Raw genomic sequence first — 69,426 nt, 5'->3', positions numbered from 1 at the left:
CATCCGAGAATATTGAAGGAATTGGCGCGGGAAATAGCAGGCCCGTTAGCGATAATATTTAATGTATCTGTAAACTCGGGGGTGGTCCCGTTAGACTGGAGAATAGCTAATGTGGTTCCTATTTTCAAGAAAGGGAAAAAAAGTGATCCGGGTAACTACAGGCCTGTTAGTTTAACATCTGTAGTGTGCAAGGTGTTAGAGAAAATTCTGAAAGAGAAACTAGTTGAGGACCTGGAGGTTAGTGGCAATTGCGATAAATTACAACATGGTTTTACGAAGGGCAGATCGTGCCAAACTAATCTGATCTCCTTCTTTGAGAAAGTAACGGATTTATTAGATAAGGGAAATGCGGTGGACCTAATATACCTGGATTTCAGTAAAGCGTTTGATACTGTACCCCATGAGGAATTATTGGTTAAACTGAAAAACATGGGGATCGATATGAAAATCCAGAGGTGGATAAGGAATTGGTTAATGGGGAGAATGCAGCGGGTCGTATTAAAGGGTGAACTGTCGGGTTGGAGGGAGGTTACTAGTGGAGTGCCTCAAGGTTCGGTTTTGGGACCCATTTTATTTAATTTATTTATAACTGACCTCGGGACCGATTGCAGGAGTGGGCTGATAAAGTTTGCGGATGATACGAAGGTGGGAGGCGTTGTAAATTCGGAGGAGGATAGGGATATCCTGCAGGGAGACTTGAATGAGCTTGTGAATTGGAGTATCAGGAATAGGATGAAATTTAATAGTAAAAAGTGTAAGGTGATGCATTTGGGGATGACTAATAAAAATTTTAGTTACAAGATGGGGACGCATTGGTTAGAAGTAACGGAAGAGGAGAAGGACCTAGGGGTCCTGGTAGACCGCAGGATGACTATGAGTCGACAATGCGACGTGGCGGTGAAAAAAGCCAATGCTGTCTTGGGATGCATTAGGCGAGGTATATCTAGTAGGGATAAGGAGGTCCTGCTTCCGTTGTACAAGGCGCTGGTGAGACCTCATTTGGAGTACTGTGTGCAGTTCTGGTCTCCCATGTTTAAAAAAGATGAACTTAAACTGGAACGGGTGCAGAGAAGGGCCACTAGGATGATCAGAGGAATGGAAAACCTGTCGTATGAAAAGAGACTAGAGGAGCTTGGGTTGTTTAGTCTGACAAAGCGAAGGCTGAGGGGGGATATGATTGCTATCTTTAACTATATTAGAGGGATTAATACGAGGGAGGGAGAAGAATTATTCCAGCTTAGTACTAATGTGGATACGAGAACGAATGGATATAAACTGGCCGTGGGGAGGTTCAGGCTTGAAATTAGACGCAGGTTTCTGACCGTCAGAGGGGTGAAATATTGGAACGGCCTTCCGAGGGAAACGGTGGGGGCGACGGACCTGTCTGGTTTTAAGATTAAGTTAGATAAATTTATGGAGGGAATGGTTTAATGGTAAAACATAGTAGTCAAGGAAAACCAAGAAATGGTAGGTAAATTGTATAATGGCTGACAGGGGTAAGGCTGGAGACTCTTGCCTATATGCTCGGGGTCTTACTGATCGCCATATTTGGGGTCGGGAAGGAATTTTCCTCCAGGGCAGATTGGCTGAGCCTCTGGAGGTTTTTCGCCTTCCTCCGCAGCATGGGGCAGGGATCTCTAGCAGGAGGGTTTCTGCCAATTGAAGTCACCTAAAACAGGATTGGGGACTTCAACATCAGAGTCCAGGGAAGGGGTAGGGACGGTTTTATGGCCTGCAACATGCAGGGGGTCAGACCAGATGATCATAATGGTCCCTTCTGACCTTAAAGTCTATGAGTCTATGAGTCTATGAGTCTATGTCGTCAGGCCCCTCCCCCCCCCGTCACAGCAACGGCAGACAATAAATTCGCGCCTTTTTACCTGGGTTACCTGTGCAGACAACATACCACAGCAAGCATGGAGCCCACTCAGCTCAGCTGAGCTCACCGTCACCATATGTCCTCTGGGTGCCGGCAGACGTGGGACTGCATTGCTACACAGCAGCAGCTGCTAACTGCCTTTTGGCGGTAGACGGTGTAGCATGACTAATAGCCGTGGGGCTGGCAGCCATAGGGCTACATTGCACCAGCCCCTTGCCCTTTGGTAGAAGATGGTATATTACGACTGGTATCCGTCGTCGTCATACTGCAGTGGCTGTCAATCATGGGCACCTGGGCAGACATGCTACTGTCTCGATGATGATGGCTATCAGTCGTAGTATACTATTTTCTGCCAATTGCCCGGTATTGTCTGCTAAGCACCCAGAGGAGGCCAAGGGCGATCTGGGTGCTGGCGGACGTGGGGCTGACAGACGTGGGGCTGCATTGCTACACAGCAGCAGCCCCTTGCCTTTTGGTAGAAGATGGTATATTACGATTGGTATCCGTCGTCATCGTACTGGAGAGGCTATCAGTCATGCTGCACCGTCGGCTGCCAGCTTAAGATGTAAAAAATAGATTTGTTCTGTATTCATTTGCTTCCCCTTCCTCCGTGAAATCAACGGCCTGCTAAGCCAAGGGTTTTCAGTTTAATCTTTGGGGGGACTATTCTGTGTGACAGTTGTTTGTGTTTCTCCCTGATGCACAGCCACCTTTCTTGATTTTAATTCCCTGTTCCTGTACCTGTACGCCATGTCGTCACTCGGCCCTCCCTCCCTCCCGGCCTCCCTCCTTCTCCTGGTCCATCAGATACTAGTTTCGCGCCTTTTTTCTGACCAGGCGCCATAGCTAGCACTGGGATCATGGAGCCCGCTCAGATCACCGCGGCAATTATGAGCACTATGAACACCACGCGCAATGTCTTGGAGTATATGCAGAGCCAGGACATGCCAAGGCGAAACCCGGACCAGCCGAGGAGGCGATTGCAGCGCGGCGAAGAGAAAGATGAGGAAATTGACATGGACATAGACCTCTCACAAGGCACAGGCCCCAGCAATGTGGAAATCATGGTGTCACTGGGGCAGGTTCATGCCGTGGAACGCCGACTCTGGGCCCGGGAAACAAGCACAGACTGGTGGGACCGCATCGTGCTGCAGGTGTGGGATGATTCCCAGTGGCTGCGAAACTTTCGCATGCGTAAGGACACTTTCATGGAACTTTGTGACTTGCTTTCCCCTGCCCTGAAACGCCAGGATACCAAGATGAGAGCAGCCCTCACAGTTGAGAAGCGAGTGGCGATAGCCCTGTGGAAGCTTGCAACGCCAGACAGCTACTGGTCAGTCGGGAATCAATTTGGAGTGGGCAAATCTACGGTGGGGGCTACTGTGATCCAATTTGCCAGGGAAATGAAAGACCTGGTATATCAAGGGTAGTGACTCTGGGCAACGTGCAGTCAATAGTGGATGGTTTTGCTGAAATGGGATTCCCAAACTGTGGCGGGGCGATAGACGGAACCCATATCCCTATCTTGTCACTGGAGCACCAAGCCACCGACTACGTAAACCGCAAGGGGTACTTTTCAATGCTGCTGCAAGCCCTAGTGGATCACAAGGAACGTTTCACCAACATCAACGTGGCATGGCCGGGAAAGGTACATGATGCTCGCATCTTCAGGAACTCTGGTCTGATTCGGAAGCTGGAGGAAGGGACTTTCTTCCCAGACCAGAAAGTAACCGTTGGGGATGTTGAAATGCCTATCGTGATCCTTGGGGACCCAGCCTACCCCTTAATGCCATGGCTCATGAAGCCGTACACAGGCAGCCTGGACAGGAGTCAGGACCTGTTCAACTACAGGCTGAGCAAGTGCCGAATGGTGGTGGAATGTGCATTTGGACGTTTAAAAGCGCGCTGGCGCAGCTTACTGACTCGCTCAGACCTCAGCGAAAAGAATATCCCCATTGTTATTGCTGCTTGCTGTGCGCTCCACAATATCTGTGAGAGTAAGGGGGAGACCTTTATGGCGGGGTGGGAGGTTGAGGCAACTCGCCTGGCTGCTGATTACGCGCAGCCAGACACCAGGGCGGTTAGAGGAGCACAGCTGGGCGCGGTGCGCATCAGAGAAGCTTTGAAAACGAGTTTTGTGACTGGCCAGGCTACTGTGTGAAACTTCTGTTTGTTTCTCCTTGATGAACCCTCCAAACCCCCTCCCCCCCGACCCGGTTCACTCTACTTCCCTGTAAACCAACCACCCCACTCTCCCCTCCCCAATTCGAGCCCCGCTTGCAGAGGCAATAAAGTCATTGTTTTTTCACATTCATGCATTCTTTATTAGTTCCTCACAGAAGTAGGGGGATAATTGCCAAGGTAGCCTGGGATGGGTGGGGGAGGAGGGATGGAAAAGGACACACTGCATTTTAAAACTTTAAGTCTTATTGAAGGCCAGCCTTCTGATGCTTGGGCGATCATCTGGGGTGGAGTGACTGGGTGGACGGAGGCCCCCCCACCGTGTTCTTGGGCGTCTGGGTGAGGAGGCTATGGAACTTGGGGATGAGGGCTGTTGGTTAAACAGGGGCTGTAGCGGCGGTCTCTTCTCCTGCTGCCTTTCCTGCAGCTCAACCATACGCTCGAGCATATCAATTTGATGTTCCAGCAGACGGAGCATTGATCTTTCCGTCTGTCTGCAAGCTGATGCCGCCTGTCGTCTTCAGCCCGCCACTTGCTCTTTTCATCCCGCCATTCAGCCCGCCACCTCTCCTCTCATTCATATTGTGCTTTTCTCATGTCCGACATTGACTGCCTCCACGCATTCTGCTGTGCTCTATCAGCGTGGGAGGACATCTGCAGCTCCGTGAACATATCGTCCCTCGTCCTACGTTTTCTCTTTCTAAAGTTCACTAGCCTCTGCGAAGGAGAAACATTTGCAGCTGGTGGAGGAGAAGGGAGAGGTGGTTAAAAAAGACACATTTTAGAGAACAATGGGTACACTCTTTCATTACAAGGTCGCATTTTTCCTCTGCCTGCCGGTTTTGTATGAGAGATCACTCACGCAGTGCCCCAAGCAACATATTTCGGCTTGCAGGCAGCCATGGTAGGCCACAGTGTTTTGGCTTTTTTAACCTTCTTAACATGCGGGAAAGGTTTCAAACAGCAGCGCATTTCCCATATCAAGGATGAATTGGGTTGTCCATTTAAAATGGGTTTTCAATGTAAAAGGAGGGGCTGCGGTTTCCCGGTTAACATGCGGCACAAACCCAAGTAAACCACCCCCCCCACACACACACACGATTCTCTGGGATGATCACTTCACCCCTCCCCCCACCGTGTGGTTAACAGCGGGGAACATTTCTGTTCAGAAGAGCAGGAACGGGCACCTCTGAATGTCCCCTTAATAAAATCACCCCATTTCAACCAGGTGACCGTGAATGATATCATTCTCCTGAGGATAACAAAGAGAGATAAGGAATGGATATTGTCTGCATGCCAGCAAACACCGGGACCATACGCTGCCATGATTTGTTATGCAATGATTCCAGACTACGTGCTACTGGCCTGGAGTACATGAAGGAGAGCTTTCTGGAGATGTCCCTGGAGGATTTCTGCTCCATCCCCATACACGTTAACAGACTTTTCCAGTAGATGTACTGGCCGTGATTGCCAGGGCAAATTAATCATTAAACACACTTGCTTTTAAACCATGTGTAATGTTTATAAATATTTACAAAGGTACACTCACCAGAGGTCTCCTGTGTGCCCTGAGGGTCTTGGGTGAGTTCGGGGGTTACTGGTTCCAGGTTCAGGGTCACAAACATATCCTGGCTGTTGGGGAAACCGGTTTCTCCGCTTCCTTGCTGCTGTGAGCTACCTACAGTACCTCCATCCTCATCTTCCTCGTTCCCCTAACCGTCTTCCCTGTGTGTTTCTCCATTGACGGAGTCATAGCACACGGTTGGGGTAGTGGTGGCTGCACCCCCTAGAATGACATGCAGCTCCGCGTAGAAGCGGCAAGTTTGCGGCTCTGCCCTGGACCTTCCGTTTGCTTCTCTGGCTTTGTGGTAAGCTTGCCCTAGCTCCTTAATTTTCACGCGGCACTGCTGTGTGTCCCTATTATGGCCTCGGTCCTTCATGGCTTTGGAGACCTTTTCTAATACTTTGCCATTTCTTTTACTGCTACGGAGTTCAGCTAGCACTGATTCATCTCCCCATATGGCGAGCAGATCCCGTACCTCCTGTTCGGTCCATGCTGAAGCTCTTTTGCGATCCTGGGACTCCATCATGGTTACTTGTGCTGATGAGCTCTGCGTGGTCACCTGTGCTCTCCACGCTGAGCAAACAGGAAATGAAATTCAAACGTTCGCGGGTCTTTTCCTGTCTACCTGGTCAGTGCATTTGAGTTGAGAGTGCTGTCCAGAGCGGTCACAATGAAGCACTGTGGGATAGCTCCCGGAGGCCAATAACGTCGAATTCCATCCACACTACCCCAATTCCGACCCGCATAGGCCGGTTTTATCGCTAATCCCCTCGTCGAAGGTGGTGTAAAGAAACCAGTTTAAAGGACCCTTTAAGTCGAAAGAAAGGGCTTCGTCGTGTGGACGTGTCCAGGCTTAATTCGATTTAACGCTGCTAAAGTCGACCTAAACCCGTAGTGTAGACCAGGCCTTAGATGGTGAGTTATTCTGGAATAGCTATTCCTGATTAACTCCCTGTATGGATGCTCTTATTCCAGAATAAGAGTGCTTTATCTGAATTAGCTTAATCCATTTAGGCTAGGTCTACACTACCCGCCTGAATCGGCGGGTAGAAATCGACGTCTCGGGGATCGATTTATCGCGTCCCATTGGGACGCGACAATCGATCCCCGAATCGACGTTCTTACTCCACCAGCAGAGGTGTGAGTAAGCGCCGTCGACAGAAAGCCGCAGAAATCGATTTTGCTGCCGTCCTCACAGCGGGGTAATTCGGCTGGGATAGGTCGAATTCAGCTATGCTATTCACGTAGCTGAATTTGCATATCTTAAATCGACTCCCCCCTGTAGTGTAGATGTACCCTTAGATCCAAAGTCTTCTGATTCCCACTGGAAGACACATGTGGTGCCTGAGACACTTAGGACTCTGAAACTCCCAGACAAACCTTCACCTTCCATCTTCTGCCTGACAAGTGCATCTAACTTCCCACAGATGTATCCTGTTACACTGACCTCTCAAGGAATTATAGGCCAGTGGCAAAAACAAAGTTACTTGTTATTTTAATGTGTCCATCGAGGACCATTATAATGGAAAAGCTGCTGGGAAATACCGGTCTCAGTGGCAGTCCCATCACAGCTGATTAGAAAAGAAAGTCAGAGGCATTGATTAAAGTTAGACAAAGGAAGGGGTGGGCCTGTTCCTATGTCAAGTAGTCCCCTGATGGTTAAAGTGAAAGGGGTAAAGCCATTCATTCCCAGCCCTTTTAATGGTGATTCCTTCCTTCGTGAATTCCATGAGACTCTCAGGTAGGCTATTACAGGCCAGCTGAGGTTCTGGTACTACTGGGCTCTTAGCTATTGTAGGTCATATGTCTGTGCTACAAATACATATTTATTTCTGCAAACCCCTGGGGATGCCCTTTGGGCCTCAGCCCTGCCCTGTTTTTAGCCAAACTCCTTCGACTCCTTTGAAAATCGCCAGCCTTAGTGGCTGAATGAATTTATAAACCAACAATGGACAAGTGTGTTTAATAGAGCTGTTAAAATGTTTTGTGTCCCAAATTTTGCCATTGAAAAATATGATTTCATTAAAATTATCCATGGTAAAATGTCAGTTGTGGATATTTTTGTTTTAATTCTTGTCAGGGAATCAAAACAAAAAATAAAGTTTGATTCATCATGTGACATTGCACTCTATATGATTTTATGAAAATATGCTAATGAGTGTAAATATAATGTTACTGGGATATACTTCATGCAAATGGTCTCTTGTAAGGTATCATTACAAAGATACATTGCTACTTTGAAACCAAACATTACAAAGATTATAATCTACTGAGTGTGGTGATCCTATTTGTATAAATGTATCACTCTTGTTCTTGAAACAAGAAATATAAAATATAACTCTGAGGTCCTATCATAGTTATGCAAAGTGTGGGCCATTAATCGTGATTTGGAATCTTGATGGCTCCTATCAACCAGGGCAATTGACTGTGGATGACTCTGTCTGCTTGCAGACCTTCCTCAGAGTCAGGCTGGGAAGAATGAGGGCTTGGAGTCTCACCTGAACTGGAATGCATCTTTAACCCTGTGCTTTCCCATTTAGAAGGAGGGATGTGAACTCAGAGAGACAAAAGATTCCCACCTTGTGCCAAAGCTATATAATGGGGTGGAACAGAACAAAGAGGTCTGCAATCATGAGAAATCCCCTAGCTACCACCTGAGCTGGAACAAGGGCTATACCAGGGGAAAGGATTGTACCTAGATTAGGAAGGCATCCAGTCCGTGATAGAAGCTTATTGAAACATCTCTGAAGGTGAGATTTTGTCTGTATTCAGTTTTCTTACTGTATTAGGCATAGACTTGCATGTTTTATTTTATTTTGCTTCGTAGTTCACTTTGTTCTCTCTTTTATTACTTGGAACCACTTAAATCCTACTTTTTGTATTTAATAAAATCACTTTTTACTTATTAATTAACCAAGAGTATGTATTAATACCTGGGAGGGGGCAAACAGCTGTGCATATCTCTCTATCAGTGTTATAGAGGGTGAACAATTTATGGGTTTATCCTGTATAAGCTTTATACAGGGTAAAACAGATTTATTTGGGGTTTGGACTCCATTGGGAGCTGGGCATCTGAGTGTTGGAGACAGGAACACTTCTTAAGCTGTTTTCAGCTTTTAGGTGGCGTGGTTCAGACCTGGGTGTGTTTTCAGCAGGCAAGCATGTCTGGCTGAAACAAGGCAAGGTTCTGGAGTCCCAAGCTGGAAGGGAAAACAGGCTCAAAGGTAGTCTCAACACATCAGATGGCAGTCCCAAGGGGGTTTCTGTGATCCAACCCGTCACACATCATTTCAAGAAAAAAACAGTCTTTCACTTTTGGTCAACTTTTTGAACTGAAAATTTTTGTTTCAAAACAATATTTATAAATGAAAAAAATCTTTTTGTAATGTCAAAACATTTTGTTTTGACTCAATACATTGACATTTTTCTTTTTGACAGTTTCATATCACATTTTTCAGAACTTTTTATTGCATCAACATATTTGTTACTTTGTTTTTTTGTCTTAATTCATTATGAAAAAAAATGTTGAAATACCAGAATTTCCCACAGGCTGGAAATTCCATTTTCTAACCAATGCTAGGTACTAACTTTCACCGGGGTAAAATAAAAATGTTTATTGTGTCTGTGATCATTTTTCTCTTCACTCTTCACTCACTTCAAACACTCAGAGCTTGTTCTATTTTAACTGCTTCTGCTAAACACAGGGCAAATTCTACTTGGTGAAATAACACCTCTTGAACAAACATTCTGAAGTTGTAAAAACACCGAGCAAAGCTGAGATGTTTGCGGATATGGACACCCAATACGAAGTAATTGTAATGGAAAGCAGGTAGACAAATCATTTATGGAGTTTTGAAAACCTTAAGCCAAATGAGTTGATGGATGAAATGAAAAATCAGCATGTTTCTGCTGTCCTTAAAAAAATAATAATAATCAGGGCCAGCTCCAGGATTTTTGCCGCCCCAAGCAGCAAAAAGAAAAAAAGTGAAAAAAAAAAAGCCGCGATCGCGATCTGCTCTACCGCCATCGCTTCAGTCTTTGGCGGCAATTCGGCGGCGGGTCCTTCGCTCCCACAGGGAGTGGGGGACCCGACGCCGAATTGCCGCAGAAGAGCCGGATATGCCGCCCCTCTCCGTTGGCCGCCCCAAGCAACTGCTTGCTGGCCTGGTGCCTGGAGCCGGCCCTGATAATAATAATAATAAAAAAGACATTGGGACATCAGAAGACAAACTGGGATGATACTGGGACAATATATGAGAAACTGGGACTATCCAGCTAAAATCAGGACATATTTTAACTTTGGGTGGGCTGTTTTTCAAGCCACCTATTGGATTGGATTACTCAAGCCCCTTTAAAATTCATGGGAACTGTGGACTGGAATCCCTAGGGCAATAGGGAAAGTCTCAGCCAAGGAGTCTAGTCACTGTTGTGGGGCCACAGATGCAGTCAATAAATCTCAGTATTTATATACCTCGCTCCTGAGTCTTGGTGTCTGTATATAAGGGTCTTCCCAGGAATTTGAGCATGACGTTCCCAAAGACATTGTTAGTTTTGGGTGCTCAACTTGAGGCAGCCTGAATCTATTCATGGATGCGCTTTCAGCAAAGCTCCTGAGTTCAGAGGCCAAACCCCCTATCCTCCCATGGGGACAGGGATGGAGATTGGGGCAGCCTGTCTTCCTGGCAAAAAGCGCTGGAGAAAACTCTTGTGCCTGTGTCATTTCCCAAGGTTTTTTTTACCATAAGAGAGGAAGGGATCTGAGCCCACATTATGAATTGCTAACACTAAGCTTGTCTCAAGTTGGGTGCCGAAAAATGGAGATACTCCAAATCTCTGATCACTTCTGGAAATGTTGGCGTAGTGACGCCAGACCCCCGGACCCGTTCCCCTAGCCGTAGCCCCGGGCTGAGCGCAGCGAAACCCCCGGAACCGCCCTCCTGGCCGGAGCTCCGGACCCTGCTCCCTGACCCCACCCCTCAGTGCCCCGTTGCAGCGCCGGACGGAACACCGAGAGACCCCCGGACCCGCTCCCCCAGCCGGAGCCCAGGTGGAGCGCAGCGAAACCCCCGGACCCCGCTCCCCCTTTCCAGCGCCCGCCGGAGCGCAGCCAGACCCCCGACCCCGCTCTCCCAGCCGGAAAGCCAGGCGGAGAGTGGCCAGCCCCCTGTCCCCGCTCTCCGGGCCGGAGCGCCGGACCCCGCTCCACCGGTTGCAGCGCCGGCCGGAGCGCGACCAGACCCCCGGACCCGCTCTCCCGGCCGCAGTCCCGGGAGCAGCGTGGCCAAAACCCCAGCCCCACTTCCCCGGCCGAAGCGCCTGGCGGAGCGCGGCCAGACCCCCGGCACACCTTCCACGGCGGAGTGAGGCCAGACCCCCGTCCCTCTTCGCCGACCGGATAAAAACGGGGGGGGGGGTCCTAGTTTGCCCACCCCCGATCAAGATAGTTGCTGCTTTGGAGACTTGGGGATTCTTTCACAAGAGGAGTCATTAAAAACTTCATAGAGTATTTCAGTCTCTTTATGTGTTTATTCTAGCCATGCAAACATTAGAGCCTTTGAAAATTCCTTCCTGTGCTGAGATGGCGCAAGGAGGCTATTTGGGAAAGAGAGGAAGAACTTGATATTTGACTCGTCTCCAAAGCAGATGAAATCTCATGACTGCTGGATTTTGGTTCTGGCACTGAGATGGAAGAGCTAAGCCAGGAGTTAGAGCAGGAGAGAAATATTCAGGGCTTCTTGGTTCCATGTCAATTCTAGGTGGGGAGAAAACACAATGATTAAAAAAGGGGATAATTGTATTTTTGGATCCCTCATGCGCACCTTTGACATATATTGTCCAAGAACTCTACTGAAAGACTTCAACTTTTTGGCGAGATATGATTAAAAGATCAAAGTTGGTTTGCTTTAGGAGTCAGCAGCCAATATACAATCAGAGACCTGAAACGTCAACACTGACACTCAGCAGGTACCTGGGGATTTAATGTATCAACGATGTATAACATCTCATTTAGAACATCCTTCTTCCTCATTTTATCAGTCACTTCAGCAACAACAGGCAGGGCCGGCTCCAGGCACCAGCCCAGCAAGCAGTTGCTTGGGGCGGCCAACGGAGAGGGGCGGCATGTCCGGCTCTTCTGCAGCAATTCGGTGTCGGGTCCCCCACTCCCTGTGGGAGCGAAGGACCCGCCGCCGAATTGCCGCCGAAGACTGAAGCTATGGCGGTAGAGCAGATCGCGATCGCGGTTTTTTTTTTTTTTTTCACTTTTTTTCTTTTTGCTGCTTGGGGCGGCAAAAATCCTGGAGCCGGCCCTGACAACAGGGATGAGATCTTTTTTAGTGCTTAGAATAGAATAGAATAGAATAGAATAGAGATCTAATCTGTTAGGTTCTGACTGGCCAAGTCATTATGGGTAGAGTTGGCTGAATAATGGACTTTTTTTGGTTCACTGGCTATTTAAAAATAATTTAAACTAATGTTTAATTTCAGGTCAAATTGAAAATAACATTTTTAGTACAATTTTTAGTGATTAAAAAGTCAAAGAAATTTTGATGTTGAAATGAGCCAATGCATTGGTAATGTCAAGGCGAAGTGTTTCATTCTGTATCATCTTGAAAAAAAATTGTTTAGACTTTCAGACAGTTTTCAAAAAGCCAAGTAAAGATTCCCAAAGCCACAGAAGGCGAACACCATGATGGTAGTGGTAATGTGCTCCCTCATGAGCCTTACCCAGTGGTCAGGGCATTCACCAAAGATGTAAGAAACCTGGATTCATTCACCGCAGCTGCCATCTGATGAGGATAAAGAAATTTAATATTGGTCTCCCCAATTACAGGAAAACATCCCTGACATTGGACTGTGGGATACTCTGGGTTGAGTTCTTCTCAGTCTCTCCTGTTGAAGATGTTCAACTTTTAAATAAATAATTAAACAGTGAATAGAGAAGGAACTTGAGCTTGGGTCTCCGACATCTCAGGTGACCCCCTGGCCGACAAGCAGTAGAGCAATACCTCACTATCACCCAGGCCAAAGACTATATTTTGCAATTCATAGTGGCAATTCAGTCTTTCATGATGGCACTGGATAGTCATCGGGCAAGGGAAAGAGAGTGAGGCGTCCTTATAGCTCTCTGCCCATCTTAAACCCTGGGCATCCTCTTACCTTTCAACCTCTGCCCTCGGTGACCCCCTACAACCACGTGGCTTTTAGACTCTACCTTCAGTGACCACTGTGCAGTCATGTACCCTTCATATCCTGCCCTCGCTGACCCCAGTGCAGCCCCTCCCCTTCACTCTCTGTCCCCACTCACCTCTGTTGAATACCATTTCTTTTATTTTTTATATTCCTGTTAACTTCATTCATTATATATAGGTGTAACTGATCTGAAATTCATTGAGAATATTATTAAAAAAAATACTGTCAGAATTAGCTTTTCACTCTTCTGTCAAACTACTGTTGGTTCAGGAGATCTTACAGGACTATAGAGAGTTGTAGTTTATTTCTGGATCTGAAAATCCAATTCTGATACACAGGGAGTATAGATCTGTTCAGGAAGAAGTACCCATTTTTATTGAAATATTTTTCAGTGTAGAAGAGCCTCATTAGTACTTAAACTTTGGAAATATAGCACTCGTTGGGAAAGAAAAAAGAATCACAATATTTTTGAATATTTACAAAAATATTTCTATTTTCAAGGGAACTGGCCCATTTACCCTCAGGGACACAGTCTGATTTACACTGATTGAGTTTTTTTCACTTATATGGAGGTGTCACCCTGGCTCACAACCATAAGTGCCTGCCTCAGGGCAGGCTGTCAAAAACAGAGTGGACACCCCACACTGGTGGTATGCTCTATTATTAGATTTCACCAAGCCAGTAACAAATGTGAACTCCTGGCTATGAAATTTAAGACACAAATCCAAATGAAATGAGCCAGACAAGGTAGGTGAGCTAATATCTGTTATTGGACGACTTTCTGTTGGTAAAAGAGACAAGCTTTTGAGCCCCATAGAGTTTCTTTCCTTCACCAACAGAAGTTGGTCCAATAAAAGATATAACCTCACCCACCTTGTCTCTCTCATATCCTGGGACCAACATAGCTACAACACTGCAAACACCCAAAAGAAAGCAAAAGTTTCATTTTAGTTTCAAATTTTCTGATGCAACATCACAAATTTTCAACAATAAAGCCATTTTCCCATCAAATGTTTTGATTCCATCAAAACCTCTTTTTTGACAGTGAGCAGGGCAGAAATGAAATCCATGTCCCTGCAGACTCAACTTTTTCTTCTGTGAAAACTTTTGACAGAAGAAAAAGTTGATGCTGTGGGGAGATGGATTTCATTTCTGCCCTGCTGTGGACGTCCTCTGTGACCATGGGTAACTCACCCCCCACACCCCGCATTTTGGGATATTCAAGAGAGAGGAAAATAGGTGCCCAATTCCCATAGAACTTCACTGGGAGTTTGATGACTGAGCCCCCCTGGATCCTTTGAATATCCCAGCCTCCCTGCTTCGGTTCCCCATTTCTGAAATAGGGTAACATAATTTCCCTACTTTGCAGGAGTGTGGTGAGGTTAAATGCTTTAAGGATTGTGAGGTGCTCAAGTACAATCATGACAGGTGTGGTATCAGTATTTATGCAGAGAGCTTGGAGGAAAGGCAATGCAGATGGCCCCCCATGACACATTAGGTTTTGCTACACCTCGATCTGTGTGACGGAAGCTGATTTTAAAGAGTTACGGATCTTAGGGCTAGATTCACAATGGACTTTGGCTTTTAGACACTTAAAAATCACTCAGCATAGATGAAGATGCTCGGTATGAAGTGTAAACATACCATGGAAATCTGGGCTCCTCATTTGGACAGAGCCTTGCATTTCCCTTCTGTGATGTGTGTCCTGAGCTTCACTAAGATGATGGTGTAGGAAATAAGCAGAACAATTAATACTATTATGAGCAGCACTCCACCACTGAAGACCATCTGAAGTTCTATCATGTGGGTGTCACTGCAGGCCAGTTTGATGACATGTGGGACATCACAGTAGAAATTATCCACGACATTTGGACCACAGAACGGTAGCTGGAGGAGCAGTCCAAGCTGAACAGCAGAGTGAGCCAATCCAACCAGCCATGCCAGCGCCACTAGCCCCATTCACACATCCTGGTTCATGATACTCAAGTACCATGGTTTATAGATGGCCACATACCGAGCGATCGCCATTCCCACAAAACAAATTAAGTGGTAGAAGGACATCTGGACGATGCACTCACTGAACAAAATGGTTTTACACTGGGAAAGGAGACCTGCATATTTGGAGCATTTACTGATAATTCACTGAAATCCAGGAAAGCCAAGTTCAGGAAGTACATAGGGGTGTGGAGTCGGTGGTTGGTGATCACGGTGATGATGATGATTCGCAGCCACGTGTTCACATAAACTATGAGGAAAACCACAAAGAGGAAGCGCTGCAACTCGGGATTCTGGGTGAGGCCCAAGAGGACAAATTCTGTCACTGGGATGGTTAGGTTCTGCTCTTCCATTTTGTGTTCTTAAAATCTACCAGGAAAAAAAACAGAAATTTACTGATATTAAATCAATGTTAACTCCACCTTCACAAAGACATTGGATTTGGAAATTTCTTTAGTTTTCTAAATTCAACATTGTGTTCTCAATTCTGCTGCAGGGAAACCCTGCTTCAGCTGACCCTAGGAACTCCACCAGTGGGGAGCTGCAACCATGGGATGCTTGTTAGAGAAGAGGAGTGGTCTGCTCACCAAAAGAAGCCCTTGCTAGTCACAGTCTGCATTCATCTACATGCAGCCCGGATGGTGCAGTCTTCCAAAGGTCCATAGAGTCCTCTTGGGGCCTAGAGATTCTGGGATGGGAAGGATGTGGGTTGCAGGGGTACGTATAGCCAGAGATTCTCAGAATCCAGGAGTTGTCAACAAGGGGCTGCTAGGAGGTCACGATGACTAAACCTACCTACCGACATTGCTGAATGGGAGGGAGGTCCCAGATAGATCCTTGCTATTAGGGAGGGGAATTGGAATGGAAAAGCTTGAGAACCACAGATTTCATGGATTTGGATTCTTGGACTGGTTACCAGAGATGTGTAGCACCTGTAACCCCCATGAACACAGTGAGGAACATTGTCCCTCTGTAGTGGCTCATCCACTGTAGAGGGTGACTCTGACTGACTGATTAGGGAGGAGTCAGTGCTCAGCACCTCTGGAACCAATGTGCTGTAGTTTGGTGCCTACAAATTCTGGTACTTACATTTAAGCACCAGCACTGGAAAACTGACCACATAAAGATTTCCATCCATGCATTCAAGCTGAGATGTTCACTGCCACTGAGTGATTATCAGTGGTTCACAGTCATGCTGGAAGGGCATAACGAGAGGGGTACCACAGGGATCATTTCTGTGTCCGGTTCTTTTCAATATCTTCATCAATAATTTAGATAATGGCATAGAGAGTACATTTATAAACTTTGCAGATGATACCAAACTGGGAGGGGTTGCAAGTGCTTTGGAGGATAGGATTATAATTCAAAATGATCTGGACAAACTGGAGAAATGGTCTGAAGTAAATAGTATAAAATTCAATAAGGACAAATGCAAAGTACTCCATGTAGGAAGGAACAATCAGCTGCACACATACAAAATGGGAAAAGACTGCCTAGGAAGGAGTACTTCGGAAAGGGATCTGGGGGTCATAGTGGATCACAAGCTAAATATGAGTCAACAGAGTAACGCTGTTTCAAAAAAAGCAAAAATAAATCTGGGATATATTAGCAGGAGTGTAGTAAGCAAGACACTAGAAGTAATTCTTCCACTCTACTCCACATTGATTAGGCCTCAACTGGAGTACCATGTCCAATTCTGGGTGCCACATTTCAGGAAAGATGTGGACAAATTGTAGAAAGTCCAGAGAAGAGCAACAAAAATGATGAAAGGTCTAGAAAACATGACCGATGAGGGAAGATTGAAAAAAAAATGGATTTGTTTAGTCTGGAGAAGAGAAGACTGAGAGGGGAATGACAACAGTGTTCAAGTACATAAAAGGTTGTTACAAGAAGGAGGGAGAAGAATTGTTCTTCTTAACCTATGATGATAGGAAAAGAAGCAATGGGCTTAAACTGCAACAAGGGCGGTTTTCCTTGGACATTATGAAAAACGTACTGTCAGCATGGTTAAGCACTGGAATAAATTACCTAGGGAAGTTGTGGAATCTTCATCATTGGAGACTTTTAAGAGCAGGTTAGACAAACACCTGTCAGGGATATTCTAGATAATACTTAGTCCTGCCATGAGTGCAGAGGACTGGACTAAATGACCTCTCAAGGTCCCTTTCAGTTCTACAATTCTATGATTAGAGTTTTGACAGTTGTTGTCATAGATGCTGCTGTTGAAGTTCGATCCCATTTCATCTCGGGTTGGGTTTGGGATTCAGTTGGAGTAGGTGTTATTCTTATTGTAGGTTGTTGTGACAGCTTAAGAACTTTCATATGCTTTTTACAGTTGAGCTCACAAAGAGGGTGAATTTGTTGACCCACTTATTACACCACTTCCCTTCCTCTGCTTGTAGGAGATGGACCTCCTGGAGCCGATGAGGGGGAGAACAGCACCTCGGTGACCAAATTCATCCTCCTAGGTCTCTCCAGCAACCTGCAGGTGCAGCTCACCCTCTTTGGGGTCTTCACAGCCATCTACCTGGTGGCCCTGATGGGCAACATGCTCATCTTACCGCTGATCAGCCTGGACTCCAAGCTCCACACACTCATGTACTTCCTCCTGGGCAACTTCTCAGTGGTGGACATTGGATCTACCAGCTCCACCATGCCCAAGATGTTGGCCAATTACCTGCCACAGGACAAGTACATCTCATGGGCTTTCTGCCTCTCTCAGATGTTCTTCTTCATCTCCTTCGGGGGGATCGAGTGCCTGCTGCTGGGGGTCATGGTCTATGACCGCTACATTGCCATCTGTCACCCTCTGCACTATGGCATGTTCATGAGCCGGCGGGCATGCACCCTGCTGGCTGCAGCAGTCTGGGTCATGGGCTTGACCAACTCGGCTGTGCACTCATCCCTGATGTCCATCCTGTCCTTCTGCCAGGGCAACGTCCTCCACCACTTCTTCTGTGAGATCCTCCCACTCTTTCAGCTCTCCTGCTCCAACACCTGGGCCAACCAGGCTATCAATTTCACCTTGAGTGGTGCCGTGATCCTGGGCTCCTTGCTGGGGACCCTGGAGTCCTATGTGTACATTGTGCTGGCCGTCCTCAGAATCCGCACAAGGGAAGGGCACCTCAAGGCCTTCTCCACCTGCACCTCCCACCTGGTCATGGTCAGCCTCTACTTTGGCACCGCTATCTTCACCTACATTCACCTCAACTCCACCTACCCACAGCATCAGGACCGGGCACAAACCGTGCTCTATGGCATCGTCACCCCCATGCTCAACCCCATTATCTACACTGAAGAAGAAGGAGGTGAAAGGGGCACTCCGAAAAGCCCTGGCTAGGAGCTAGGCAGGTGAAGGGAAGTTGCAGTTGCTTGGGAGCCAGGGCTCCTGGGTTCTATGTCTGGCTCTGGGAGCGGAGCGGGGCCTAGTAGGTTAGTTTGGGGGGCTGAAAGTCAGGACTTCTGGGTACTATTCCAGCTCTGGGAGGGGTGTGGAATCTAATGGGTAAAGCATGGGGATGTGAGAGTAAGGATTCCTTAGTTCCACACCTAGTTGAGGGAAAAACTCGGTGTGTGTGTTTGTGTGTGTATATACAAGGGATTGTTATTCCAGTTGCCAAAGGTGAAAGGTTTTTTTCTGTTTTTGTCTGACTATTTTCCAGTTTTCAGCAGGATTGGGTGTAACATTTTGTGGTTTGGGGCAAAATAGTTTGTTTTTTCTTTGCTGAAACCCTTTTAAAAAATCTAAAAAAGTCCATTTTCAGTTTTTAGACCATAAGTCAACAATTTCTGAGGAGTCATTTTCCCATTGAGAGGAAGAATGAGTAACGCAGCCTCATGACATGTGTTTGGCCTTGGGTGCCGAGGGGAAAAGAAGCAGCTGAAGTGCTGTGAAGGGTGGATTACCCACCCCTCTTCAGTGTGATTTATTGTTTGGGCCCATTGTGGAAAGACAGCCTGAGCGCTGTGGTGGTATTGCTTGCAGTATCCCTAACCAAGAGTGTCAGTGGGCAGCCGGCAGACTGCGGTGAAAGCCCAGCTCTGGTGGAAGGAAGCAGCATTGTAGTTTCGAGCAGGTTGATGCCTGGCTCATTGCGGGACCTAACCCAGCTGAACTGCTGCCAGGAGGGGGAGCCAATTGCTTCCGACACATATCAGACAGGGCCGAATGTGTCAGTACTGTAGCCTGATACAAAGGCTTCAGCAGAGGGCTTAAATGCCCAGGGTCCCATTTGGTTGTACTACATGGCCAAGCTATGCGCTTGGACCTATGGAGAATCCGGATGGCTGCCAGTGTTGAATAAAGTATCCCTGGAGTCAAGCTTGAATTACTTTGGCAAGGGGTAAAATCCATAGGCAGAGGGGCTGTTCTGCGGTGGGAATTCTTACACCACCTTGTTGGGCAAGTGGGAAAGCTTTGTCTAGGATGAACCAAAACCTAACAAGAAGCAAAAGAAGAGGGCCTTAATTTATGGGCTACATATGGTTTGCAGGTAGTTACAAGCATATAGTATTATGCAAGGGTTAACCATATCCCAACTAGAGGGCCAGGTAAAAGCTAAAAACACCAAGTTAGACAAGTTAGGTGGTAGGGTGGAAAGGTTAGAATCCCAGAATGGAAGCTATCCAGCACTGATAGGCAGGTTGGATCTGCAGGTGAGGGACTTCAGTGATCTCCTCGCCAAGAAGGAGAAGGAGATCCAGTCACTAACAACTAAACAAGAGGAATCCCAAGCTGCCATTGGGGAGCTAATGAAGGAGGTCTGCTCCAGCCAGAGCCAGCAATCTGAGCATTCCAACAGCCAGAAAAGAGTGGAGAAGCTTCAGCAGAAGCTGCTGCACACGAGGGGGCTCCTAAGAGCCATCAGCCGAGACCCTCTGAGAAAAATTTCAAGAGAATCAAGTAGTGGTACCAGCAGCTTGAGTGATACCGAGCAAAAGATTCTTCGAAAAACAAGGTGGCTGCAACCGAAAAGAGTGAAAGGACTACAGCCTTTGGCTCCCATAGAAGAAGATCTCCCAGCAGCAACAGAAACAAAGGTTCAGGAGGGGAGAATCTTGCCCATGGCACCACTAACAATGACGATAATCAGCTACGGGCCAGATTCAACACACCCATTGGAGACCCGGCATGAGATCAAGCCATATGCTCCTGAGCAGGCCTGAGCAGTAGGAAAGACCTTGGGCCCCCTGAACAGGGAGACGGCCTTAGACTGGCTGGCCAAAATAAGCTCCCTCCCAGAACTCAATAAGGAGGATGCTATTGCCTTAATATGGGAGTCTGTGCCAGGAGAGGACTTCAGAGCTCTCCCCATCCATCTGCACGTGGCTGACACCGATACCACCATGCAGCTGTATCAGGGTGTAAAGAAGTTATATTTTCCTCACGAGAACTTCATTGGCAAGTATTACTCAGAGAGACAGGGGGCCCAAGAACGCCCCGAGAGATATCTTAGTAGGAAGAAGCTGCTGTTCCAGCTTGCAGATGGCCACTCTTGTGGCACCCCGGAATTTCAGGAAGCAGTTCCCACTAGTTAACTCCCACTTTAAAGGTGGCAATGGGACCAGTGGATCACCAGACCACACTCCTGAGAGATATGGAGGATAGGATGTGGGAAGCCTTTGAAGTCCAAAGGGAAGCATTCCTGGCATTCAAAAAGAAGGTCTCCACAGTCACAGACAAGTACAGTAAGGAAAAGGAGCTCAATGTGAAAGACTCTGATCACCTGAAGAAGACCAGAAAGCATGTTACATTCCAGCAAGATAAATACCAGAGTAGTTCCAACAGCAAGGAACAAAGAACATTCCACAACATTTTGTGGAAAAAGCTGCTTCACTTTGAAAACAAAGAAGCTATCAACGGTCTGCCGACTGAGGAGCTACTGCAAAAGCTAGAACAGCATAGAAGAAAACATGAAGATGCAACCGCGTATGAGTCTCCAAAAGGTATCACAAATGAGGTTGAACCAACCTTTGTAACCTGAGCAGATTTACCAAACACTTTAGACAAACTCACTGGTAAGAATAAACATAAAAATAAGTTTGACTACAGAAGATACATTTTACGTGATTATAAGTGATAGGCAAAAAGTCAGATAAGTTAGAAAAAGAAAATAAAAGCTAAGCATCAATCTAAACTCTCAACCTTATCTAGATTAAGCATTTTTTCTCACCCCACTGGATATTGCAGGTTGCTTATTGTCTTGGATACACAGGCCTTTCCCTGTCAGGCCTAGGGACCAGTCTCCTCAGCTTCAGCATTCCTATTGCCCTGCATATCACAGTCCCTAGGATCTCCACCAGGGTTTTCTGATTCCAGCCCAGCTTCTGTGTAATATGTGGATGAGGATTACAAAGAGATTTAGGCACCTAAAGATGGAGACAGGCACCTAGTGAGATTAATCAAAGCTCCTAAGTAAGCCAGGTGGATAAATCCCATGGACATTCAATGGGAGTTAGGCACCTAATCTGCTATTGTAATAGAATAGGTAGGTGCCTAAATCCCTTTATAATCCTGGCCCCGTGTCTATCTTCTCAAGTTCTAAGGCCTGGGCTTCACTTGAAATCCAGAAACATTAAACCTATCATTTGCAAAAGAGCCTACTGGAGCACACCTTGGGTTTATACAACTGATACACTACCATCTGCAAACCTCTGCAAGAGCAGACCATAATGGACTTTATCCAGGGAAATATAGGTGCTTACAGGGTTAGGCAGCAGCTGAGCAGAGGTTTTGAGGATGTAAATTTTGTACTTAGGCACCTAAATGCTTTTGCGGATCTAACTCTCGGCTACTGCTCAGTGGGGCTGAGTTTGGACAGGTAACTTAGAGGTGAAAGCAGCAACTTCATCTCTTATCTCCCGAGCCAGCCTGTCCCATCCTGCTCTACATTGTTTGTAGTATCCACGTGGAAATGGGGTGTGAACTGAGACCTCATCTCCTTTCAAATGTTCAGGGGTCTAAGGCCAGGGACGATCCTGCTCTCTAAAGATGCCTGATTGGGGCACAATCTATTCCCAGGCCCTGCCACAGTGTGGTGCACACAGCATGGTGTGCAAGGGACATAACATCAACCCAGGGATTCAGTTACTGATAGCAAACAAAGCAATCAGACCATCAGACCAAGCAGGGAATCCCCTAGGAAACTCCCATGAGGAGCACAGAGCTTTGATTATCCCTAGTGGACATTAGCTGGGGAGAGAGTAGAAAACAGCTCAGCAGAAGGGACCCAATGTATTCTCGGTGAAAAATCACTGATTTCTCTGGAGAGGCCCCAGGAATGGGCTTGGCCCTCTGGAGGAACCAGTGACTGACTCTGCAGCATCCTGTGCAATTAGAGCAGACACAAGGGGCTGTGGGTGCTGCAGAATCTGTAACCATACAATGAACTTTTACTACAGGCCATGAGCTGTGACAGTGATTTTCAGACTGACTTCAGGGAATTACGTGCCCAACTCCCATTGACTGCACAATGGGAGTTAGGCAACTAACATCCTTAGACCCCTTTGAATATCCCAGACTTAATATACAGAGATTTCTGTTTTGTCCCCTTGTATCCTCATTTTCTTTGCACAACCCTAACCCTAAGCGGCCAGATGATTAGCCCAAGGTTCTGAAGTCTGACATTTTTCAGTAGTACATATAGAAGCCCAGGTGGCAGCTGTGCGATCTTCCCTCACTCACCACTTCCTGGACGTGTGCTTCTAACCTGTCCTGGAGGGACCCTTGCTATATATGGCAGAGGATTCCTTTCTGCATACTTCTGGACCTCTCTCTAGTAATGGAGAACAAGGGTGCAAATTTGTTTTCAGTGATGTTGACATTTGTGTGGTGGGGACACGTCTTCTAGGAACCGCACAAAGATCCCCAATCCATTTCTTAAGGTCACCATGAAGCCATCACAAGGCACAAACTTTGATGCTTATGCCAACATAGTCAGCAGTGTGCCCTTGTTGCCAAGAAGGCCAACAGCATATTGGGCTGTATTAGTAGGAGCATTGCCAGCAGATCGAGGGAAGTGATTATTCCCCTCTATTCGACACTGGTGAGGCCACACCTGGAGTATTGTGTCCAGTTTTGGTCCCCCCACTATAGAAGGGATGTGGACAAATTGGAGAGAGTCCAGAGGATGGCAACGAAAATAATTAGGGGTCTGGGGAACATGACTTACGAGGAGAGGCTGAGGGAACTGGAGTTATTTAGTCTGCAGAAGAGAACAATGAGGGGTGATTTGATAGCAGCCTGATCCTGAGGTCTCTTCTAACCCTAATATTCTATGATTCTATGATTGTAGAGAAAGGGGGAAGGACTAGGAGGTGAGATGGCACAAAATCCATCTAGCTCTTGAGGGATAAAGACAAAATTCGCTACAAAATATTTTGACTATAGGCTGGTATCCCAAAATGCGCCAAAAATTGCAGATCAGGTCTAAATAAATGTCTCCATGTGAATTACCTATCCATTCTCTGTAAGTAACCCACGTGTTACAGTTGGAGAAACCAAGGAACAGGGATTTGAGGGAATTTATTCACATATCTGGGCTTAGATCACAGGAGCTCTAGTGTCTTGATCACCTCTCTAGCCCCTGCTGCCTAGCTGTACTTGTTACTATTTTACACTGGTATTCTCAAGGGAGTGTAAGGGAGTTAGGCAAACAAGATGTACATGCCTTACTTCCTTAGGTTCCTTTGGGAATCCCACCCTTCATTTTCCGAGATTCAAGAAAAGCCCAGCCCTTGGAATTAACAAGATAGACACAGGGCCAGATTAAAAATGGGTTTAGGCACCTATATATGGAGATAGATACCTATTGGGATTTTCAGTACCATCTAAGCAGGTTAGGCGCCCAACTCTCATTGAATGTTCATGGGATTTAGCCAACTAGCTCACTTAGGAGCTTTGATAAATCCTACTGGGTGCTTGTCTCCATCTTTAGGTGCCCATATCTCTCTGTAATACTGGCCTACCGGTAACACAGAAGCTAGGGTGGAGTCAGGGTACCCGGCGGGAGATCCTAGGGCCTGTGCCATGCAGGGGTCAGACTAGGGGATCATAATGGCACCTTTTGGCTTGAAATCCATTAATTTATGAACTTTTGCCTCTGGACCTCAGCTTCTGAGCTCTGCAGGGCTTCAGGGAGTGAGTCCTGCAAGCCCTTAGGAAACAGACGTGAATAGACAGCCTTCTACAGCATCAGTCCTCTAGTGTCTGTGAAGCTCAAAGTGAGCTACACACAGCTCATCTACAGAGAGCAAAAGATCTGAATCTAATTCAGTCACTTCATTTTCAGAGGGAGGGGCGAACGGGCTCTTACACATCTGTGTCTTTGGCTTCTAGATACTACAGCAGTAGGAACAATGGAGATAGAGAATTAATGACCAAAAAATCCTGATACTGGAGGATCGAATGCATCATAAGTTAGGGAAAAATCCACAGTGACCAGCACAGTAAGTTCACTATTTCTATAAAATATTGTTGTGGATTAATATACAGAGAAAGGTAAGACTCTAAACATAAATTACAATTTGAACCCTTTAAGGCTTTAGCTGTCAATTAAGTCAGACATCTAGACCCAGTCAGAAAAAAATCAGTGCAAAATTTTGACTTTGTATTGAAGCCCAAAATCAGAAATTTTTTTAGTATTTGTCGACCAAAAATGTATTTGTTTGTATCCAATTCCTAATGTTAACTGGAAATATTAAGTTAAAAGCAGAAGAAAATTGTGGTTTTCAGTCCCCCCCCCCCAAAAAAAAACAACAAAAAAAGGGGGTTTGCTAAGTAAAGAAGAATATTTCTCTGGACATATTTGTTTAGTTCAAAATCCCATTTTGGTGGGGGGTGGGGTGGAGGGCGGGAATGGACAGAAAATCTCTGACCATCCCAAATTGGAAATTGAGCTTTAAACAAAGGTGGGGAACATTATTTTTAATAATACAGCAATTTCAAACCTGTTTGTTCTATTGCAACGATGTTTATATCTGTTTCAAAGGAATACTTATGGGACTGTAAAATACAAGCAAGCAGCAAAGCCCACAGATTGTGTTTTATACAGACTAGCACTTGTAAACTCAGATTCGGAGATGCACCAGCCACATGATGCCTCTCTATCTCAGTCCTGCTCAAGGACACAGAGGACTTCAAGGGGGATAGAAGGAAGATCTGCTCACGCCTCATATCCTCTGTCTCACACTGCTGCCAGCTGAACACCAATGCTGTAAACAGGTGCACAGAACATACACATAGTAAAACACAGCCTTTCTATATCTGAGATCACAGTCCTAGTAGACAAGGCAGAGAAAGGGGAGAGAGGAAACAGAGACACAGGGAGGGGAAGTGACTGCCCAAGGTCACCCAGCAAGTCAGTGACAGAGTCAAGAACAGAACCCAAGTCTCCTGACTACCACTGACCCACAGGGCACAGACATGAAGGTAGAGAGGGAAATGATAAAACAGAGCAGTAACAGAGGGATTCACCTAGCCCATCATCACACAGAGACACAAGTGCAGCTGGTATTTGCAGCCATGAATCAATCTGTAAGCAGGTAGCAGGCCGTCTCTACACAGAACTCAGTGTGGAATCATCACAGATGAGCTGGTGCTCGGCACGCTGTGTGTGTCTGTATCGTGTTTCCCTGGGAAGAAGGAATGAGGCATTGCTGGTGGTTTAGAAATTTCCAGTCCAAGTTGTTACCTTGCTGTTTGTCCTGAGAAGAACTGACTGGAAGGGACTTGGATCATCGAGTCCAATCCCCTGCTCTCACTGGCAACCCAGTCATATAATCCCCATCAAAAACTGATGTAGCCCCTGTTAACACCAGTTAGGTTGTTTGTCCCCAACTGCTCCTATTCGGACGCTCTTCCAGATCTTCCCTCCTCTGATGGGGACAAACCTTCTTCTCATTTCCAAGCTGAATTTACTCCTGGCCAATTTATCCCCATTCCTTCTTGTGCCGACATTGTCCTTTAGCATCAGTAGCTCTGCTCCATCCTTCGTATTTACTTCCTTGATGTATTTATAAAGAGTGTTCATAACCCCTCTCATCTGGCATTTTGTTAGGTTAAATTAGCCAAACTCTTTTAGGCTATAGGAATACTTGTGGCACCTTAGAGACTAACAAATTTATTTGAGCATAAGCTTTCGTGGGCTACAGCCCACTCCTTCGGATGCATAGAATGGAACATATATTGAGGATTATATATATACACTCTACAAAGGAAAAAGGACACTAAACTATCTAAACTACTACATGCCACAAGGAGCCACAACAGTAGTTCCCTTAACCCACCCAACAATATTGTTAATCTTTCCAGCTATACTCTTAGTCCAGCAGAAGAGTCTGTCCTATCTCGGGGCCTCTCCTTTTGTCCCTCCAGACCCACGAACATGATGCAGTTCTCCGGTGACCTAGAATCCTACTTTCGACGTCTCCGACTCAAAGAATATTTCCAACAAACCTCTGAACAGCACACTAACCCACAGAATCCCCCCACCAGCACTACAAAAAAAAAAAAAAAGGATTCTGCGTGGACTCCTCCAGACGGTCAAAACAATAGACTGGACTTCTACATAGATTGCTTCTGTCAACGTGCAAAGGCTGAAATTGTGGAAAAGCAACATCACTTGCCACATAACCTCAGCCATGCTGAACACAACGCCATCTACAGCCTCAGAAACAACTCTGACATCATAATCAAACAGGCTGACAAAGGAGGTGCTGTTGTCATCGTGAATAAATTGGAATATGACCAAGAGGCTGCTACAGGCCATTATCCTCTGATCCCACTGAGGATTACCTAAAGAAATTACACCATCTGCTAAAAAAACTCCCTGACAAAGCACAGGAACAAATCTGTACAGACACATGCCTAGAACCCCAAACAGGGGTATTCTATTTGCTACCCAAGATCCATAAACCTGGAAATCCTGGATGCCCCATCATCTCAGGCATTGGCACCCTAACATCAGGATTGTCTGGGTTATGTGGACTTTCTCCTCAGGCCCTACGCTACCACGACTCCCAGCTATTTTCGAGACACCACTGACTTCCTGAGGAAACTACAATCCATCGGTGATCTTCCAGAAAACACCATCCTGGCATCTATGGATGTAGAAGCCCTCTACACCAATATTCCACACAAAAATGGACTACAAGCTATCAGGAACAGTATCCCCGATAATGTCACAGCTAACCTGGTGGCTGAATTTTGTGAATTTTTCCTCACCCACAACTATTTCACATTTGGGGACAATATATACCTTCAAATCAGCGGCACTGCTATGGGTACCCTCATGTCCCACAGTATGCCAACATTTTTATGGCTGACTTAGAACAACGCTTCCTTAGCTCTCGTCCCCTAATGCTCCTACTCTACTTGCGCTATATTGATGACATCTTCATCATCTGGATCCATGGAAAAGAAGCCTTTGAGGATTCCACCATGATTTCAATAATTTCCATCCCACCATCAACCTCAGCCTAGATCAATCCACACAAGCAGTCCATTTCCTGGACACTACTGTGCTAATAAGCAATGGTCACATAAATACGACCCTATACCAGAAACCTACTGACCACTATACTTACCTACATGCCTCCAGCTTCCATCCAGAACACACCACATGATCCATTGTCTACAGCCAAGCTCTAAGATACAACCGCATTTGCTCCAATCCCTCAGATAGAGACAAGCACCTACAAGATCTCTATCAGGCATTCTTAAAACTACAATACTCACCTGCTGAAGTGAAAAAACAGATTGACAGCCAGACGAGTACCCAGAAGTCACCTCCTACAAGACAGGCCCAACAAAGAAAATAAAAGAACACCACTAGCCGTCACCTTGAGCCCCCAACTAAAACATCTCCAGCACATCATCAAAGATATACAACCTATCCTGAAAGATGATCCCTCACTCTCACAGATCTTGGGAGACAGACCTGTCCTCGCTTACAGACAACCCCCCAACCTGAAGCAAATAATCACCAGCAACCTCACATCACTGAACAAAAACACTGACCCAGTAACCTATCCTTGCAACAGAGCCTGATGCCAACTCTGTCCACATATCTATTCAAGTGACATCATCATAGGACCTATTCACATCAGCCATACCATCAGGGGCTCTATCAAGGCTGGATCCCCACTTTGAACTTTAGGGTACAAATGTAGGGGCCTGCATGAAAACTTCTAAGCTTAACTACCAGCTTAGCTCTGGTTCCGCTGCCACCATTTCCCTCCCTGGGAAGCCTGAGAAACCTTTCAGCAACTCCCTGGTGAGTACAGATCCAAACACCTTGGATCTTAAAACAAGGAGAAATTAACCATCCCCCCTCCTTCCTCCCACCAAGTCCTGGTGAACACAGATCTAATCCCCTTGGGATCTAAAACAAGGTGAAATTAACCATCCCCCCTCCTTCCTCCCACCAACTCCTGGTGAATAAAGATCCAAACCCCTTGGATCTTAAAAACAAAGAAAAATTAATCAGATTCTTAAAAAGAAGGCTTTTAATTAAAGAAAAAAAAGTAAAAATCATCTCTGTAAAATCAGTATGGAAATTAACCTTACAGGGTAATCAAACTTAAAGAGCTCAGAGGACTCCCCTCTAGTCTCAGGTTCAAAGTACAGCAAACAAAGATAAACACTCTAGTAAAAGGTACATTTACAAGTTGAGAAAAACAAAGGAAAACTAACACGCCTTGCCTGGCTATTTACTTACAAGTTTGAAATAGGAGAGACTTGTTTAGAAAGATGTGGAGAACCTGGATTGATGTCTGGTCCCTCTCAGTCCCGAGAACGAACACGTCACAAAACAAAGAACACAAACAAAAGCCTTCCCCCCCCCAAGATTTGAAAGTATCTTGTCCCCTTATTGGTCCTTTAGGTCACATGCCAGCCAGGTTACCTGAGCTTCTTAACCCTTTACAGGGAAAAGGATTTTGGAGTCTCTGGCCAGGAGGGATTTTATAGTACTGTACACAGGACAGCTGTTACCCTTCCCTTTATAGTTATGACAGGCTCATTCACCTGCACATCTACCAATGTGATATATGCCATCATGTGCCAGCAATGCCCCTCTGCCATGTACATTGGCCAAACCGGACAGTCTCTACGCAAAAGAATTAATGGACACAAATCTGACATCAGGAATCATAATACTCAAAAACCAGTAGGAGAACACTTTAACCTGTCTGGTCATTCAATGACAGACCTGCGGGTGGCAATTTTGCAACAGAAAAGCTTCAAAAACAGACTCCAACGAGAAAATGCTAAGCTGGAATTGATATGCAAACTAGATACAATCAATTTAGGCTTGAATAAGGATTGGGAATGGCTGAGCCATTACAAACATTGAATCTATCTCCCCTTGTAAGTATTCTCACACTTCTTATCAAACTGTCTGTACTGGGCTATCTTGATCATCACTTCAAAAGTTTTCTTCTCTTACTTAATTGGCCTCTCAGAGTTGGTAAGACAACTCCCACCTATTCATGCTCTCTGTATGTGTATATATATCTCCTCAATATATGTTCCATTCTGTCCATCCGAAGAAGTGGGCTGTAACCCATGAAAGCTTATGCTCAAATACATTTGTTAGTCTCTCAGGTGCCACAAGTACTCCTGTTCTTTTTTGCTGATACAGATTAACACGGCTGCTACTCTGAAATCTTTTAGGCTATATCTACTCAGCAAACTAGGGCTGTGAATCACCAGCTTGCATACATGTATTCACACTAGGTCAATGAGTATAAATAGCAGTGTAGCTGCGGTAGCATGGTTGGCAGCATGTCTTAGCCATGCTGAATAAAAGCCTACCTGAACCCTGGGGCTATATATTCAGCACAGATTCCCATGCTACCATGGCCATGCTACTTTTCAGACTTGTGATAGCTGTCGTCGAGCTATTGCAAGTAGTGTATGCGATCTGGGAATCACTCCCCCTATTTTGTAGTGTAGATGTAGCCTTATTCTTCTCTCCTCAAATAGCTTTCCATTGTAGCAATAGGATGACCATCATTCCTAAAATAATTGGGTTTGGGTTGTAACTTGTTCCATATTTAAACTGCATTTTATCAAGCCTCATCTTGGACCAGATCCTCAGATCATGGAAAGGGACACCATCCATTTACTGTAAGGGAGCTGTGGCAATTTACACTGGTGTGACAATGCTCCTCACTAGTGGTGTGATTGTCAGAGGTGAGTAGGCAGGAGCGCTCTAGCCTCACCATTGTCCTTGCTCTTCCTTCCATAGGCAGTCCATGATGTACTGAGAAAGCAAATGTCCAACCAAACTACCATGACCGAGTTCCTTCTCCTGGGATTGTCTGAGGTTCAGGATTTTACACTCTGTGGTGTTTCTAGGGACTTACCTGGCAGCCCTGGTGAGGAATCTCCTTGTTATCATCCTTGTAGTGCTTGACCATCACCTTCATACCCCCATATACTTCTTCCTGATGAATTTGTCCATACTAGACCTGAGATCCATCTCCGTCTCTGTCCCCATGTCCATGGTCAATTCCCTATTGAACGCCAGGTTGTTTTCTTATGCTGGATTCGTTGCCCAAGTTTTTCTCTTCATTTTCTTCACTGTGGCTGACTTTGCTTTTCTCACCATCATGGTTTACGACTGGTATGTTGCCATCTGCCAACCACTGCACTATGAGACTATAATGAACAGGAGAGCTTGTGTCCAAATGGCAGCTAGTGCCTGGATTAGTAGAATTCAGGTCTCTACTATGCGGACTGAAAATATATTTGCATTAAACTTTTGTGGAGGCAACATGATGGATCAGTTCTTCTGTGAAATCCCCCAGCTACTCAGGATCTCCCGTTCTGACTGATACTTTAGTGAAGTTGTTGCTAATTCTTTTCTATTGTTCTTAGGCTTAAACTGTTTTGCTTTTATAATTGTGTCATATGTTCAGATCTTCAAAACAGGGCTGAGGATCCCTTCTGAGTGGGGCCGGCATAAAGCCTTCTCCACCTGCCCTCCTCACATCATTGTGATCTCTTCGTTACTTTGCATTGGTAGGTTTGCATACATGAAACCCACCTCCAGCTCAACATCAGGTCTAGATGTCATGGTGGCTGTAATCTCTTCTGTGGTGCCTCCAGTGATGAATCCAGTCATCTACAGCATGAGGAACAAGGAGATAAAAGGTGCCTTAATGAAACTGACTGAGGGGAAGTTATTCAAGATGAATAAAATTTCCAGATTTCTCCCAATGACATGTTTGCATACTGTGCTTCTTTACAGATATAATCAATTGATGACATTATTGTCTCCATGGGAATGTGATGTGCAGTCTTTTTATGCAAAAACTCTACGTTCACAGTAGTAATAATCCAGACTAAGTTCACTGACATCAGTGGAGATACTGTATGTTTACACCAGTGTAAATTAGATAAGAATCTATCTATCTATCTATCTATCTATCTATCTATCTATCTATCTATCNAATTAGATAAGAATCTATCTATCTATCTATCTATCTATCTATCTATCTATCTATCTATCTATCTATCAAAAAAAAATTGTTAACACAGAGTTGAGGTCGCCTAGTGATAGCCCTTGCCGTACCAGGGCATTTAGTTCAGCAACACTTAAACCTTGGAAACCCAAGAAATACAGAATGAAGGTACATGCTCACATAACCTTAACTCTGACCCCAGGATCTGACAATAGCTACTTGGAATTATCTGCCTACACTCCAACTGCATTCACTGTGCTAGCTGTAGCTGTATTGAATAATGGAGGCAGTAGGTGGGGCAAGTTGGTGGAGGTGTGATTGTGAAGGTGATATGAGGAGATTTGGGGATTAGCTGAGGAGTGTCACAGAGCTGTGACTGTGATATAACAAGATCTGGGTCTGAGTCCCACCATGTATGTGATCAAGGGAGAGAGGTGCACCTGTCCCTCAAGGGTCCCGTTTTGCATCAATTCAATACAGAATGGTGTAGTTTGTGTCAGTAGCAGGGCACTGGTGTCTTCTTGCCATGGGTATAGCCAGTAGTGAAGTGGGATACGAGAGCAGGCTGTGGATTTAATGATGGGTAGGGAAGTATAAATAAAGGTGATCTCCTGTATGAAAGGGGCTGTAAAAAGGAATGAATTGCCTGTTATATTTCACTGGTGCGGTGTTCTGTCAGGGGAGCAGGCTGTGCTTGAGGGCAGGGCAGGTGAAGGTAGCTCCAGTGACAAGGCAGAGTGGAAGCGTGTGCTGTTATATTTGCACCTGGCAGAGAAGAAGATAAACATTGACACCAAGGAAGCTGACAAGAACACAGCTGAGTGCTGTGCTCTTTTTATTTTTCTAACTGCAGAATGGAAAGTAACATGAAAGTGAAGCTGTGTGCTGGGGAGGGGAGAGTGCTCAAACATTGAAAGGCACAGGACATCATGTGTGTTATGGGTGTTGTGAGGCATCGCAAAGGGACAGGGGAGTTATGTTTATGAGGGCATTTAATTCAGTTCTGCATTTCCTTGTTAGAAGTGTGAGTAGCTGAAATTGACCTTCTGGACAGGCACGAGCTGTCACTGGGAAACCGTAACTCTCTGTTAATGAAGTTTTATTTCCTAATTTTTTAAGAGAAAGAAAGCTTGTTGGTCGGAGTTAGTGGTCATTGTGGTGGCTGTAAGTGTCAGTGGATATGGATGATGAGTGAAGCAAAAGGCTTTTTTAAGAACCATCACATTTTTCTGGAAAGGAGCTGTATTCTGTGCACTGCTTGGCCAATCTGGGTTATCCTCACATCCACCCACTACCCCCAAATCTCTCAGTAAGCGCAGCACAAAGCTGGACACAGCCATCTGCAGTAATGCAGGCTCAGAGCGGTGGGAAGTGGCCTGTTCATCTCATTGAGTTGTTCTCAGCCGAGTGAGAAACACCTCCAGGAGACAGTACAGCCTGAAACAATCACTTGGAGAGGTGTGAACTGCTCCCCTCATATCAGTCACCCAGGTGCCAGCAGGCTGTTCAGTGTGTTGTGGGTGCATGTCCCTGTTTGCCTCTTCACAGCTTGACACCCCGAGGGGTGGCGCTTCCGCAGACCCTGGCACACATTGGGAGGGTTAAGGAGACAGCCTCAGTCACCTCCCCTCTCCCCTGCCCTGCCGAAGGGCAAGATCAAAGCCCCCAACATCAAAAAAGGGGGAGAATGAGGGGAGATACCCCCAGAGATGCATAGAAAACTCCACTCCCCCGACATTGGCACACACCAGGGAGGGAAATGTGAGGCTGTCGGGCGCCCTGCCCCTTGTTCTAGCTCTGGATCCAGCAGAGAAGGAGATAGACACACACGCACATAGAGCGCTGATGAAAAGACAGCAGGGTGCTGTGCTCGCTGTTGAAAAACTGAAACTAAAACAGGAAAATGAAGCTTTCCGCTGGGGAGGGGGGAGAGTATAGAGCCCCCTGAACATTGAAAGAAAGAGGACATCGCACCCCTCTGTTGTCCCAGTCCCCCTATCACTCACACTCATATCTCCCATTCCCAGTGTTCCATCCCTCCTTATCTCCTGACCTCCAATCCACCTCCTACCCACCTTCCCTTTCAATCCCCTGCCCCATAATCACCCCTGTCCTCCCTGCCCCAAAAACCCTTCTCCCCTAATTCCCATCCTCATCATGCTCCCCTCCAGAACGTCAGTGCGTTTCAAAAATAGTTTCAGCACTTTTTAAATTTCCTGCTGTGCTCAGGTGACATTTCCCCACAATTCAAAACACTCAGACAGAGCCAGATGCCTCCTGTTCTTAGTTTCAGATTTCTGCTCGGGGTTAGATTTCAACTCAAAGTGTCCAGCTGCCATGCAGTTTTGCCAGCCAGAACATTCCAACTTATAAGTAGTTTTCAACCAGCTCATGCTCTCTCCATGCTTGTGCCCACTGTAATCCATTCGGCGTGATTCCAAGCACTTCTGAGGCTGAAGGACCAAACTGAGAGCTAAACTCTTTGACTAATAACACCGTAACTTTATTTCCCCTGTAGAGAGGCTGGGGTAGCCTTGAGCACTGGGTATTGCTGGGACAAAATGACCAGCAGGGTGAGACACTGACAGGGATCATGAAAGCATTCACAGTTACATTCGATCAGAGAATGAATTAAACCACCATGGTGCAGGTCTCACTCACAGGGAATCTCCCTGATGTGGAGGTTAGTGCAAAATTGTCCATGGCGGGGGGGTCTCTGCCCCTCCTTCTACAGTAGCTGGTGCTGGTTCCTCCAGGAGTCACTGCTCTCAGCAGGGCAGTTCCCAGGAGCCTGGGGAAAGAGGCACATTTAGTCCCATAAAGCTCTGCTGACTCTCAGGGCTGAATTCAGACACTCTAGGGCCATGCAAGGGACTCTCTGCCCTTGATCCGGTGTCCCATGTGGCGTGGCGGTGGCAGGAATCCCTCAAAGAGAGGCTGGGACAGTGGCATTGGACCCCTTCTCTGTCCCAGAAGAGGAGCAAGTGACTGTCCCCCAACCCTTTGGGATCAGCATGGTGCCCACAGAGAGTCAGGGGGCAGTTGTGGTATTCCGAGTCCTTACTTTCCCAGCCAGGGTGTATCTGCTTGGGTGAGGGGGTCAGGACTGCTATTCTCTTCCCCTCCTCCTGCACACCGAGGCCCCTGCTGAGGTGGGGTTGTTGGAGTCCCCCAGAGCAGTTCATACCCCAAGGAGATGCCTGGGGCAGTTCCCTTCTCCCACAGCTCTTGTCTCAGGCCCTCTTCAGACTCAGGCAGACGATGCTGCAGATGCTGCAGTGGGCGCAGATCTCCCCATCCCATCTTTATTGTTCCAGGCTGTGGGTCATGCAATATCTTTTGCTGGCCTCTGTCAGAGCCGGGGCACTGGACTCTGGTGATTCCTATATTCCTGTGGAACACAGGCAAATTCTGTTTTGAAAAAAAAGAAAGACAAATATTTCATCCAGATCTATGAAAATTCATTAAGAGCTCAAACAAAACTGAATCATGGATCATCTCTAAATAAAAGTTTCATTATCAATTTTCTCATCCAGTCTCAATTATTATGCCCCAGATTTTGGTAGTGAGACACAGAGAGTTGAAGTAACATAGCTGCATAGTTTTTGGCATCTTGTGAACTCCTGTCTCTAGATCCCTGGCAGTACTAGTTATAATTTCAGGCTGGGATTCTCAAGGGAGTCTAAGGGAGTTAGGAGCCCAAGATGTACATGTCTTACTCCCGTAGACTCTTTTGTGAATCCCAGCCTTCATTATGTGAAATTCAGGAAAAGCCTGGGCCTTGGAAATGAACAAGATAGGCACAGAACCAGGATTACAAAGGCACCTAAAGAAGGAGACAGGTGCCTATTGGAATTTACAATAGCATCTAAGCAGGTTAAACTCCTAACTCCCAGTGAATGGCCGTAGGTGCTTGTCTCCATCTTTGTAATCCTGGCCCACAGATAACACAGACGCTGGGCTGGAATCAGGGAATGCTGGGGGAGATCATATGTGGGGGTGCAATGTGGGGCTTAGACTTGAGGGACAGAATGGCTCTTTTGGCTTTATCACCTAGGCATCTATGCACTTGCCTCTGGGCCTCTGCTGCTGAGCTGTGCAGGGCTCCAGGGAGCGAGTCCCACTAGCCCTTCGGAAATAGACATGAATAAATCACCTTTCTGCAGCATCAGTCCTTTAATGCCAATGATGCTCAGTGCCAGCTACACACAGCTCATCTGCAGAGAGCAACAGGTTTGAGTCTAGTTCTGTCAGTTCAGTCTCAGAATGAGGAGGTGGGGAAAGGATTCTCGGATACCTGTGCCTTTAGCTTCTAGATTCTGGTATATAGATAGATATTGACCAAAGAATCATGGTGCTGGATGACTGAATGTGTCATATGTTGGGAAAAAATACACAAAGATCAGTACAGGAAGTTTGCTATTTCAATTAAATATGTTGGGGGAGGGAGGGGGTCAACATTCAGGGGAAAATTAAGATGATAAATAAGACTTACATTATGAACTCATTAAGACTTTTACTTTCAGTTTAATCAAATACCTGTTGCTGATTGGAATTTTTCCACCCTTTGGGAAAATCTTGACTTTTCACAGGAAACCCCAAATCATTTCCCCCCCCCCCCCAGTTTTTGGCAAATGAAAAACTTTCTGCTGAAAACTAGATTTTTTTTTATCACAATACCAAAAAAGTTTGTTTTTTGTGTTTTCAGTTTCTTTACAAAATAATCCCAAAATCTTTGAGATTCTAAGATTTTGTTGGTGGTGGTGTGGTTTAGCTAAAAAAACAATCTCCTTTAACACAGCTGAAAATTTCCAGACAGCCGTAAATTTTAAATAAATTAGAGAACATTAATATTGCCTGATAAGAGCTTGATTTCAAACCATTTATTCTGTTGCAGCTGTGTGATTTCTCTTTCAACGGGATAGTTGTGAGGAGGTAACAACTGAATAACCAGTAAAGTTGGCAGTGCACAGAATGTTTCATACAGACTAGTCTCTTAAAACCCTGGTTTATAGTTGAACCAGGCAGCCAAAGCTGTCTATCCTGACCCCATTCAAGGACATATGGGAACTCACTGGGGCTATGTTTTCAAAGGTATTTAGGTGTCTAGTGGGGTTTTCAGAAGCACCTAGGACCTTATAACTCTTTAATTTCAAGGGGTTTTGGGGCCTAGATGCTTTTGAAAATCCCACTAGGTGCCTCAATACCTTTAACAATCAGCTCCACAACCCCTCTCCGAAAGCCCTTACAATCCTAGTAGACATAGCAGAGAAAGGGAAGGAGGGGAAAGAGAGGCAGAAAGAGGGGAAATGACTGGCCTAAGGTCACACATCAGGTCACTGGCAGAGACAAGACTAGAGCTCAAGTGTCCCTGTACCTCACAGCACAGAGTAAACGATACAACATAGTGGTGATGGAGGGGTCCTGCTAGTCCATTGTTACATGCAGACTGAAGTGCAGATGGGAGTTGATCCCATAAATCAATTTGTAAGCAGGCAGCAGGCACAGAGCTTGCGGTAGAAAAATTAACAGATGAGCTGCTACTTATGATACTGGAAGGGTCTATGTCATATTGCCCTTCAAAGTGGGAATCAGGATGTGTTGTCATTTTAGTCTATTAGTTTAATGTCCAAGTTGTGAGCTTGGTGTTCGTCACAATGGAGGGACCTTCTTTGCAAGAATTGTTGGATTTGGAGTGTGCTTTGTTCCATCCTTCATACTGCATTTTATCATGCCTCACCTTGGGCCAAATCCTCAGATCGTGTAAAGTGATGAAGCTCTGTTGAGTTTAAAGGAGGTTATACTAGTATGATAATATGACTGATGGATCGTCAGAGTTGAGGAGTACTAACAACACCTAGTCATTGTAAGTGACAAGTTCTGTGCACCTTTGAGATTCATTTAATGAGATATTAGAGAAAGGGGAATCCGGGCAATTGTTTCTGTCACTCTAATCCTGACCATTGTCCTTCTCATTCCCTCCACAGCCATTACTCAGTGTATTGACGAAGAAAATGTCCAACCAAACCATTGTGACTGAATTTCTTCTCCTGGGATTCTCTGACGTTCAGGAACTGCAGATTTTACACTTTGTGGTGTTTCTACTGCTTTATCTGGCATCCCTGCTGGGGAACCTTCTCATCATCACAGCCATAGCCTTCGACCGCCACCTTCACAACCCCATGTACTTCTTCCTGATGAATCTGTCCATCCTAGACTTCGGCTCCATCTCTGTCACCATCCCCAAATCCATGGCCAATTCCCTCACAAACACCAGATCGATTCCTTATTCTGGATGTGTTGCCCAAGTCTTTTTTTACATATTCTTTGCTTCAGCAAATTTTGCCTTACTGACCATCATGGCGTACGACCGATACGTTGCCATCTGCCAACCACTGCACTATGAGATGATGATGAACAGGAGAGCTTGTGTCCAAATGGCAGCCAGTGCCTGGATCAGTGGTATTCTCTACTCTGCATTGCACACTGGGAACACGTTTGCGATATCCTTCTGTGGAGGCAACATGGTGGATCAGTTCTTCTGTGAAGTCCCCCAGCTCCTCCACCTCTCCTGCTCTAACTCTTACCTCGGTGAAGTTGTTGTTATTTCTCTTAGTGTGCTTTTATTTTTAATATGCTTTGCTTTTATAATTGTGTCGTATATTCAGATCTACAAAGCAGTGCTGAGAATCCCTTCTGAGCAGGGCCGGCATAAAGCCTTCTCCACCTGCCTCCCTCACCTCATTGTGGTCTCCTTATTGCTTTCCACTGCCATCTTTGCCTTTCTGAAACCCACCTCCAGCTCAACCTCAGATCTGAATCTTTTGGTGGCTGTTCTCTATTCCATAATGCCCCCAATAATGAATCCGATCATCTACAGCATGAGAAACAAGGAAATGAAAGGTGCACTGAATAAACTGATAGGTTGGAGGTTATTCAGCAAGAATAAAATGTCTATATTTCTCCACTGATCACGATTTCATTCTGTGTTTCTTTATTGATATAAATATCTGGTGACATTATTGCCGTCATGAGAACATACTGTGCAATCAGTTTATGCAGAATTGAGTATTTACACTAATAAAAATCAAGACAAACTTAAGTCAAGAAAAAAAGTAGCTACTAGAAGTTTACATCAATGCAATTAAGATCGGACTCTATCTATCTATCTATCTATCTATCTATCTATCTATCTATCTATCTATCTGTCTATCTACTGCTAGTCATCACCATTCTATGTGATAATCTTGCACATAAAATCAGTAGCCACAGCAAAGTCCCTACTGGGTTCTCTGGATCTTTTTATTTTTCAGGATAATAACTCTGACTGAGGTATCAATTCATTTGTTCCTTGGGGTTTTGTTTGTTTGTTTGTTTGTCAATTTTTTAGTTTATTTTTGTTAGGTTGTTTGTTCTTTTTTTTTGTTTCTTTGCTCCGGGTGGATTTGCAGGTGGGGAGGCCTGGAGAGATGGCGAGTGTTTTCTTAGATAGCATTTTCAATGTTTGACTTCTCTTGGGAGTGCTAATATGTCATATCTTTGATGGGGTTTTCTGAGTGAGCTGAAGGTTTGCTCCCCACAGCGATAAAAGGGTGGAAAAGAAATTTCTGCATGGCTAAGTTCCTCCTGAAATGATTGTGTATATACTGTTGGGGTATTATTGCATCATTAATGATGTGTTAGGGGAGAAAAAGCCTCAGGTAGCTGTCTTTTATTATTTTAACCTGAAGAAGAGCTCTGTGTAGCTTGAAAGCTTGTCCCTCTCACCAACAGAAGATGGTCCAATAAAAGATATTACCTCACCCATCTCCTCTATGTAATAAGTGTGGCATTCTTGCTATGTTACAAAGTCTGTTTTGAAGAGAAACTTTTTCCAGTGTTTTCTACAGAAAATCTAACTCTGGATAGTAAGGCCAAATGTGGATTCCATTGAAGTCACTGAGGTTTAGCCCCTCACTTCAAAGAAATTAGGATTTGGCCAAGAGCCTATATACACAAGGATCCAGAATTGGCTGACAGACCCCTGGAGAAAGTGAATGTGACATATATGTAAGGGTCTGATATCCCAACTCATCTAAACCAGCACCAATGTAGAGTAGACCCATTGACATCACCAGTTTAATACTGATGAAGTTCTGGCCCAAATTCTCTGGGCTCCACTCAGTAGTGACATAAACACTGGTGTAAGTTACTTGTTTGGAGTAATTTTGTTCTAGTCTTGGTGTAAGTGGAAATGTGCACAGAACCATAGAATCATAGATTATTAGGGTTGGAAGAGACCTCAGGAGGGCATCTAATCCAATCCTCTGCTCAATGGAGGACCAACACCAACTAAATAATCCCAGCCAGGGCTGCATGCATTGATCTGCATGCACTGATCTGGTGCTCCATATGCTATCCATATAGATCTACTCACCTCCAAGTGAGAAAGGATCTCAAAAGTTATTAGTGTTAGAATACCATCTTTGTGCATGGTTCTGTACACTATATATATGACAGACAAAAATAGATCATGTGATTAGATAGAGAGACAGACAGATAGGACCATTTCTTCTCCTACACACAACCTAATTTAGTCATAGTGATAGATTTCTATTTGATTGTGAATTATGTTAGCTAGCTAGATAACAAATAATCTATGAAAATTATTGTGCTTCTTTTCCTGTTAATGATTGTCCACATCATGATTTTCTTATAAGTACTCCTTATTAAACCTTATTTAGCAAAGATTTTTTATGACTATATCTTACTTCATCACTCATTTACAAACAGCTCAGCAAAAGTATTCGGTGTTTGGACTTCGAGCTGTTTTGACTGGATACATTTCAAACATGCTGTGTTTTGTTTCTCTGAATAAATGGAAGTATTACACATGGGTTCCTGAAAAATAAAGGGGCTAATTCACAGCTGGTTTAAATTGTCATTGCTCTGTTGAAGTTAATAGATCTCTGAGAATTTATACCAGCTCAGGATCTGGTCCAAAAACTCATGATTATGAAATTAAAACTCACTTTGAATATTCTGTAAAAAAGGCCCTGATTCTGCAGCCACTTCAGCACATTCTAAACTTTAAACACATGAGTGGCCCCATTGAAGGTTTAAAGAAAAACTTATACATAAGTCCCTGTTGGTTATGGGTTAGGATTATGGATAGGGCTTAAGGCTAACACCAAACTGGTATTATACCCTGCCACTTTACAAGTTACTCTCCTTTCCCAATCAAATAAAGCCCTGCAATTGGTGCATTGGAATTATTCTCCCTTACTGGGTTCTGGGTTATTAACATGAAAAAATAGTTTCTCACAAAGCCAGAATCTCTGGGTCTTCTTCTCCAAACTCACCAGTCCAGTATGCCCCTTCAACACCAACCTCTCCTTCCTGGACGTCCTGCTCACAGCATGGTCATCCTTATGGTGAGCAATTGGGAGATGATTTCCTGCCCTAGCTACCATTCCCAGGCCTACTTCAACTTCTTGATGGACTGCATGGAGTTCTTCCTCTTCGATGTCATGTCCTTAGACTTCTATATGGCCATCTGATACCTGGTGCAATACGTCACTATTGTGAGCAATCATATCTTCCTCTGGCTGGTGGCTGCCTCATGGTGAGGGGTAACATTTGCAAAAGCACTTATGTGACAAGGTTTCATTTTCAAAAATGCCTTAGTCACTCAGGCCAGATTTTTAAAGGTATTTAGGTGTGTTGTGAGATTTTCAACAATATCTCATTATTTAACAGCCATTGATTTCTATAGTTATTAAGCTCCTAGGTTCTTTAGGTAATCACTCATAGGCACCTAAATACCTTTAAAAATCTGGCTCTATTACATTTATAAGTGCCAAAATTACTTTTGAAAATAAGACTTAGGTACCTGAATAACTTGGTGGGATGATAATTTTACCCAATGGCAGTAAATGGAGGAAAATCTGTGTGCGTGTAAGGGCATGGCTACACTAGCAGATGTAGAGCACTTTGAGTTAAACCAGCCTTCGTAGAGTGCAGTAGGGAAAGCGCTGCAATCTGTCCACACTGACAGCTGCAAGCGCTCTGGTGTGGCCACATTAGCAGCTCTTGCAACAGCCACAGAGAGAAGTGCGTTGTGGTAGCTATCCCAGCATGCAAGTGGCTGCAACATGCTTTTCAAATGGGGGGTGGGGTGGAGTGTGACAGGGAGTGTGTTGTATGTATGTGGGGGGAGAGAGTGGATTTTGGGGGGCTGAGAGCATGTCAGGATACTGTCTTGTAAGTTCAGACAGCAGCAGACCCCCACTCTCCCCCCCGCCTCTCTCTCTCACACACAGCATTCCACAGTAATGGTTTGCTCTGTGTCGGAGCAGATAAGGATGCTGGCTGTCAGAAATGGAGCTTTCAAAGGGCATATCTGCATTCTGGCAGCGATTCTAAAACAATGACAAGAGTGGCCACTTGATTTAAGGGGATTATGGGACGTTTCCAGAGGCTGATCAGAGCACAGTAATGCAACACCTTGTTCACACTGATGCCTGGGCGTTTCAGCCAAGGTGCAGCAAGCATTAATCTTCTCACCGAGGTGGAGTACCAGTAGCGCTCTAGCCGTGGAGTCAGAGCACTCTACATGCCTTGCCAGTGTGAATGGGTGGGTAGTGAGCTAGGGCGCCTGGGGCTTCTTTAATGGGCTCTAACTTGCAAGTGTAGCCAAGCCCTAAGGCCTTGGCTACACTTGCGAGTTACAGCGCTGTAAAGGCTCCCCCAGAACTGTAACTCACTCCCCGTCCACACTGGCAAGGCATTTGCAGTGTTGTATCTCCGTTGTTGCAGCGCTGCATGTACTCCACCTCTCCGAGAGGAATAGCGAGTATTGTGCTGCCGCTGTAGCGCTGTGGCCCCAGTGTGGCCACCCAATGCGCTGTGAATGGCCTTCAGAATTATTCGGCAGTATCCCAAAATGCCTGTTCTAGCCACTCTGGTCATCAATTCAAACTCTACTGCCCTGGCCTCAGGTAACCAACCATGTGACCCACCCTTTACATTCCCCGGGAATTTTAAAAATCCCCTCCCTGTTTGCTCAGCTCGGCGTGGTGTGGAGTGCTATCAGTGAATCTTTCCAGGTGACCATGCCTCCACGCACCAAGCGAGCCCCAGCATGGAGTAATGGTGAGTTGCTGGACCTCATCAGTGTTTGGGGGGAGGAAGCTGTACAGTCCCAGCTGCGCTCCAGCCATAGGAATTACGATACCTTCGGGAAGGTATCAAAGGACATGATGGAAAGGGGCTATGACTGGGACACCCTGCAGTGCAGGATTAAAGTGAAGGAGCTGCAGAGTGCCTACTGCAAAGCCCGTGATGCAAACAACTGCTCGGGTGCTCCCCCCGCGACCTGCCGAATCTACAAAGAGCTGGATGCGATACTTGGGGTTAACCCCACCTCCACTCCGAGCACCACTATGGACACTTCAGAGCCAGTGTCGGGGGGGAGGAGGAGGAGGAAAACAGGAGTGATGGTGATGGGCCAGATGGAGACACCCCGGAATCCCTGGAGCCATGCAGCCAGGAGCTCTTCTCAAGCCACGAGGAAGGTAGCCAGTCGCAGCGGCCGGTACTTGGTACATGCCTAGATGCAGAATAGTGCATTGATGCGGTTTATCACATCGCGGTAATCGGCCTCGTTAATCTCCTCGAATGTCTCATCCAGAACGTGTGCAATGCGCTTCCGCAGGTTTATCGGGAGAGCCACCGTGGTCCTTGTCCCAGCCAGGGTAATGTGTCCGCGCCACTCTGCCATGAGGTGCGGGGGGACCATTGCTGCACACAGGCAAGCTGCATATGGGCCAGGGCGGAAGCCGCATTGCAGTAGAAGACCCTCCCTTGCTTCCCAGGTCACCCTCGGCAGCGAGATATCATCCAGGACGAACTCCTGTGGAAAATGTTGGGACAGTGTTCAGTGTAGGTGCCCCCTGAAGCTGTTGGCTCTCCCCAAGGCACAGAAACCCAGAGGACAGTGCAGCTCCGAAACAATCAGTCCCCTTTACTCACCATTTTGAGGCTCCCGTGGGATATGTGTGCTCTGTTTCGGACGGGAAAATTATGCTATTGTGTAGACCCTGTGTGTTTTCTACTCCTTAAGTGCAGGGGGAATCATTACTCTGTCTGGTATAAACAATGCTGCCTCTGTTAAATGTTGCATTTTGCCTATACAGCTGCACCAACCTTGAGACCTCAGCCGTCCCTCTTATCGCCTGCTCAGAGACTGCAAAGACTCAGGAAGAGACCGCGAAAAAGCAAAGAAGACATGCTGCAAGAAGTGATGCGGCAATCTATTAGAGAGAATGAGAAAGCACAGAACTGGAGGGAGAGAGAAAGCAGGATCCGCCAGGAACATGCAGCGCACTGGCGGCAAAGCACCGCACACCAGCAGCAAAGCATTGATAGGCTCATAAGCACTCTAGAGCGCCAAGCAGACACTATCCAGGAACTGATAGCCATGCAGAAAGAGGAGCAGTACCACAAATGCAAACGCCACCCCCCATAGCCCTTGTCCCAAAACTCTTTCCGTTCTGCCCCACTGTCACCTCCAACCCACTTTCCCCAACTTCCGTGTTCTTCACGCTACCCGCTGCCTCCAGTATCTTCACCACCCAGCCCTGAAAACCACGACCCTTACCCTCTACACTCAACCCCCATCACCATGCAGTATAGCTGTCCTGAAGTGCAGCACTCACTGCACAGCACACCAGACAGGACATATGCGAATCTGTGATTGAACCGTTCCCGACTCCACCCCCTTGTTTCTTTTCAATAAATATTTTTTTTTCTTTTCAATAAATGGATTCTTTGGCTTTGAAAACATCCTTTATTATTGCATAAAGTAAAAGACTCCTTAGCCCAGGAAATAAACAGGCACTGCAAGTCTGCTTGTCTGCTTAGCAAACACTGATTCCTAAAGATTGGAACTACAGCACTTCACTCCTGTGCCGGGCACCAGATATCACTGCTGGTTTTCAGCCTCAAATTGCTCCCTCAAGGCATCCCTAATCCTTGCAGCCCCTGGGCCCCTGTAATAGCCCTGCTCTCTGGCTGTGCAAATTCAGCCTCCAGGTGTTGAACCTCAGAGGTCCATGCTTGAGTGAAGCTTTCATTCTTCCCTTCCCAAATATTATGGAGGGCACAGCACGCGGATATAACCGCGGGGATGCTGTTTTCGGCCAAGTCCAGCTTCCCATACAGAGATCTCCAGTGGGCCTTTAAATGGCCAAAGGCACACTCCACAGTCATTCAGCACCAGCTCAGCCTGTAGTTGAACCATTCTTTGCTGCTGTCAAGGCTCCCTGTGTAGGGTTTCATGAGCCATGGCATTAATGGGTAAGCGGGATCTCCAAGGATCACAATGGGCATTTCAACTTCCCCTACTGTGATCTTCCGCTCTGGGAAAAAAGTCCCGGCCTGCATCTTCCTGAACAGCCAAGTATTCCGAAAGATGCGTGTGTCATGCACCTTTCTGGGCCAGCCTGTGTTAATGTCAATGAAATGCCCACGGTGATACACAAGCACCTGGAGAACCATAGAGAAATACTCCTTCTGATTAACATACTCAGATCCTAGGTGGGGTGGTGCCAGAATAGGAATGTGCGTCCCATCTATCGCCCCTCCACAGTTAGGGAACCCCATTTGTGCAAAGCCATCCACTATTTCCTGCACATTACCCAGAGTCACGGTACTTCTGAGTAGGATGCGATTATTGGCCTTGCAAACTTGCATCAACACGATTCCAATGGTCGACTTTCCCGCTTCAAACTGGTTTGTGACCAACCGGTACCTGTCTGGAGTTGCCAGCTTCCAGATTGCAATAGCCACCCGCTTCTCCACTGGCAGGGCAGCTCTCAATCTTGTGTCCTTGCGCTGCAGGGTGGGGGCAAGCTCCTCACACAGTCCCATGAAAGTGGCTTTTCTCATCCGAAAGTTCTGCAGCCACTGCTTGTCATCCCAGACTTCCATGACGATGTGATCCCACCACTCGGTGCTTGTTTCCCGAGCCCAAAAGCAGTGTTCCACGGTGCTGAGCATGTCCATGAATGCCACAAGCAATTTCGTGTAGTACGCATGACGCGGCTCGATATCATCGTCGGACTCTTTACCCTCATTCTCACTGTCACTTTGGATCTTAAGGAATAGTTCGACAGCCAAACGTGACGTGCTGGCGAGACTCGTCAGCATATACCTCAGCAGTTCGGACTCCATTTCCGCAGACAGATCGCGCTGCACACAAACGGTTGAAAGCTGGTGCCAAAAGTGGACGGAAACAAAGGGATTTCTGGGATGCGAAGTAATGCATCAAGGGGCATTGGGACAGGACCCAGAATCCCCCGCACCTACTCCCCCTTCCCACAACCCATGGCACCAGAATGGGAAAAGGTGCTCGGTGGGATAGCTGCCCATAATGCACCGCTCCCAATACCGCTGCAATTGCCGCAAATGTGGCCACGACACTGCACTGGACAGCTGTCAGTGTGGACAGACTGCAACGCTTTCCCTACTCAGCTGCATGAAGTCAGGTTTAACTCACAGTGCTGTACAGCTGCAAGTGTAGCCAAGGCCTTAGTGTCAGTGTGTGTGTGTGTTTATATGAGAAGAAGAGAGAGAACGTATAGCGAGACAATGTATAACCAGGTCTACACTGGCAAAGTTTTGCTAATATAACAATACAAATAAACTCTCCTAATGTAAATGTACTAGTAGTTTTGCTGGTATTGCTTACACTGGTTCTCTGAGGCCTGGTCTACACTATGAGTTTAGGTCAACTTTAGCAGCGTTAAATCGAATTAAGCCTCGACACGTTCACACGACGAAGACCTTTCTTTCGACTTAAGGGGCCCTTTAAACAGGTTTCTTTACTCCACCTCCGACGAGGGGATTAGCGATAAAATCGGCCTTAGCAGGTCGGAATTGGGGTAGTGTGGATGGAATTCAACGTTATTGGCCTCCAGGAGCTATCCCACAGTGCTTCATTGTGACCGCTCTGGACAGCACTCTCAACTCAGATGCACTGACCAGGTAGACAGGAAAAGCCCTGCGAACGTTTGAATTTCATTTCCTGTTTGCCCAGTGTGGAGAGCACAGGTAGCCACGCAGAGCTCATCAGCACAGGTAACCGTGATGGAGTCCCAGGATTGCTAAAGAGCTCCAGCATGGACCGAACGGGAGGTACGGGATCTGCTCAACATATCGGGAGATGAATCAGTGCTAGCTGAACTCCGTTGCAGTCAACAAAATAGCAAAATATTAGAAAAGATCTCCAAGGCCATGAAGGACAGAGGCCATAACAGGGACGCACAGCAGTGCTGCATGAAAATTAAGGAGCTAAGGCAAGCCTACCACAAAGCCAGAGAGGCAAACGGAAGGTCCGGGGCAGAGCCGCAAACATGCCGCTTCTACGCGGAGCTGCATGCCATGCTAGGGGGTGCAGCCACCACTACCCCAACCGTGTGCTATGACTCTGTCACTGGAGAAACACACAGGGAAGAGGGTTCGGGGTACGAGGAAGATAAGGATGAAGATAATGTAGATAGCTCACAGCAGCAAGGAAGCAGAGAAACCGGTTTCCCCAAAAGCCAAGATATGTTTATCACCCTGGACCTGGAGCCAGTAACACCCGAACTCACCCAAGGCGTGCTCTCAGACCGTGAGGGCACACAGGGGATCTCTGATGAGTGTACCTTTGTAAATATTACACATGGTTTAAAAGCAAGCGTGTTTAATGATTAATGATTAATTTGCCCTGGCAATCGCGGCCAGTACAGTTACTGGAAAAGTCTGTTAACATGTATGGGGATGGAGCGGAAATCCTCCAGGGACATCTCCAAAAAGCTCTCCTTCATGTACTCCCAAAGCCTTTGCAAAAGGTTTCTGGGAAGGGCTGCCTTATCCCGTCCGCCATGATAGCACACTTTACCACGCCAGGCCAGTAGCACGTAGTCTGGAATCATTGCATAACAAAGCATGGCAGCGTATGGTCCCAGTGTTTTCTGGCATGCAGACAACATCCATTCCTTATAGCTCTTTGTTATCCTAAGGAGAGTGATATCATTCACAGTCACCTGGTTGAAATGGGGTGTTTTTATTAAGGGGACATTCAGAGGTGCCTGTTCCTGCTCAGCTGAACAGAAATGTTCCCCGCTGTTAGCCACGCGGTGGGGGGAGGGGTGAAGTGATCATCCCCGATAATTGGGTGTGTGGGGGGGAAGGGGGTTAGTTGGCTTTGTGCTGCATGTTAACCTGGAAACTGCAGCCCCTCCTTTTACATTGCAAACACATTTTAAATAGCCAACCCAATGGGTGCTTGGTATGGGAAATGAGGGTGCTACTCTTTGAAACCATTCCCACATGTTAAGAAGGTTAAAAAAAACAAAAGACTGTGGCTTACCATGGCTGCCTGCAAGCCGAAATCTGTTGCCTGGCACTGCGTGAGTGATCTCTCACACCAAACCGGCAGGCACTCAATATAAGAGGAAAAATGCGACCTTGTAATGAAAGCACATGTGCTGTGTAATCTGAAAAGCAAAATTTAAGGTGAAAGAGTGTACCCATTGCTCTCTAAAATGTGTCTTTTTTAACCACCTCTCCCTTCTCCTCCACCAGCTGCAAATGTTTCTCCTTCACAGAGGCTAGTGAAGATTAGAAGGAGAAAACGGCGGACTCGGGATGACATGTTCACATAGCTCCAGATGTCCTCCCATGCTGAAAGAGCACAGCAGAATGCGTGGAGGCAGTCAATGTCAGACTACAGAAAAGCACAGTATGAATGAGGGGAGAGGTGGCGGGATGAATCGCGGGATGAACAGAGCAAGTGGCGGGCTGAAGATGATAGGTGGTGTCAGCTTGCAGACAGAAGGCAAGAGCTAATGCTCCGGCTGCTGGAGCATCAAACTGATATGCTCCATCATATGGTTGAGCTGCAGGAAAGGCAGCAGCAGCAGAGACCGCCGCTACAGCCCCTGTGTAACCAACTGCCCTCCTCCCCAAGTTCCATAGCCTCCTCACCCAGACGCCCAAGAACACGGTGGGGGGGCCTCCGGCCACCCAGTCACTCCACCCCAGATGATTGCCCGAGCATCGGAAGGCTGGCCTTCAATAAGAGTTAAAGTTTTAAACTGCAGTGTGTCCTTTTCCTTCCCTCCTCCCCCACCCATCCCGGGCTACCTTGGCAATTATCCCCCTAGTTGTGTGATGAATTAATAAAGAATGCATGTGAAGTAACAATGACTTTATTGCCTCTGCAAGCGGTGCTCGAAGGGGAAGGGGAGGGTGGCATGGTTGGTTTCCAGGGAAGTAGAGTGAACCGGGTGGGGGGTGGGGCGGAGGGTTCATCAAGGAGAAACAAACAGAAGTTTCACACCGTAGCCTGGCTAGTCACAAAACTCGTTTTCAAAGCTTCTCTGATGCGCACCGTGCCCTGCTGTGCTCTTCTAACCGCCCTGGTGTCTGGCTGCGCGTAATCAATGGCCAGGCAATGTGCCTCAACCTCCCACCCCACCATAAATGTCTCCCCCTTACTCTCACAGATATTGTGGATCGCACAGCAAGCAGCAATAACAATGGGGATATTCTTTTTGCTGAGGTATGAGCGAATCAGTAAGCTGCGCCAGCATGCTTTTAAACGTCCAAATGCACATTTCACCAAAATTCAGCACTTGCTCAGCCTGTAGTTGAACAGGTCCTGACTACTGTCCAGGATGCCTGTGAACGGCTTCATGAGCCATGGCATTAAGGGGTCGGCTGGGTCCCCAAGGATCACGATAGGCATTTCAACATCCCCAACGGTTATTTTCTGGTCCGGGAAGAAAGTCCCTTCCTCCAGCTTTCGAAACAGACCAGAGTGCCTGAAGACGCGAGCATCATGTACCTTTCCCGGCCATCCCACGTTGATGTTGGTGAAATGTCCCTTGTGATCCACCAGGGCTTGCAGCAGAATTGAAAATACCCCTTGCGGTTTATGTACTCGGTGGCTTTGTGCTCCGGTGCCAAGATAGGGATATGGGTTCCGTCTATCGCCCCACCACAGTTTGGGAATCCCATTGCAACAAAGCTATCCACTATGGCCTGAACATTTCCCAGAGTCACTACCCTTGATATCACCAGGTCTTTCATTGCCCTGGCAACTTGGATCACAGCAGCCCCCACAGTATATTTGCCCACTCCAAATTGATTCCTGACTGACTGGTAGCTGTCTGGCGTTGCAAGCTTCCACAGGGCTATCGCCACTCGCTTCTCAACTGTGAGGGCTACTCTCATCCTGGTATTCTGGCGCTTCAGGGCAGGGGAAAGCAAGTCACAAAGTTCCATGAAAGAGCCCTTACGCATGCAAAAGAATCGGCGTTCCACGGCATGAACCTGCCCCAGTAACACCATGATTTATACATTGCTGGGGCCTGTGCCTTGTGAGAGGTCTATGTCCATGTCAAGTTCCTCATCACTCTCGTCGCCGCTCTGCAATCGCCTCCTCGGCTGGTCCTGGTTTTGCTTTTGCATGTCCTTGCTCTGCATATACTCCAGGACAATGCGCGTGGTGTTCATAATGCTCATAATTGCCGCGGTGATCTGAGCGGGCTCCAAGATCGCAGTGCTATAGTGTCTGGTCTGAAAAAAGGCGCGAAACTAGTATCTGACGGAGGGAGGGAGGGAGGGGTGAGTGACGACATGGTGTACAGGTACAGGGAATTAAAATCAAGAAAGGTTGCTGTGCATCAGGGAGAAACACAAACAATTGTCACACAGAATGGCCCTCCCTAAAGATTGAACTCAAAACTCTGGGTTTAGCAGGCCATTGATTTCACGGAGGGAGGGGGAAGCAAATGAATACAGAACAAATCTATTTTTTACATCTTAAGCTGGCAGACGATGGTGCAGCATGACTGATAGCCCTCGGCATCTTCTGGGCGCTTGGCAGAAAATAGCATACTACGACTGATAGCCATCATCATCAAGACTGCCCAGGTGCCCATGATTGACAGCCACTGCAGTACGACGATGACGGATACCAGTCGTAATATACCATCTTCTACCAAAAGGCAAGGGGCTGCTGCTGTGTGCAATGCAGCCCCACGTCTGCCAGCCCCACGTCTGCCAGCACCCAGATCGCCAACGAAGGCTACCAGTCATACTGCACCGTCTACTGCCAAAAGGCAAATAGCTGCTGCTGTGTAGCAACACAGTACCACGTCTGCCGGCACCCAGAGGACATATGGTGATGGTGAGCTGAGCTGAGCTGAGCTGAGCGGGCTCCATGCTTGGCGTGGTATGTTGTCTGCACAGGTAACCCAAGTAAAAAGGCACGAATCGATTGTTTGCAGTTGCTCTGATGGAGGGGGAGGTGCCTGACGACATGTACCCAGAACCCCCTGCAACACTGTTTTGCATTATTCAGGCATTGGGATCTCAACCCAGAATTCCAATGGGCGGCGGAGACTGCGGGAACTGTGGGATAGCTACCCACAGTGCAACGCTCTGGAAGTCGACGCTAGCCTTGGTACTGTGGACGTGGTCTGCCGACTTCATGTACTTAGAGCATTTTCTGTGGGGACAGAAATGCTGTATACAACCGATTTCTATAAAACCGGCTGTATACAACCGGCTGTATACAACCGATTTCTATAAAACCGGCTTCTATAAATTCGACCTAATTTCGTAGTGTAGACATACCCTGAGAGAAACAAGCCACACCACAGAAGCATTTTTAAACTGGTTTAACCATGTCTACACTAGGGGTTTTACCAGTATAGAAATGTTGCAAAAAATCACACTTCCAAGCTGATATTGCTACAATGGTGAAAGTTTGTAGTGTAGGGCCTTGTCTACACTACGAGAGTAGTTCGATTTTACTTAAATCGAATATTTGGAATCGATATTGCAAAGTCGAACGTGTGTGTCCACACTAAGGACAGTAATTCGACTTTGTGAGTCCACACTAACGGGGAAAGCGTCGACATTGGAAGCGGTGCACTGTGGGCAGCTATCCCACAGTTCCCGCAGTCCCCGCTGCCCATTGGAATTCTGGGTCGAGCCACCAATGCCTTCTGGGTAAAAAAATGTGTCGAGGGTGCTTTTGGGTAACTGTCGTCATCCATCCATCACTCACTCCCGCCCTCCCTCCCTCCCTGAAAGCGCCGGCGGGAAATCATTTCGCGCACTTTTCAAGTCATTGACAGCGCGGACGCCACAGCACTGTGAGCATGGAGCCCGCTGCAACCATCGCTGCAGTTGTGGCCGCTCTCAACGCCTCGCAGCTTATCATACAGGTTGCCCTGAGGCAGATGCAGAAAAGTCAGGCGAGGAGGCTACGTCAACGCGGTGATGGCCTGAAGTNACTGGCTGCCATTTGGACACAAGCTCTCCTGTTCATTATAATCTCATAGTTCAGTGGTTAGCAGATGGCGACATATTGGTCGTACGCCATGATGGTGAGAAAAGCAGAGTCAACCGCAGTGAAGAAGATGAAGAGAAAGACTTGGGTAACACATTCAGCATAAGAAATTGACCTGGTGTTTAACAGGGAGTTGGCCACGGACTTGGGGACAGTGAGGGAGATGGATCCGAGGTCTAAGACGGACAGATTCATCAGGAAGGAATACATGGGGGTGTGAAGGTGATGGTCAAGCAGTGCAAAGATGATAACAAGAAAATTCTCTGTCAGGGCTACCAGGTAAATCCCTAGAAACAGGATAAAGTGTAAAATATGCAGCCCCAGAAAATCGGAGAATCCCAGAAGAAAGAACTCAGTCATGGTGGTTCGGTTGGACATTTTCTTTCTCAGTACATCATGTGCTGCCTGGGGAGGGGGAAGGACAAGGGCAATGTTAGGAGAGAGCGTTCCTCACCTGTAACAATCTCACCAGTAGTGAACTGCATTGTGACACCAGTGTAAATTGCCACAGCTCCCTTACAGTCGAGCAGTGTCCATTTCCACCATCTGAGGATCTGGTCCCAGATGCGGCTTGATAAAATGCCATGTAAATATGGAACCAGTTACAATCCAAACCCTACAATCTTAGGAACGACGGTCCTCCTATTGCGACAATGGAGAGCTATTTTACGAGAGGAGAGTGAGGCTACTTCTACACTATGAACCAGGGGAGTGATTCCCAGCTCGGGTCCATGTCCTTGAGATGGCCCGATGAGAGCTAGCACAAGTATAAATCCTGGATAGTCATGCTAGCATGGGCAGCCACGCTGAGTAGGTGGCCCTGAGGTTCAGACAAGCTTGTACGTGGCATGATGTAGCTATGGTACCACCCATGCTACTGCAACTGCACTGTGATATATACTCAGCCATCTAGCACAAGCGCATGCACGTGAGCTGGGGAATCACAGCCCTAGCTTGTAATGTAGATGTATCCTAAAAGAATTTGTCTTGTTTAGCCGAGCAAAAAGTCGGCTGAGAGGGGATGTGGTTGCTCTCTTTAAATAGATCAGGGGGATAAACACCAGGGAGAGAGAAGAGCTATTGATGCTAAAGGAGAATACTGAAACAGGAACTAATGCGGATAAGCTGGCGATGAGTAAATTTAGGTTGGAGATGAGGAGAAGGTTTTTCCCCAGCAGAAGAGGGCTGAACTAGGGCTGACATTTATTCCTTAAAAAACAACAACTTTAGATACTAATTTTCAAAAAAAATGCAAATAGGACTCCTGACCATAGACAATACTATCTTATACTTAGGCTTAGCAGTATTTAATTTATATATATATATATATATATATAATTTTGACTGATTAAACATTTTTTTTATTTTTATCAGTTTAAATTTTCACAATTGCAGGAAATTATGGAGGGATCAGACAATAGTTATTTAATGACAGTACATGTTGAGTTTCAAAAAATTAAAACTTGAGAACTGTGAAAGCACAATGTTTCAACATGACGTGAAGATATAGAAAGTCAATAACCTTAAATCAGACACTCATAAGTTCTCAAGCAGCATTTTTCTTACTTTGTCTCACTGGAAATGTTGATCGTTGAAGGAAATATTTTTTCACTGGTTTGTGTGTATATGGTGAAATCAACATTTGCAAATATTTACTGATAAAAATCTAATCCTTCCAAGACTTCTTATAGAAGTAGCAATGGAAAGAGGATTGCATAGGCAAGACAAGACCATAACAATGAACTATTAGATTAGTTTTCCTAAAAGATTAAAGCAGCAGTCTGCATTGTGCATAATTCTCATTAAAATGTTGCAAGTGAACAAGAAATAATAACCAGAGTGTTTTTAAAAAAAATATTGAAGTCCTTGAGCTATATTGTCCTCTCCATTATACCAGATTTATGCCACCATAACTCCATTGATTTCAGTGGGTTTATACCACTGCAAAATTAGTACAATGGGTGGACATACAATATGATGGGGGCTAATTTAGTTAAATCAATGAGGAAAAAGATCTTGGAGTCATCGTGGATAGTTCTCTGAAGACGTCCAAGCAGTGTGTAGAGGCAGTCAAAAAAAGCAAACAGGATGTTAGGAATCATTAAAAAGGGGATAGAGAATAAGGCCTTGTCTACACTACGAGAGTAGTTCGATTTTACTTAAATCGAATTTTTGGAATCGATATTGCAAAGTCGAACGTGTGTGTCCACACTAAGGACAGTAATTCGACTTTGTGAGTCCACACTAACGGGGAAAGCGTCGACATTGGAAGCGGTGCACTGAGGGCAGCTATCCCACAGTTCCCGGAGTCCCCGCCGCCCATTGGAATTCTGGGTGGAGCCGCAAATGCCTTCTGGGTAAAAAAAAAAGGGGCCAGGGTGCTTTTGGGTAACTGTCATCATCCGTCCATCACTCCCGCCCTCCCTCCCTCCCTGAAAGCGCCGGCGGGAAATCATTTCGCGCACTTTTCCAGTCATTGACAGCGCGGACGCCACAGCACTGTGAGCATGGAGCCCGCTGCAACCATCGCTGCAGTTGTGGCCGCTCTCAACGCCTCGCAGCTTATCATACAGGTTGCCCTGAGGCAGATGCAGAAAAGTCAGGCGAGGAGGCTACGTCAACGCGGTGATGGCCTGAAGTCTGAGAGTAGCACAGACCTCTCAGAAAGCAGGGGCCCCAGCGCCGAGGACATCACGGTGGCAATGGGTCATGTTGATGCCGTGGAACGGCGATTCTGGGCACGGGAAACAAGCACTGAGTGGTGGGACCGCATAGTGCTGCAGGTCTGGGATGAATCACAGTGGCTGCGAAACTTCCGCATGCGGAAGGGAACTTTCCTTGAACTTTGTGAGTTGCTGTCCCCTGCCCTGAAGCGCAATGACACCCGGATGCGAGCAGCCCTGACTGTCCAGAAGCGAGTGGCCATAGCCCTCTGGAAGCTTGCAACGCCAGACAGCTACCGGTCAGTCGCGAACCAGTTTGGGGTGGGCAAATCTACCGTGGGGGTTGTTGTGATGCAAGTAGCCAAGGCAATCGTTGATGTACTGCTGCCAAAGGTAGTGACCCTGGGAAACTTGGAGGCGATCATAGATGGCTTCGCAGCGATGGGATTCCCAAACTGCGGTGGGGCCATAGATGGAACTCACATCCCTATCCTGGCACCGGAACACCAGGCCAGCCAGTACATTAACCGAAAGGGCTACTTTTCCATGGTGCTGCAAGCACTGGTGGACCACAGGGGACGTTTTACCAACATCTACGTGGGATGGCCGGGCAAGGTTCATGACGCTCGTGTTTTCAGGAACTCTGGTCTGTTTAGACGGCTGCAGCAAGGTATTTACTTCCCGGACCACAAAATAACTGTTGGGGATGTGGAGATGCCTATAGTCATCCTCGGGGACCCAGCCTACCCGCTAATGCCCTGGCTCATGAAGCCCTATACAGGTGCCCTGGACACTGAAAAAGAACTCTTCAACTACCGTCTGAGCAAGTGCAGAATGGTGGTGGAGTGTGCTTTTGGACGTCTCAAGGGGAGATGGAGAAGCTTGCTGACTCGCTGTGATCTCAGCGAAACCAATATCCCCATTGTTATAGCAGCTTGCTGTGTGCTCCACAATCTCTGTGAGAGCAAGGGGGAGACCTTTATGGTGGGGTGGGAGGTTGAGGAAAATAGCCTGGCTGCTGATTACTCACAGCCAGACAGCCGGGCGATTAGAAGAGACCAGCGGGAAGCGCTGTGCATCCGGGAGGCTTTGAAAGCAAAGTTCCTGAGTGAGCAGGGTAACCTGTGACTTTCTAATTTTGTGTACAGAGAAGCCTTCACCCCACTCCCAACACACGTTTCAAAATAAAAATAGTTCTACTTTGATAAAGCACACCGTTTTCTTTAATACTGTTTTCGCGGGAATTTTTAAAAACTGGGACGCAGAGTGTGGTGCGGAGCGGGTGTAGTGTAGTCGCGCGAATGCAGCTTCTAAACTCAAGGACTGACAGGCTCCGCTGCGGTGGGATGGTTCTTTCAACGGAGCCTGTCACCCCTCCTGATAGGGACTGTGTGTATGGGGGGGGCTATGTGACTTTGTGGCAGGGGGGGGACGGTTACAGATCCCCTGCTGTGTGGCTCTGTGATCCTGCCTAAGGACCGCCGCTTAAGATCTCTAACTGCCCTCCCCTGCCACAAAGTCACAGAGCAACCCACCCCCCACCACATAACATGAAAAGAACCTCCCAGACTAACCAGGGTAAGTAGTCACTGCATCACTGCACTATGTATGTGCCCTGCCGCTGTGCCTGCCCCCGCCTATGTACCCTGCCAAAGGTGACTGTCCTGTCCAATTACCAACCCCCTTTCCCCCCCTCCTCCAAAAGAACATGATGGAAACAGTAGTTAACAGAAACATATTTTTTATTATCAACTACACATGGGACTGGGAAGTGAAACTTGGACGGGGGCTTGTGTCAGGCGGGAAGGAAAGAACTTGTCAAACTTTGGGGACTGAGAGCCTTCTGCTGCTCGAGCTCTCTGCAGGGGTGGAGTGAGAGTTAGCAGGGACTCTGCCGCCTCTCCTTGTGTGCACTTTGGGTGAAGGGAGTATGGGACTTGGTGGCGGGGGAGGGCGGTTAGAGATGGACTGCAGCGGGGCTCTGTCCTCCTGCCTCCGTTCCTGCAGAACATCCACAAGGCGCCGGAGCGTGTCCGTTTGCTCCCTCAGTAGTCCAAGCAGGGTTTGAGTCGCCTGCTGGTCTTCCTGACGCCACCTCTCCTCCCGATCCATGTTGGCTTGGTGCATTTGGGACAAGTTCTCCCGCCACTGGGTCTGCTGTGCTGCCTGGGCTCGGGAGCAGGCTATAAGCTCTGAGAACATGTCCTCCCGTGTCCTCTTCTTCTTACGCCTAATCCTCCCTAGCCTCTGGGAGTGTGATGACAGGCTAGGTTGTGAGACAGTCGCAGATGGGGCTGTGGGAATGGGAAAAAGGGAGTGAATTCCTCAGAAAGATAAATGTACTTGTGAACAAAGAACATAGTCTTTCTCTGTGAACAGGACCATGCACAGCACCTATCACATGCGCACTCAGCACAAGGTCGAATTCTCGGCCTTCGCATTCAGTGTCTGGGGTTTTGCAGAGCACTTTTGAGAACCCTGTCAGGACAACGGAATTGCTCTTGCACGCAGACATGGTAAGCCGTAGATTCGTGGCAGCTTAAAACTTTAATATTAGCAATGGCCTCATTTCACATTGAAATCAATGTCGGTCCCTGCTGCCAGCAATCCGGCAAGCAGGAAGTCTGCTCCTGTCCCACACCCTCGCGGCTGTCCCCGGGAACGATCCCTTTCGGCTGACCCTCTCCCGCCTCCACCGCGTGGCTGCAAACCAGCGGTTACAGTTCTGTAAAGGAACGGTAAAGCAGTCCCAACACTAACATTCCCCTACCTCATTCAAAGCAGGTCATCATGAGCGACATCACCCTCATGAGGATCTCTGAGAGCGACAGACAGAGAATGCTCCGGGAAAGCCTTCAAAGACCAGGGCCGTATGCCGCCCTGCTGTGCAGAGCAATGATTCCCGAGTACTTGCTAGTCTCGTGGCGCGGCAACGTGTCCTACTACGGAGGACCCAATAAGGCCGCTCTCCCCAAGAACCTAATGCAGCGGATTTCAAATTACCTGCAGGAGAGCTTCCTTGAGATGTCCCAGGAGGATTTCTACTCCATCCCCGGACATATAGACCGCATCTTACTGTAGCTGCAGTAGCAGGGACTAAACAGTAGAGCGGCTTGGGCAGGACAATCATGCAAAACCGGACATTGCTAGATTTTTTTTCAATAGTTGCACTGCCCATGACTGAACCGTAAAGTTAATCAAACTAATCATGAGAAACCCATTTTTTAAATTGTTAATATTCATGTTCTGTTACAAATAAATGTTTAGATGTTTACAACACTTACTGGATGATCCTTCACCAGATTCTGTGTCCGGGGTAACGGCTGGGGAGGGTTGGTAGGGGATCTCTGTAAGGGTGATGAAGAGATCCTGGCTGTCGGGGAAATCAGCGTTGTGAGCGCTGTCGACTGCCTCGTCCTCCTCATCTCCTTCCTCATCTTCCCCGTCCGCTAACATGTCCGAGGATCCGGCCGTGGACACTATCCCATCCTCAGAGTCCACAGTCAGTGGTGGGGTAGTGGTGGCGGCCGCACCGAGGATGGAATGCAGTGCCTCGTAGAAACGGGATGTCTGGGGATGGGATCCGGAGCGTCCGTTTGCCTCTTTGGTCTTCTGGTAGCCTTGCCTCAGCTCCTTGATTTTCACGCGGCACTGCGTTACATCCCGGCTGTATCCTCTCTCTGCCATGTCTTTAGAGATCTTCTCATAGATCTTTGCATTCCGTCTTTTGGATCGCAGCTCGGAAAGCACGGACTCATCGCCCCACACAGCGATGAGATCCAAGACTTCCCGATCAGTCCATGCTGGGGCCCTCTTTCTATTCTGAGATTGCACTGCCATCAGTGCTGGAGAGCTCTGCATCGTTGCCAGTGCTGCTGAGCTCGCCACGATGTCCAGACAGGAAATGAGATTCAAACTGGCCAGACAGGAAAAGGAATTCAAATTCAAATTTTCCCGGGGCTTTTCCTGTGTGGCAGTTCAGAACATCCGAGCTCTTACTGCTGTCCAGAGCGTCAACAGAGTGGTGCACTGTGGGATAGCTCCTGGAGCTATTAGCGTCGATTTCCATCCACACCTAGCCTAATTCGACATGGCCATGTCGAATTTAGCGCTACTCCCCTCGTCGGGGAGGAGTACAGAAGTCGAATTAAAGAGACCTCTATGTCGAACTAAATACCTTCGCGGTGTGGACGGGTGCAGGGTTAATTCGATGTAACGGCGCTAACTTCGACATAAACGCCTAGTGTAGACCAGGCCTAAGATGCAGAATATATTATTGCCCTTATATAAATCTATGGTACGCCAACATCTTGAATACTGCATACAGATGTGGTCTCCTCATATCAAAAAAGATAGACTGGCATTAGAAAAGGTTCAGAGAATGGCAAGTAGAATGATAAGGGGTTTGGAGCGGGTCCCATATGAGGAGAGATTAAAGAGGCTAGTACTTTTCAGCTTGGAAAAAAGGAGATTAAGGGGGGATATGATAGAGGTATATAAAATCATGAGTGATGTGGAGAAAGTAGATAAGGAAAAGTTGTTTACTTATTCCCATAAAACAAGAACTAGGGGCCACCAAAGGAAATGAATGGGTAGCAGGTTTAAAACAAATAAAATTAAGTTCTTCTTCAAACAGCGCACAGTCAACTTGTGGAACTCCTTGCCTGAGGAGGTTGTGAAGGCTAGGACTATAGCAGTGTTTAAAAGAGAACTGGATAAATTTATGAAGGTTAAGTCCATTAAAGGCTATTAGCCAGGATGGGTAAGGAATGGTGTCCCTAGCCTCTGTTGACAGAGGGTGGAGATGGATAGCAGGAGAGAGATCATTTGATCATTACCTGTTAGGTTCACTCCCTCTGGGGCACCTGACATTGGCCACTGTCGGTAGACAGGATACTGGGCTAGATGGACCTTTGGTCTCACCCAGTACGGCTGTTCTTATGACAGTTTTTATTCAGAAAAAATTCATAGTGGAGGAAATTCTGATCTCAGGAATGAAGCCAAAATAACTCCAATGACTTCATCTTCATCAACTCTGATGTTACTGAGATCCCAGTCTGGCCCAACCAGAGTCTTGCTTGATTAAACACTTATAAGTAACTCAAAATGTGGCTCCTAAATAGGCTTGTTCAGCAATTTATAACCATAGATCAATATATCAGCTGCAGATATTCCAAACCCAATTGTCTTCTCTCACGTACCTTGGAGAAAGGCAAAAATGCTACCCAGAGATACGGACCTGGAGCCAATACACGGTGTGAATATTCCTTTCATTCACAACATGCATCTGACCCCAAAGCATCTCAAAGGTGGTAAGAAAAATGAGCCACCACACTGCTTTGGCCTCACTCTAGGAGAAGCAGACCCTGTGCAGATTTTGCAGAGCTGCCACTTTTCCACCAAAGACAGGTAAGAATAATACTGGGTGTGTTCTTGGGGCAGTATAAATAAATACTCTCATGTAGGAGAAATGGCAGAAGCCCTACACATTCCTCAAATGTCACAGTGATGGATAAAGTTCAGACAGAAGGTTCAAGACAGAGGGGGAACAGATTATTTACTAGAATAAAGAGATAGATCATACACGTGCCTCAGCACCAAGAAGCCAGCAGATTTCCGATGGGTTCCCATGTTTCCATTTCAGTGATCAGGAGCTGGTTGTGGGAGGGGTTTGTAGACACCCCCTCCACTCTGTGAATTGCCAATTCTCAGTTCATATTCCCAAGTGTGGGAACTGATACCTTGGCCCACAGAGTGTTTTGTTCTCTTTGCCAAACTCAGATCTGGTTCCTTGTTTTGTAATATCACTATACAGAGTACACCATCTAAACTTGGACCAGTGAGATATATGGGACATAAAGGTGTTGTGTTTGTGTGTGAGAGCCAGGGAATATGTGTCTATGATTGTTTTTGTGCTGGGGAAAAGAGTGTGTTCGGTGCATTTAGGCTGGTGTGATAGAGTGAGTGTTTGCACGTTGGATAATGTATGTGTGCCTGCTTCTGTGAAGTGGGAGTGAGCAACATGGTGTATGTGTGTGCATCAGTCTATGAACGATACTGCGTGGATGTTTGTGTGAGTGTTTGCCTGTGTGTTTAAATGGCAACAATTGAACACAATAAAAGTTATCTTCCTCTTTCCTTATTGCTCTTAATCTAGCAAATCAAATTCCCCATCATATGCGGGAGGCAAAATCCAAATAGAGCTGGGCGAATAATAGATTTTTCATTTCCCTGGCAATTTTGAAAAATCAGAAAAAAAATAATTGTAGGTCAAACTGAAAATGGTATTTTCCAGATTTCAAGTGAATCAAAAAGTCAAAAACAATTTTGTTTCAGGTTTCATTTTGACAAAATCTAAACATTTTCTTTCAATGTTGACCACATTTTGAAGTAAAATTAAGGAAACATTTTAAATGAAAAGTCATTTTGTAATGGAAAATCAAAATGTTTCATTCCAAAAAGGTCAATTGTTTTACACTTCAACTGACAATGCCACTTTTTTAACCTCTGATCAGCACAAATGTTGTGGTCCATTTTAAGAATGGGCTTAATTCTTCTCACACACTGATATAAATCCTGATTATTTCCATTGAATCTCCTTTAGTGTCAGTGGATTTACTGCAAATTTATATCAGTCTAAACTAGGAGCTGAACTTTTCTCTGGCAGCTTGATCAACATGCCCAGGTTTTTTTACTGTTTATTTAGGATGTTTTAGCAAGTTTACAAATCCTTGCCAGGTAAATATCAGAAACAAGACAATCATTACAACAGTGAACTTTGGTTTAAAGAGACATCAGACGGGAATATACTCACCAGATCTTTCTATTTAACAGGGTGATATCATAGTACAGAGTGAGGATCATTACAACTCCTATGTCATTTCTGGTGATTATATTAAATTGAGTGAAATCTCTGTATTCACATATTTAACAGATCAGGTATGTCTATCAAATGTTCATATGTGAAGAATTGGACAGGTGTGCTGGGATTTTTTTTTTTTTTTTTGCCGGTGAATATACTTTGAGCACTGAATAAGAGGTAAACAAATATTTAAGTACCTATCTGTCCTCTGTCTATTTTGCTGAATATGTAATTGTTGTATTAATTTTCCATAACCAACCTCCCATATTGTTTTGAACCATTCCTCAATGGTTGGACTATTTTTCTTTTCCCATTGAGAGCTTACTAATAGCTGAGAAGTTACTAGAAGATCAGAGGTTAATTTTTCATTTCTTTTTGTGTGACCATTTCCACCAGGAAACCCCAGGAGGATCACCAGAAGGTTATTAGATAATAAATATCCAATAATTGGGTCATTTTGTTACAGATTGCTTCCAATACTCTCTAATGACTAGACATGTCTAATGCATCAAATCTCCTCTTTCACCACAATTTCTCTAACATTTATCCCCATTTAATCTATATATATATATTTAACCTGGCTGTGTGAGGTACCATTCAAACAGTATTTTAAAGAAATGTCCTTGTATTGTGCTACAGACTCAGGTTGCTTGGCCTCTTTTCCAGATCAAACCCCATTCCTCTGCATGCCGTTTTTTTTTAACTGTTCCTCATAGGTCAGGTTTGCTAAACCTTTGATCATTTTTGTTGGTCTCCTCTGAACTCTCTCTAACCTGTCCACATCTTTCTTAAACTGTGGCACCCAGGACCGGACACAGTACTCCAACTGAGGCCTCACAAGTGCCAAATAGAGCGGGACAATTACCTCCCATGTCTTATATAAGACACTCTTTTTAATAAACCCAAATGATATTTTCGCAACTACATCACATTGTTGACTCATATTCAGTTTGTGATCCACTGCAGCTCTGAGATACTTCTCAGCAATGCCACCACTTAGGCAGTGATTCCCCATTTTGTAGTTATACATTTTATTTTTCCTTGATAAGAGAAGCACTTTGCACTTGTCTTTATTGAATTTCCTCTTGTTGATTTTAGAATAATTCTCCAATTTGTCAAGGTCATTTTGAATTCTCATCCTGTCCTCCAAAGTGTTTGCAACCCCTCCCAGCTTGGTTTCATCTGCAAGTTTTATAAGCATATGCTATCCTTCGTTATCCAAGTCATTAATAAAAATATTGAATAATGGCCTTAAAAATCCCACCAGAAAAGAGTTGCAGGTTTTGATCATAAAACTATGGGTGGAGATTTTCACCTAGGGGACTAGGATGTCAAATTCCCATTAAAACTAATTGGAATTTTGGTGGCCAAATATCTATAGGCAACTTTGAAAATCCCATCAGTGGTCATGTTGGCCCCTCCATGAACAGAAAATAGCCTACATCACCAAGAGAGAAGTGGAGTTGTGTTACTCTGAGATGTTGCCTAATTCAGCTAAAATCTCCTGGAATTAATTTTAATACTTCTGGTCAAAAACAGGGGAGAGGATCAGAATCATTCTACACCATTATTTAAAGAAAATTTTATTTTTTTTAATTCATAGAAATTTAGAATCTTTTTTAAAAACCTACCATTTTGTGAGGTTTTTTGAGAATATTTTTCCCTATTTTTGGTGGAGGTGAAATTAGATTAATAGATTCCAAGGCCAGAAGGGACCATAGTGACTGTCTAGTCTGACCTCCTGTATAACCCAACCCACAGAACATCCCCAAAATAATACCTAGAGCAGATCCTTTAGAAAAACATCCAATCTTGATTTGAAAGTTGTCAGTGGTGGAATCTACAAAAGAAGTAATTAATAATAAACTAATTGAGATATTCAAAGAGGATTAATGGAGCTAGGCACTCCTCTCCTGTCAAAAGCCAATGGGATTTAGACACACAAATCCAGTAGGTTGCTTTGAATAGTCCAGCCTTTCTGGATAATGAGAGCATGCAGTTACTTTGTAGTAGATTAAACTCTATGATGGGAAGAAACTCACCTTCCTCATGCCATAGACCATTCACAAACTGATGATGATGAGACTCCACAATGGGCAGGTTATTCGAGAACTGTCCTCTATAGGGCCTCTTAGACTTTTCTCTGAATCAGGTGGTACTGGCCACTGTCAGGGACAGAATATTTACCTAGTTAGACAGATCCTATGACAAGCAGATGCTGTCAAATAAAAATGCAATGAATGTTGCACACACATCAATTCAAATGCATTTAATTTATTTTTTATTAATCATTATTAAAGCTGCTCAAAAATGAAAAATTATATTTTTGTGGGAAATGTCATTGTTTTATAACATCCCACGGTATTGCTTTTGGATGGGGGTGGACAAAAAATGAAACTGGAGACTGAAAAGTGTTTGGTTTTCAATAAACTTCTCTAGTAAAAATGCAAGTTTATGGTAAACATGTTCTAGTTTGGGGAAAAGATTTCTGATATTGAAAACTTCCCCCCCCAAACCTGAAAAAACATACAAAAATGTTTTCCATCTCCAGGTTTTCATAAAACCAAAACCAAAAATGACTTCCCCACACCATTGCCACTCATTATGAATTATCCTCCAAGTAACTATTATTCCCATTGGATGGATGACAAACTGAGGAAAGGAGCTGTGAAGAGCCTGAACAAAGCCAGAGGAATAGTTGGGATCAGATCTCAGGGCACCTTGGACCTTAGCTTTTTATTAATTAATAAATTAATTAATTTATTATCTGATAGTTGCACCTAATATGAGAGGACCATTATATTAGGTAAGACACAGTATCCACCCCAAGGAGCCTAGAGTAGAAAAGACTAGGAAAGAGTGCAAGGGAAAAGACAGCCCCAGGGAATGACTTTCCCAAGGTAACACAGCAGGTCAGCGGCAGGGCTAAGTCCTGTGTGCCCTTAGTGTTTGCCTCACAATCTTTCCTCTGCTGCCTTGTTTTAATTGTGATTATTTTAGTTTCTGGAAACTCTTTAGGGAACTAGAGGGCAAGAGAAATTGGCTGTTGAGGCCTCAGGGAGTGAGTCCGAAAAGCCTGTAGAAAACAGACATGGATAAATCACCTTCCTGCAGCACCAAAGTTTTGGAGACACAGCTCATCTGCAGACAGCACAGATCTCACTGTATTTCCTGCAGCTCTGCCTCAGTTTGGTGGGGGAATGGCCTCTTATAATACAGTGATCGGGGCATTAGATAGATAGATCAATAGAACAGTGGGCATGGGGCTAGAGAGAGATGGGGTGACCAGATGTCCCGATTTTATAGGTACAGTCCTGATATTTGGAGCTTTTTCTTATATAGGCTCCTATTATCCCCCCACCCCAGTCCCGATTTTTCACACTTGCTGTCTGGTCACGCTAGAGAGAGAGGGGTAACCAGTTGCAGTCTGTATCTGGAGGAGAAAAGATATCTTAGTCTGGGAGGATTCCACACAGACCGGCACCGTAAGTTTGCTCTTGGAATGAAATATATTTTTGGGTTTCAGAGTGGCACTTTAAGGATGAAATTGTAAGTGACATTAGATTTTTTTTCATAGTTTCACTCTTACCTCAATTTGGGCACGGGAAACTGAGGCAGTCTAAAGCATTTACCTTAGGAAACATGGGGCAGAATATTCATGCCTCAGTTTCATTCTATTGGAAGTGGGGGAATTGATCAAATTGACACACATATTTTTTAGAATGGATCGAGGAGTTTACATTAAAATAGTCCAAACATTGTGACAAACACTATCGGCTCATTGTTGCTTTTCTCTCTGTATAAATTAGTTTCTTGTTATTGCTGTCTATCTGTCTGTTTATATTTTTCTTTCTATATTAGTTTGTTTATACTTCTCGATCTACCTGTTAGTTTGGGTTAGTTCTGTCTTTCTCTCTCACTCTCTATATCTGTTCTTTTTTTACTTGTGTCTCTCTGTTAGTTTGTTGTTAGATCTATCAAACTATCTATCTATCTATCTAGCATCAGTTTGTGTCTAGTTCTCAGTTTATTGTTTCATCTGTCTATTATATTGCTGCAAGTGTAGTTGAATCAAGTGGGTTAGAGTAGTGGGGACTAGGAGCAAGGATTCCTGTGTTCTATCCCCAGCTCTGTAAAGTTAGTGTGGTCAAGTGGGTAAGAGTAGCAGGGACTGAGAGCCAGGACTGCTGAGTTTTATATGTGGCTCTGGGAGGAAGTTCAGAGCCGTATTCATGACTCGAGTTTACTGTGTATTTATGGCTGGGTTTGGTCACCTCCATGCTAAAAGCTGCTCCCGTTTAGAGCAGTATAAATGGGGAGTAAATCCATGGCATGCAGTGAAATTACCCCACATTCGCAGCTTGTCCCTGACAGCAGAATCTGACAGCAGAATCTGGCCAGACAGACCCCCAATTCCCCTCGGAAAACTGAGGACAGTAACATTTATACACCGTTATCCAGAGTTCACCCACCTCTGGGCAACAGAAGTATACAAATTTCTCAAAAGCAATTGTTCCAATTTCTCCACTTCATTACCCTGGTGTAAATTATGAGTAACCGCTGTGGAGTCCATTGAGCTGATTCTATTTTCTCTCACCCCAATGTAAATCAGGAGTAACACCATTGGAGTCAGTGGGGCTGTTTTCTCCATCCTCATTCCCATATTACATCAATCTTCCCAAGCTAAGGGTCTGACTCAAGGAAATTAAGGTGGTTATCAAAAAAGGAGAGTTATTTTACTGATCTAATCCTGTCCCTTGCTCTTGTCCCTCCCTCTGCAACCATCACACGATGTCCTGAGAAAGAAAATGTCCAACCGAACCACAAAGTTCCTTCTCTTGGGATTCTCTGATGTTCGGGAGCTGCAGATTTTGCACTTTGTGGGGTTTCTACTGATCTACCTGGCAGCCCTGATGGGGAATCTTCTTATCTTCATGGCTATAACCTTCGACCACCACCTTCACACCCCCATGTATTTCTTCCTGATGAATCTGTCCATCCTAGACCTTGGCTCCATCTCTGTCACCATTCCCAAATCCATGGCCAACGCCCTCATGAACACCAGATCCATTTCCTATGCTGGATGTGTTGCCCAAGTCTTTTTCTTCCTCTCCTTCATGACAGCGGATTTTTCCCTTCTCACCGTCATGGCGTATGACCGATATGTTGCCATCTGCCAACCACTGCACTATGACACAATGATGAACAGCAGAGCTTGTGTCCAAATGACAGCTGGTGCCTGGATCAGTGGGATTCTCTACTCTGTGCTACACACTGGGAACACGTTTGCATTGACCTTCTGTCGAGGCAACATGGTCGATCAGTTCTTCTGTGAAATCCCCCAGCTGCTGAAGCTCACCTGCTCTGACTCATATCTGAGTGAAGTTGGGGTTCTTGCCTTTAGTGTGTGTTTAGTCTTAGGCTGCTTTGTTTTTATCATTGTGTCATATGTTCAGATCTTCAAATCAGTGCTCAGAATCCCTTCTGAGCAGGGACGGCATAAAGCCTTCTCCACCTGCCTTCCTCACCTCACTGTGGTCTCCTTGGTTGTTTTCACTGGGGCCTTTGCCTACCTAAAACCCACCTCCAGCTCCCCATCTGCTCTGGATCTTGTGGTGGCAGTTCTCTATTCCGTATTGCCACAAATCATGAATCCAGTTATCTATAGCATGAGGAACAAGGAGATCAAAGCTGCCCTGAGGAGATTGACTGGTTATAGGTAATTCATGAAGAATTAATTTTCTGTCTTTCTCTAATTAAAGTTTGTTTACTTACTATCGGTTCATTAATGTCAGTTATTTACATGACCACACAGCTTGCACACAAACAGATCTAATTCTGATCTCAGTTGCACGAATGCAAATCCAGATTAACTGTTGTCACTGCTGCTGGGGTGATTTACACTAGTAGAAATTCTGGTCCAGTTGTGGAGTTAAATGGGTGTAAATTGTGTGCGTGAGTGGAATGAGACTTTCATTCTGTGCCCAAACAATACCTGTTACACTGCTTGGCCACTAGCACCTGTTCCATAGCCACTGAAAACAATGATGGGAGCTGTCTTGCTTGTGTGTATGAATCAGGAGTGGCTTCGTTGGAACAAAAGAAGTCAGACAGTTGTAAGATTGGGGTAGGTGAGAGAAGACATCCGTGTAGTTCCATTGACTCTGGTGGCCCTAAAGCAATTTTCAGCATCTGTCGATCTGACCTACTGTCTCCAAAGGAGCTGTATATCCATTGCCACCAGCTGGAGACTGAACCCATTGTCTTATAAACCACCATTCGTGGCCTAATCACTAGAGGGGGACAAGGAGCCAGACTGTGTTAGCCTGGCTCACGTGTACATTTGGGCGTGTGAGTGATGGAGAGACTGGCTAGAAATTACAGGGAGGTTTCTAACCACCAGCAGGGTAAAGTTCTGGAGCAGCCTCCAAATAGAAGTTGTGGTGGGCAAATTACCGAATTCATTTTAAGAGAGAGCTGGACACATGTCTGAGTGGGATTGTATGATGGGGCTGTCTTGTGATAGTGGAGGGCAGGGCTCAGCAACCCTGGGTCTCACTTGCGGCGTATGTCTTATGTTTCTAAAAGCTCATGCTTCAGGGTTTCATCTGGCCACTGGCAGGGGTCTGGAAGGGATTCTCCCCCGCTCCCGCCCCAGTGTATACTTGGAGGGTGTTTTTTTAAATCTCTGAAGCATCGGGGTGGCCCTAGTTGGAGATGGGACATTGGGTGGGATGTGCCAGGGCTCTGAAGTAGCACTGAGGCATTCTTTCTCTCTCTCTTGGGTGTTTGGCTAGTTGGTTCTTGCCCACATGCTCAGGGTCTAACTGATCATGATGTGGCAGTGAGGAAGGAATTTCCCCCCGATCAGATTGGCAGGGACCTTGGGGAAGGCGGGGTTCACTTTCCTCTCCAGCATGTGCTGCGGTTCACTTGCCTGGATTTTCTGGGTGTATCTCAATCATTTCCCTGCCATTGTGGGGGCTTCGGGCACTGGTGCACCTCAGTCTCTCCTATTCTCTGCTGGTGGCACAAAACTGTCTAGTCTCCTGAGGGCTGTGACACTTTGGTGTAATTTCAGTTGTTGGGTTCGGAGTGCAGGTGCCGGGTGGTGTTGGAGTACAGGCGATCAGACTGGATGATCTGGTCGTTCCTTCTGGCCTTGAACTCTATGACTCTGTGTCTTTATGGATGTGCAGGGACAGGGGAGAGGAGAAGGGGCCACACAGAAAATAAACACTAATAGAGTCCATGGCGTTGCATTAGTACAACTGTCTGTGAGGCCCTGTCCTCCTGGCTAAGGGAGGTGACTCCAGCTCAGATGGAGCCCTTGACCTGTGTAGCCGTGCAGTGTCGCTGTATAAACACCACCCATGGGGAGTGCATGTTATGAGGCCCCTCTGTTCTGCACCTGAGGATCAGAGGCTGTTCCAGTGGCTGTCAGGCAGCCTGTTTCTTCAGCTCAAGCTGTAAAAGCTCGTACCTTGGGCACTAGATGTCTCTGAGTCCCCCGGATGCCAGCCTAGATTAGATGGTGACCCTCGCATATGTGCAAGTGGCCTGAGAACTTCAGGGGACCTTATTCCTGCACTAATCAGAGGCTGATGTTCCCTACCAAGCTACTGCAGAACAACAGTGGGAGTGAGACCTAAGAGGGGAGGGACTCCCTAATGAGAGAAGGGGCAGGTTTATTCCCGGATCATCTCAGACATACCCATTCCTAGTCCCTCTGCACCCTGGAGACCGAAGAAGCATGGCATGGGCAGGGGTTTGTATGTTGCTGTTAGCTCAGGTTGGTAGAGTTGGTCAAAGTAACTTGTCATTGGGAAATGGTTTCCTCAACCTGTTCTTGACAGATGCCGCTATGTTTTTAGCTGAGTTAAACAATCTGCCAATGGCTTGGGAAAATGTTGCCCAACTCTGCCCTCAACTAGGTTTGCCACTGACGCATTCCCAGAATACTGGACATTCTGGAACTTCTGGGAAAGCTGTGGTCCTACCCCGGTCTGTGTGGCCCCACCCACCAGTGTGACCTTGCATGCCTCCCTAGTCTGTTATACTGGACAAAACCCACGTCTGGTTTTCTCTCAGTACCAGATGGGACAAGCCACACCAAAAGGGGATTATCTTGCTTAAAACTAAATGAATGGCCATCTACCTTAACCCACCATGCTCACCCCTCCGAACAGCTTCTTCATGGCTTCCTAGATACCTTCTCTACCAGAAATA

General features: G+C 46.1%; 3 protein-coding genes and 1 pseudogene across 3 annotated transcripts; all 4 read left to right on the top strand.

Moving 5' to 3' along the window:
* Positions 1-9,136: 9,136 nt before the first annotated feature.
* LOC117887118 (olfactory receptor 5F1-like) lies at positions 9,137-18,150 on the top strand. The gene is made up of 2 exons (XM_034789360.1): positions 9,137-9,148; positions 17,245-18,150. Exons 1-2 carry the CDS (start codon positions 9,137-9,139, stop codon positions 18,148-18,150), a joined length of 918 nt encoding a protein of 305 aa, XP_034645251.1.
* Positions 18,151-20,368: 2,218 nt separating this feature from the next.
* Positions 20,369-31,080, top strand: LOC117887531 (annotated as a pseudogene).
* Positions 31,081-37,288: 6,208 nt separating this feature from the next.
* On the top strand, positions 37,289-38,251 carry LOC117887530 (olfactory receptor 14A16-like). Its single transcript, XM_034790185.1, has one exon. The coding sequence runs from the start codon at positions 37,295-37,297 to the stop codon at positions 38,249-38,251; it is 957 nt and encodes a 318-aa protein (XP_034646076.1). The 5' UTR covers positions 37,289-37,294.
* A 27,754-nt stretch (positions 38,252-66,005) lies between these two features.
* LOC117887529 (olfactory receptor 14A16-like) lies at positions 66,006-66,920 on the top strand. Its single transcript, XM_034790184.1, has one exon. It carries the CDS (start codon positions 66,006-66,008, stop codon positions 66,918-66,920), a length of 915 nt encoding a protein of 304 aa, XP_034646075.1.
* Positions 66,921-69,426: the final 2,506 nt, after the last annotated feature.

This window comes from Trachemys scripta, chromosome 14, assembly GCF_013100865.1.
Source record: "Trachemys scripta elegans isolate TJP31775 chromosome 14, CAS_Tse_1.0, whole genome shotgun sequence".
Classification (NCBI taxonomy): domain Eukaryota; kingdom Metazoa; phylum Chordata; order Testudines; family Emydidae; genus Trachemys; species Trachemys scripta.
Note: the sequence above shows the minus strand (reverse complement) of the source record. Positions and strands in the feature narration are given on the sequence as shown.

Bases quoted from the DNA above. Each gene is read 5' to 3' on its own strand.
- LOC117887530 (XM_034790185.1), top strand. From the start codon at position 37,295: ATGTCCAACCAAACCATTGTGACTGAATTTCTTCTCCTGGGATTCTCT.
- LOC117887529 (XM_034790184.1), top strand. From the start codon at position 66,006: ATGTCCAACCGAACCACAAAGTTCCTTCTCTTGGGATTCTCTGATGTT.